The sequence below is a fragment of the Euleptes europaea genome, chromosome 1 (assembly GCF_029931775.1).
Source record: "Euleptes europaea isolate rEulEur1 chromosome 1, rEulEur1.hap1, whole genome shotgun sequence".
Taxonomy (NCBI): Eukaryota; Metazoa; Chordata; class Lepidosauria; order Squamata; family Sphaerodactylidae; genus Euleptes; species Euleptes europaea.
Genome location: NC_079312.1, coordinates 6,470,867 through 6,542,693, shown reverse-complemented (window position 1 = coordinate 6,542,693; position 71,827 = coordinate 6,470,867). Strand labels below are relative to the sequence as shown.

General features: G+C 44.6%; 2 protein-coding genes across 2 annotated transcripts; both read left to right on the top strand.

The window, feature by feature from the left end:
- Positions 1-31,601: 31,601 nt before the first annotated feature.
- LOC130475918 (zinc finger protein 91-like) lies at positions 31,602-46,185 on the top strand. The gene is made up of 5 exons (XM_056847789.1): positions 31,602-31,649; positions 33,595-33,784; positions 34,912-36,054; positions 42,975-43,103; positions 44,668-46,185. Exons 1-5 carry the CDS (start codon positions 31,602-31,604, stop codon positions 46,170-46,172), a joined length of 3,015 nt encoding a protein of 1,004 aa, XP_056703767.1. The 3' UTR covers positions 46,173-46,185.
- Positions 46,186-56,029: 9,844 nt separating this feature from the next.
- On the top strand, positions 56,030-60,261 carry LOC130475822 (zinc finger protein 883-like). Its single transcript, XM_056847735.1, has 3 exons — positions 56,030-56,071; positions 57,885-58,013; positions 58,562-60,261. The coding sequence occupies exons 2-3, from the start codon at positions 57,896-57,898 to the stop codon at positions 60,247-60,249; spliced, it is 1,806 nt and encodes a 601-aa protein (XP_056703713.1). The 5' UTR covers positions 56,030-56,071; positions 57,885-57,895; the 3' UTR covers positions 60,250-60,261.
- The last annotated feature ends 11,566 nt before the right edge of the window (positions 60,262-71,827 follow it).

Genomic DNA, 71,827 nt, shown 5'->3' with positions numbered 1-71,827 from the left:
TTGCATTCCGTGTGAACTTCTTTCTGCAAACCAAACATTCATACATTTTCTCCCATGTATGGATTCCTTGATGGTTAGTAAGTGTTGACTTCTGACTAAAGCACCTTCCACATTCCAAACATTTATATGGTGTTTCTCCTGTGTGGGTTCTTTGATGTAAAATGCGGTTTGCATGCCGTGTGAACGTCTTTCCACATATATAACATGCATTCGTTTTCTCCCCTCTGTGATTTTCTTGATGCTTAATAAGACTTGATTCCTGACCAAAGCACTTTCCACATTCCAAACATTTATACAGTTTTTCTTCTGTGTGGGTTTTCAGATGTACACTGAGATTTGCACTCTGCACAAATCCCTTTGCACACTCTAGGAACTGGAATGGTTGCTCCCCTGTGTGAATTCTCTGGTGTCTAATAAGACTTGTGCTGTGAGTGAAGCTCTTTCCACACTCCAGGCATTTAAATGGTTTCACTCCTGTGTGGATTCTTTGATGAGCAACAAGTCTTGAGCTCTGACTAAAGCGCTTTCCACACTCCAAGCATTTATATGGTTTTTCTCCTGTGTGGATTATTTGATGTAAAATCACGTTTGCACTCCGTGTGAACTTTTTCCCACATTCCAAACATTCATATATTTTCTTCCCTGTGTAGATTCCTTGATGGCTAGTAAGGGTTGATCTCTGACTAAAGCTTTTTCCACATTCCAGACATTCATACGGCCTTTCTCCTGTGTGAGTTCTTTGATGTAAAATGAGATTTACATTTCGCATGAACTTCTTCCCACATTCTGAACATTCATATGTTTTCTCCCCTATGTGGATTGCTTGATGAGTAGTAAGGGATGAGTTCTGACTAAAGCTTTTTCCGCATTGCAAACATTTATATGGTTTTTCCCCAGTGTGGATTCTCTGATGTATTATAAGGTTTGTACTCCTCATAAAGCTCTTTCCACATTCTGAGCATTCATATGTTTTCTCCCCTGTGTGGATTCCCTGATGTGCAGTAAGGGTTGAGTTTTGAATAAAACTCTTTCCACATTCCAAACACTTATATGGTTTCTCGCCTGTGTGGGTTCTTTGGTGTGTGATGAGGTTTGTACTCCGCATAAAGGGTTTTCCACATTCCAAGCATTTATATGGTTTTTCTCCTGTGTGACTTCTTTGATGGATAATGAGGTTTGCACTCCGAATGAATCTCTTTCCACACTGCAAGCAGTCATATGGTTTCTCCCCTGTGTGGGTTTCCCAGTGCACTTTAAGTGTTGATACACTAGCAAAACTCTTCCCACATGCAGAGCATTCGATCCTTGTCTTTCCTTCATGTATTATTTCATGGTACTCACTATTCTGACAACCAGTAGATTTAGTGTTTCCTTTGAAATTGTTTTCATTTGCTGTGTCTCGCACATTTCCTGTTGAAATAAAGCAAATGCTGACATGAGAGCAAGGAAGAAATGGAACATCCGGTTCAGACAATTTAACTCCATGGAGAATTCCAGAATACAGTACTTTCTCAGGATGCCCCCTGAAAGTCCCCGTAGGGTGTCTAATCTTCTCACAATGGAGATTATTGATTTGATAATATTAACTATTTCATTTATACCCTATTTTCTCCCCAATAGGGACCCAAAGTGGCTTAACAACATTCTTCCCTTTTCTATTTTATCCTCACAACAACTGTGTGATGTATGTTAGGCTGAAAGTGTATGACTGGCTGACAAGCTTCCAGGGCAGAGTGGCAATTCAAACCTGGGTTTCCCAGATCCTAGTCCAACACTCTAACCAATACACTACCTTGGCTCTCATACTATTAGCAACAAATCAAAAAGATAATATTAGCTAGTTACAACAGTTGTTAGTAATAAGTCCTTTACTGCACCTGTTTCCTCCTCTTCTTCCTGGCTTTAGCTGCGTTTTCTTGGCTACCAAACTGGACCTTGGGAGCATTGTGCAGGGGTTTGGACTAGATGACCCTGGTGGTCCCTTCCAACTCTATGATTCTATGAGTCCTCCTCAATTCTGGGCATACAGGTTTTGCCCTTACCTGTAGCTTCCTCTTTCTGACTTCTCCCCAGCTTCCATTTTGGCCACCTCTTGGGCTGTTAAGGCCCATTCCAAGCCCCTTCCTGCCTTTGGTGTTGGGGCAGGGACCATCCTTTCTAAGGTGGCATTTCTGATGGTTCACCCAGTGGTGGCTGCCTCCAACAGTGTCATTGAGGTGAAGACCCAGGTCCACGCAGCTCATCATCAGCTACTTTGTGACTGGCAGGCTCAGCCCTGGCTCACTAACCCCTGCTGGTTAGGTGCCTGAGCGTCCTCACGGGGGCTGGGGTCCCTCCATTCTCCATCAGCACTATTTCAGCTTTCAAAGCCCATCCAAGAGGATAAAGTGACTATCTGAGGATAAAGTGACTATGAAGAATTAAGCGCAGGACATGCAGCCACCAAAGATGTTTGTGGGAGAATCAAAATCCCCCAGTTCTGAATTATACGACCCAGAACTGTGGACATCAAATTGGGAAAATGTGGGTTAGATCCTATTATTGTTAGATGGATCTGCCACTGGTTGACAGATTGTACCAAAAGAGTGCTAGTTAATGGTTCCTCGTCCACTTGGAGAGAAGTGACTAGTGGAGTTCCTCAGGGATCTGTGCTGGGCCCTGAGTTCTTCAACATCTTTATAAATGATTTGGATGAAGGAATAGAGGGGATGCTTATTAAATTTGCAGATGATACTAAATTGGGAGGGGTAGCAAATACGGCAGAAGACAGAGCCAAGATGCAGGGTGATCTTGATGGGCTGGAGAAATGGGCTAGAACTAATAAAATGCACTTCAACAAGACAAATGTAAAGTTCTGCATTTAGGTAGGAAAAATGAAATGCATAATTATAGGATGGGGGAGACTTGTTTGAGCAGTAGTATGTGTGAAAAGGATCTTGGGGTCTTAGTAGACCAAACACTGAACATGAGTCAGCAGTGTGATGCTGTATCTAAAAAGGCAAATGCAGTCTTGGGCTGCATCAACAGAAGTATAGTGTCCAGATCACGCGAAGTGATGGTATCGCTTTACTCTGCTCTGGTTAGACCTCAACTAGAGTACTGTGTACAGTTTTGGGCACCACAATTTAAGAAAGATGTAGACAAGCTGGAACGTGTGCAGAGGAGGGCAACAAAGATGGTGAGGAGTCTGGAGACCAAGTCCCATGAGGAAAGGTTGAAGGATCTGGGTATGTTTAGCCTGAAGAGGAGAAGGCTGAGAGGGGATATGATAAACATGTTCAAGTACTTGAAGGGCTGTCATATAGAGGAGGGTGCCAAGTTGTTTTCTGTTGCTCAAGAAGGTCGGACCAGAACCAACGGGTTGAAATTAAATCAAAAGAGTTTCCGTCTAGACATTAGGAAGAATTTTCTAACAGTTAGAGCAGTTCCTCGGTGGAACAGGTTTCCTCGGGAGGTGGTAAGCTCTCCTTCCCTGGAGGTTTTTAAGAAGAGGTTAGATGGCCATCTGTCAGCAATGCTGATTCTGTGACCTTAGGCAGATGATGAGAGGGAGGGCATCTTGGCCATCTTCTGGTCACTAGGGGTGTGGAGGGAAGAGGTAGTTGTGCATTTCCTGCATTGTGCAGGGGGTTGGACTTGATGGCCCTGGTGGTCCCTTACAACTCTATGATTCTATGATTCTATAATCCACCAGCCCTTTGAAGGAAACCCAACGTTCTCAGGCAATGGTTCCTCCCACCCCTCACCTATCCATCTACCTTCTGATCTCGCCTCTTCATCAGGGGCTTGGGCATGCAACTCTTCCTCTCCTTGAGAACATGCAATGAGGTCAGGTTCGGGAATCAGGGGCTCTTCTTCAGGGGTAGATGCAGAAGCCTGGAGGGAAAAACAAGCATTAGCACTTGATTCCTAGCACCAAAGAAAAGAGGGATGCCAACATACCCAGAATTCTTCAGTGTGATCCCTTTATGGCACTCTTTGGCCTGGCTGCAGCAGCATGTCTATTGAAATAAAGTTCAAGCAGGAACAGTGAAAACATAAGAACAAAAGAAGAGCACTGCTGGATCACCTTTGAAAAAAATGGATCCTGCTCAGGAGAAGCAAAAGCCCGGCCAGGTGACCTTGGAGGCTCAGAAATGACAGGAAGCCTACCAAGAACCTTCTGATGCAGGGATCCTCAATGTGGTGCCCGTGGCCAACACCTTTGCTTGTTCTCACCTAGTGCTTTTAGAAAGTTAATGGGGCCAAGTGGAGCACTTGCCTAGCAGGGCATCCGACTGGTCAGCGGCCGCTGAAGATCCAATTGGCTGGGCAGATTAAAACAACATTCTTTCAGTGGCAATTGCCACCAGTGTTGGTTTTATTCGCTCTCACTCTGCTTTCCCAGTGCATTTTAAAAATTACCTTCCTTCTCCCCTGCACTTAGGCTTCAGCTGTATGTGTGGGCCTCCTTTGGCAGCCATTTTGTCATTGCCCCCACTATTCTGTGTCAGAATTGTAAAGGTGTCCACAGGGTCAAAAAGTTCAGGGACCCCTGCTCTACTTGCTACTCAGCTAAAAAGGACAAGAAGATCATATGCTTCTTCTAGACATCCAATGACACAGTCATAATATAAAACAGGAGGGAAGTGAATTTGCCTAAATAAATACTGATGTTATCAAGTGAAAAATATCTTGCACATCTAGCTCTTGTGTATGAAAAATGTCCATAACATGGGTATGATTTTTTGGGGGGGAAATCCTGGTCACTTGTTTTTTGAAGAAACTTGAGTGGATAATCTTCCACCTCTCTTATCTCCAATGGCACCCTAACAGAAGAAAAGAAAGGTATAAAATGTTCTGAGGTGGACACGTCAGGCAATTTACCATATTTGATTTATAATTGTTCTGTGGTTTTAATAATTGTAAGCCATCTCAAGAACATTTAACAGTTAGGATAGAAATATTGAATAAGAAGAAGGAGAAGTAGTTATATGCCAACTTTCTCTACCACTTAAGGAAGAATCAAACCGGCTCACAATCACCTTCTCTTCCCCTCTCCACAACAGACACCCTGTCAGGCAGGTGGGGCTGAGAGAGCTCTAAGAGAGCTGTGACTAGCCCAAGGTCACCCAGCTAGCTTCATGTGTAGGAGTGGGGAATCAAACCTGGTTCTCCAGATTTGATTCCATTGCTTCTAACTACCGCTCTTAACCACAACACCACACTAGCTCTCAAAGAAAAACTTTTTTTTTTTTTGCACCAGCCAGAACCTAATCTAATGAACTTCCAAAAGAAGCTTCCTGGACTGTTAATCTGGAGTGGAATTAATAATGGTATTGTGTGTCTGATTACTGATAACATGCAGTCCTAGACAGGGTGTTGCATTTCTCTTTGTGAAAGAACCTAAGGTCAATATTCGGATACTTTTCTGTTGCAGATTTATTTGGATTAGGTGGTGTTGTGTGAAAAACATGTTTCTGGGTGTAGCAAAAATTATTGGGGTAGGGAAGCCAAAACATTTAAGAAAGGGAGGTGGCATTTTTTCTCTTTCTCTTAAGATATAAGATCATAAGAAAGGCCATGCTGGATCAGGCCAAGGCCCATCAAGTCCAGCAGTCTGTTCACACAGTGGCCAACCAAGTCCATCTAGGAAGCCCACAAACAAGATGACTGCAGCACCGTTGTGCTGCCTGTGTTCCAAAGCACCTAATATAATAGGCATGTTCCTCTGATCTTGGAAAGAATAGGTATGCATCATGACTAGTAACCAACTTGGAATATAATAGCCTGTAGTTAATCAGATGCCTTTCCAGAAGTATTACAGTTTTGGGGATTTTTCTCTGGATCAATAGTGTTTGTGCTGCACCAAAAACAAAGGGATGGTGGAAGGTTGAGCATCAAAAGACGAAAAGGGGGGAAAAGGAAAAGAAAGGAAAAGAAAAAGGAAAGAAGTACCTAACAGCCCCTTTCATCTCTTACCTGAGTTGTCTGCCTGGCAGTTCTTTCAACTTCACCACAACTAGGGGGAGATCTGGAATCCATCACTGACATATTTCCTCTGCTTGCTTGGGATACAAAGAAAGAGGGTGGGAAGCTTAGTCATATTACACTGTTTATTAGATGCACCATCTAACATGTACCAGTGTGGCGTAGTGGTTAGAAGTGGTGGACTCTAATCTGGAGAACCCGGTTCGATTCCCCCACTCCTCCTCCACATGAAGCCTGCTGGTGACTTTGGGCCAGTCACAGTTCCCTCAGGACTCTCTCAGCCCCACCTACCTCACAAGGTGCCTGTTGTGGGGAGGGGAAGGCAATTGTAAGCCACTTTGAGACTCCTTAAAGGTAGAAAAAAGCAGGGTATAAAAACCAACTCTTATTATCATCATTATCGACTGCACTGATTTACGTTGCATATTCCACCTTGATTCTCAGTGAGAAAGCCAGACTAGAAATTATGTAAATAGATAAATATATAATTCAGGACACTGGATTCGATCTAGAAAGGCTCAAAAGGTTTGATCCTAAAGCTCTCTCCTCTTCTTTCCAGTTTTTCCCATTCTGTTATCTGAGAAACTCCCCATCCAATTTGGAAAAACAAAACAAAACACTAGCCCACTTGGTTTCCTGTTTTATTTGGGAATCTCCATTGTAGATGGGCATGAGTAACTTTTAACTTTGCACATTAGCTGATAAAAGCTTATGAGTATTGCAAATCTTTGCCATGGAGCCTCAGTGATTTGCTGCATTTTCTCAGCAAAGAGTTAGAGAAGTTATATGAGAATAAATATCAACCCCCAACCCCCAATAAGAAGTGGTCATGGGACATGATCCCAGACTCCAGTTTGCCGTGGCATCTAGATATTACATTGTGGTGCCATTTTTTTGTGATAGCAATAATGATAAAATATGGCTATATATAGCCCTAAAGCAAGAGCCCTGTGGCGCAGAGTGGTAAGCTGCAGTACTGCAGTCCAAGCTCTGCTCATGACCTGAGTTCAATCCCAACGGAAGTTGGTTTCAGGTAGCCGGCTCAAGGTTGACTCAGCCTTCCATCCTTCCGAGGTTGGTCAAATGAGTACCCAGCTTGCTGGGGGTAAAGGAAAGATGACTGGGGAAGGCACTGGCAAACCACCCCGTAAACAAAGTCTGCCTAGGAAACATCGGGATGTGACATCACCCCATGGGTCAGGAATGACCCAGTGCTTGCACAGGGGACCTTTACCTTTTTATAACCCTAAAGGCTGAGCTAAGAGTCCGGCTCCTAAATATTTGCACTGGCTTCTACAGTCAAAGAAAGTTACGCACAGCTAAGTTCGCTGAATTCACCCAACTGGGACCCAATGCAGTTTACAAGATCAGGCTCCACTTTATCCCCACAACAACCCTGCAAAGTAGGGTAGGTTGGAAAAAGAACAACTGTCCCAAAATCAATCAGTGCAGTGAGACTGCATGGCAGAGTGGGGATCTGTACTCAGTTCTTCCACATCGTAGCCCAGCACTCTAACCATTACACCACAGTGACTCTTTTTTTTGCCTGCCTCTGTGTAGTGACCCTCGACCTCCTGGGTGGTCTCCCATCCAAATACTAGCCAGGGCCAATCCTGCTTAGCTTCTGAGATCTGAGGAGATTAGGCTCATAAGAACAGCAGAAGATAGGACTTACAATAATGGGTTTAAATTATGGGCGGAAAGGTATTGGCTGCATATTAGGATTTTTTTTTTTACAGTGAGAATAGTTCAGCAGTGTGACTGGCTGCCTGGGGAGGCGGTGAGCTCCCCCTCTCTGGCAGTCTTCAAGCAGCGGCTGGACGAACATTTGTCAGGAATGCTCTAGGCTGATCCTGCATTGAGCCGGGGGGTTGGACTAGATGTCCTCAGTGGACCCTCCCAACTCTATGATTCTAAGATTCTAGCCTGGGCCACCCAGGTCAGGGGCAGCTCTTTCATGTAAAAAAACCCAAACTTCAAATTGTTCATGGAGATGGGAGAAGAGAGGAAATATCTATTTCAGGGCATGGTGGATAAGCCGTTTGAAGCTTTCTTAAAACAGAGTCTTAAGAGGCATAACAGACCACACAGTGGCGGGTGCGAGGCAGGTTTCAAGATTATTGTAACTATTACTATTGTTGTTTATAGTCCACCTTTCTCACTGGGACTGAAGGCAGACTGCAAGTATTACAGACACTTTTGAGTCAATAAGCTAATTACATGATATCATCAGTCTATCAGTAAGCAGATTATGATAACCTTGAATCTAACAGCGAAGAAGAAGAGTTTGGTTTGTATATGCTGACTTTCTCTACCACTTATGGGAGACTCAAACCGGCTTACAATCACCTTCCCTCCCTCTCCCCACAAGACACCCTGTGAGGCAGATGGGGCTGAGAGAGCGCTAAGAGAGCTGTGACTAGCCCAAGGTCTCCCAGCTGGCTTCATGTGGAGGAGCGGGGAATCAAACCCAGATCTCCAGATCAGTCCACCGCCCTTAACCACTGTACCACGCTGGCAAAGCACCCGTTAAGTCTCTTGCCTTGAAACCCCCCCCCCCCAGGTCGCCCTAAATCGGCTGCAACTTGATGGCATTTTACCCACACAAATAAAAGCAACAGACTGAAGACTTCTGCTGGTGGGGCATTTTTGCCCTCTACTTAACCACCTCTCAACTGCCCCTTTCTGGAGTCCCCACCCCAGCTGCAAAGGTTTTCCTCCTCTTCCTTCCCAGCTCCATCCGCCCACCCAATTTCTTCAGCTAGAGACAGAGACTTCAGGGGTCAAAATTTTGCTGCAAAGCCAAGGAAGAAATTGAAGCTGATGAGGGGAGTAGGATGGAGGGGGTGGTTCTCTTGCACGCACGCACACATGCACACACATCCCTCCATGCATCAATTCCTGCCTTCAGTCTTATTCCACCCACCCCTTGAACTCACCGGCTACTGATGCAGCAGCCTGTAGAATTGAGGCCGCTTTGGTGGGGGGGCAGGCAGGAAATAGCTAGGAAAGGTAACCCCCCCATGCCTTTCTAGGACGGGGAACTCTTTCCCTTTAACCCTTAGAGGGGCTATCTCAAGCCGAAGGTGGCAGAGAGAGAGAAAAGGGATACTCCATTGCAGTCGTCCAGTCCAAAAACTGAGAAGTGGACACCGGCAGAGCAGCAGCAGACGATACTGCAGCCGCTGCAACCTTCTGCATCTCTCCCCTCTTGGGAACACACGCATAGCTGAGAATAACCAAGCCAAAAACCTTCCAAATGTAATTTTATTTATTTTAAAAAATCCCCCACTTTTCTCTTCAGGCTTACATTTACAAAATTTAAACACATAAAAGATAATAAAACTCTATTACACCCCCCCCCAGGAAACCACCCACTGCTTGGGGGTGGTGGAAAGGGGCTGCCAAGTCACAGTTGACTCATGACAACCTGGTAGCGTTTTCAAGCCACATAAAGAGAGGTGACTTGCCACTCCCTGCCTCTGCAGTGGTACGGCGGCGGGGAGTCTTCATCGAACAGGGTGCGGGCGGGCCGGGCGGTGCCATCTCGCCTCATGGGGGCGGTCGAAGAGCCCCCTTTTTTCGCGGCGCGGCAGGCCCTGGCAACGTGGCCGACCTTGCCACAAGCCCTGCACTTGGCGTCGCGGAACTGGCATGTACGGCGGTCATGCCAGGACCCGCAACTTGCGCACGGCCTGCCCGCTGGACCCCTACATGTGGCCCCTCTGGCGGACATCTTGTGGGCTTCCTCCTCCTCGTCCGCGTCGTCGTCTTCGTAACGGACAGGAACTGCGGCGGACGACGGCTGCGTGGACCCCCTGCGGTCACTGAGGCGGTCAGCCTTGGACGGAAACTCAGCCGCCCTGGCCTCCTCCATAGCCGTCTGGAGGGAGACCTCCTTCCTCACCAGAAGGCGGCGGCGCACCTTCTTGTTCCGCAGGCCGAAGACGAGCCGGTCCCGTAGGGTGCCCTCAAGGTCAGGGAAGTTGCAGAACCTGGCCGCCTGACGGAGCGCAATGACGTAGTCGGACACGGTCTCCCCGGGCTCTTGGTCCCTCTGGTGGAAAACCAGGCGCCTGGCGAGTTGCGTAGGCTGGGGGGCGAGGGCGAAGTGGTTCCCCAGTGCCGCCATGATCGCCGTGAATGGGGTCTCGCACAACTTCGCCGGGGCCAGCAGGTCTTGCGCCAGCTGGAATGTCTGTGGCCCGCAGACGCTGAAGAACAGCCAGCGTTTCTTGCCGGCGTCGACCACGTCATTCGCATCGAAGAAGAACTCGAGGCGCTCAGCGTAGGTCTCCCACTCGGCGGGAAGGGCCGGGTCGAAAGCCTCCATGGAACCCCTGGTGGCCATAGCAAGTTGCGTCGTGCCTCCCTATCATGTATCGGAAGAGATTCAGCCGGAGATCGCTGGGCACTGGAAAGAGAGGATCTTGGAAGAATAAACAAATCTGGGGTTCAAAAGTAGAAAAGGGCATGAGTCCAGTAGCACCTTAAAGACTAACAAAAATATTTTCTGGTAGGGTATGAGTATACCCTACCAGAAAATATATTTGTTAGTCTTTAAGGTGCTACTGGACTCTTGCCCTTCTCTACTACTGCAGACAGACTAACACGGCGACCCACTGTGAATTAGCTTCACAGAAGGCACCACATTTAGCCGTACAGAATGGAAATCCATCAACCTTGTGATAGATGGATTCACATTCTAGCTGTATCTGAAGAAGTGAGCTGTGGCTCACGAAAGCTCATCCCCTGCCAGAAAATATTTTTGTGAGTCTTTAAGGTGCTACTGGACTCTTGCCCTTCTCTACTACTGCAGACAGACTAACACGGCTACCCACTGTGAATTATCTTCATGGAAGGCACCACATTTAGCCGTACAGAATGGAAATCCATCAACCTTGTGAAGGAAATTGCACAGGTACAGACAGACATCATTTTTCTCACCAAATGCAGAAGACTCAACAATTCACTCTCCTCTACTTAAAGACGGATGGATTCCCATTCTAGCTGTATCTGAAGAAGTGAGCTGTGACTCAGGAAAGCTCATCCCCTGCCAGAAAATATTTGTGTTCGTCTTTAAGGTGCTACTGGACTCTTGCTCTTTTCTACTACTGCAGACAGACTAACACGGCGACCCACTGTGGATTATCTTCATTCAAAAAGGATGCGGGCAGATTGGAGCGGGCGCAGAGGAAAGCGACAGGGATGATCAGGGGCCCTGCCACCAAGCCCTCCGGGGGTGGGGGAGGACGAGGGACTTGGGGATGTGCTGTAGTAGAAAAGGGCCAGAGTCCAGTAGCACCTTAAAGACTAACAAGAATATTTTCTGGTATCTGAAGAAGTGGGCTGTGGCTCACGAAAGCTCATCCCCTGCCAGAAAATATTGTTGTTAGTCTTTAAGGTGCTACTGGACTCTTGCCCTTTTCTACTACTGCAGACAAACACGGCTACCCACTGCGAATTAAAGACAGATGGATTCACATTCTAGCTGTATCTGAAGAAGTGAGCAGTGGCTCACGAAAGCTCATCCCCTGCCAGAAAATATTGTTGTTAGTCTTTAAGGTGCTACTGGACTCTGGCCCTTTTCTACTGCTGCAGACAGACTAACACGGCGACCCACTGTGAATTATCTTCTGGGGTACAAAAGAAGAGCCTAACTCTTCAGCTGGGGGGGGATACTCTTGTGTGTGTGTTAAGTGCCGTCAAGTCGCTTCCGACTCATGGCGACCCTATGAATGAAAGTCCTCCAAAATGTTCTATCTTTGACAGCCTTGCTCAGATCTTGCAAATTGAAGGCTGTGGCTTCCTTTATTGAGTCAATCCATCTCTTGTTGGGTCTTCCTCTTTTCCTGCTGCCCTCAACTTTTCCTATCATGACGGTCTTTTCCAGTGACTCTTGTCGTCTCATGACGTGACCAAAATACGACAGCCTCAGTTTAGTCATTTTAGCTTCTAGGGTCAGTTCAGGCTTGATTTGATCTATAACCCACTGATTTGTTTGTTTGGCAGTCCACGGAATCCGCAACACTTTCCTCCAACACCACATTTCAAAGGAATCTATTTTCTTCCTATCAGCTTTCTTCACTGTCCGGCTTTCACACCCATACATAGTAATAGGGAATACGATGGCATGAATTAATCTAGTCTTGGTGGCCAGAGTCACATCCTTACACTTCAAAATCTTTTCTAGCTCCTTCGTGGCTGCCCTTCCCAGTCTCAATCTCCTTCTGATTTCTTGGCTGCAGCCTCCCTTTTGGTTGATGGTGGAGCCAAGGAATAGAGAGTCTTGAACCATTTCAATTTCCTCATTGTAAAATTGAAATTTTACTACATACTCTTGTAGTGGGCCCTAATCCTGATGATCCCCCACCCACCCACCCCCGGCAAGCAGTGATTGCAGCGGGCAAGCTGGGCTGCTTACCTCCACGGTTAAGTCCACGTGGGCGATGCGCGACCCCGGAGGCGGAGCGCCAGCAGCCACTCCGCTCTGTGGCGCGCGCAGAACTGAGCTGCCGGACCCCTGCTTGCAACGCCCCCCTCCGCCCCCCCTGGCCACGCCCACCCACCCCGTGATTGGGCGGCTGCTTCCCCGGACCCAATCGGGACTCGCGAGCTCGACACAAAAGCCCCCTTCCCGCTGCGTGCACAGCAGCACGTTCCCAAGTCCCTCGTCCGCCCCCTGAGCATCCCTGTCGCTTTCCTCTGCGCCCGCTCCAATCTGCCCACATCCTTTTGGAATGAATAGTAGAAAAGGGCCAGAGTCCAGTAGCACCTTAAAGACTAACAAGAATATTTTCTGGCAGGGTATATGAGCTTTCGGGAGCCACAGCCCACTTCTTCAGATACAGCTAGAATGTTAAAGACAGATGGATTCTCTTTCTAGCTGTATCTGAAGAAGTGAGCGGTGGCTCCCGAAAGCTCACACCCTGCCAGAAAATTTTTTAGTCTTTATAAAGTCTTTAGTCTTTATAAAGACTAAATATTGTTAGTCTTTAAGGAGCTACTGGACTCTGGCTCTTTTCTACTAGCTTAGCATAATTAGTGAGCGGCCTTTGCATTCACAAGGCCTCCTCTAAGTGACAGCTTTTCGAATATTTAAAGGAAGTAATCGTGTACATTGCATTTGGTCAGGGGCACCTGGAGTCCTGCATGCAGTTCTGGAGGCCTCACTTTATTCAAAAAGTAGAAAAGGGCCAGAGTCCAGTAGCACCTTAAAGACTAACAAGAATATTTTCTGGCAGGGTACGAGCTTTCGTGAGCCACAGCTCACTTCTTCAGATACAGCTAGAATGCACATTCTAGCTGTATCTGAAGGAGTGAGCTGTGGCTCACGAAAGCTCGTACCCTGCCAGAAAATATTCTTGTTAGTCTTTAAGGTGCTACTGGGCTCTTGCCCTTTTCTACTGCTGCAGACAGACTAACACGGCGACCCACTGTGAATTATCTTTTTGAATGAAGTGAGGCCTCCAGAACTGCCTGCAAGACTCCAGGTGCCCCTGACCAATGCAATGTACACGATTACTTTCTTTAAATATTTGAAAAGCTGTCACTTAGAGGAGGTCTTGTGAATGCAAAGGCCGCTCGCTAATTATGCTAAGCTAGTAGAAAAGAGCAAGAGTCCAGTAGCACCTTAAAGACTAACACAAATATTTTCTGGCAGGGGATGAGCTTTCGTGAGCCATAGCTGTGCATTCTAGCTGTATCGGAAGAAGTGAGCTGTGGCTCACGAAAGCTCATCCCCTGCCAGAAAATATTTTTGTTAGTCTTTAAAGTGCTACTGGACTCTGGCCCTTTTCTACTTTTTGAATGGAGTGAGGCCTCCAGAACTGCATGCAGGACTCCAGGTGCCCCTGACCAATGCAATGTACATGATGTACCAGAAAATGTACCAGAAAATATTTGTGTTAGTCTTTAAGGTGTTACTGGACTCTTGCCCTTTTCCACTGCTGCAGACAGACTAACACGGCGACCCACTGTGAAAAATATTTACAGGCTTACTTCCTTTAAATCACTGGTTCCCAACCGGGGGTCCATGGACCCCCAGGGGTCCGCGAGAACTAAATTAAGGTCCGCGAAACAAAGTTATAAACCCATAATAAATTAATATTTTCAATTAAAAGTTCTCTATTATAAAAATATATATTCAAATATTATTCTAAGTTTAATGTTTAACTAACCGTTATGATTAAAGTTTATTTTCAAATTGTCGGAATTTTTATTTTGAACCTTGGAGGTCCCTGCACTGAACAAAAAAGTCCTAGTGGTCCCTGGTCAAAAAAAGGTTGGGAACCACTGCTTTAAATATTTGAAAAGAGGTGGTCTTGTGAATGCAAAGGCCGCTCGCTAATGATGCTCAGCGAGGAGTGGGAAATGACAGGTGGTGGGAAGAAAGTCACAGGTGCCTTGAAACCCCACCCACCCCACCTTGTTTTTTTCTTTCCCAGGAGCCACCAAGTTGTAAGGGGTTAAGGAGACCGAGCCGCAGTCCTAGACAAGCTTCCCGGGGGGAAGAGGAGGGGAACTGGCTGCGAAAGCCATTCATTCCCATTTCCTGCCTGCCCAAAGCAAGGGAGCTTCTGTTTGGTGCTTCGGGTGCTGGGTGGGAGCTGGTGAGTTCAGAGGGGGCCTGGGAGAGAGGGGGGTGGGGTTTATAGACCCAATGCAAAAAAAAAGGTGGGGTGGGGTTTATAGACCCATTGCAAAAAAAAAAGGTGGGGTGGGGTTTATAGACCCATTGCAAAAAAAAAAAAAGGTGGGGTGGGGTTTATAGACCCATTGCAAAAAAAAAAAGGTGGGGTGGGGTTTATAGACCCATTGCAAAAAAAAGGTGGGGTGGGGTTTATAGACCCATTGCAAAAAAAAAGGTGGGGTGGGGTTTATAGACCCATTGCAAAAAAAAAAAGGTGGGGTGGGGTTTATAGACCCAATGCATGCAGAAAGGAGAGCAGGGAAGGTAGGCTGCTGCAGATATTGGGGTGGGGGGCGAGCGAAATGTATGATTTATTCCATCCACTGCATTTCTAGTCCCCCTTCCTTGGACATGATTCCTTCTGCTTTTTGTAGCTGAAAGGGGGCGAGGGAATGGGAGATAAAAATGATGACCTGTTTACCGGGGGAGGGGGACGACGACTCCAGGAGGAGACCCAGGCAGGGGAGGGATTTAAAGAGATAGCAATGGCCTGGGGGTGGGGGGGGCGCGTTCAGTCCTGCCCAGAATAAAGCGGCATTGAGATCCTCAGGGCATGAAAGCATCCTCCCTCTGCACACTTCAAAAATAAACAACAGCCCGTGTATCTCAAAAGCTTGGTTGTGTTCGTTTGGTTGAAAATAACAAATGCCATGGAATATCATGCATTTTACATTTTTGCTGTGGATCAATGTATATCTCTGTGTTTTTGGAATACCCAGATTTAGCTGATCTATGGTGGGGGGGGGCAGAAATGTTATTTTTGCATTTGATGGCCCACTGTGAACCCCTTTATTTATTTTATATCTCCTGCATTAAATGTCTGCTGGATCAATGTATATCTCTGTGTTTTTGGAATACCCAGATTTAGCTGATCTGGGGGGGGGGGAAGAAATGTTATTTTTGCATTTGATGGCCCTCTGTGAACCCCTTTATTTATTTTATATCTCCTGCATTAAATGTCTGCTGGATCAGTGTATATCTCTGTGTTTTTGGAATACCCAGATTTAGCTGATCTATGGGGGGGGCAGAAATGTTCTTTTTGCATTTGATGGCCCTCTGTGAACCCCTTTATTTATTTTATATCTCCTGCATTAAATGTCTGCTGAGTCTGCTGGATCAATGTATATCTCTGTGTTTTTGGAATACCCAGATTTAGCTGATCTATGGGGGGGGGGCAGAAATGTTATTTTTGCATTTGATGGCCCTCTGTGAACCCCTTTATTTATTTTATATCTCCTGCATTAAATGTCTGCTGAGTGAGGGGACACTGCTTGAGATTGCTGAACTGGGAGTTCATTGGCAAACTCAGAACAATGGACCCCCAAGGGAAGAATAAGGACACAGGATTCTTATCTCACCTCAGATGCTAATTTTCTGCCCCCAAGCACTTCATGCCGTAGTATTCCCTATTGCTATATATTGGTGTGGAAGCTGGACAGGAAGAAAGTAGATTCCTTTGAAATGTGGTGCTGGAAAAGGGTTTTACGGCTACTGTGGACTGCCCCAAAAACAAACAAGTGGGTTATAGATCAAATCAAGCCTGAACTGTCAATGTAAAATGGCAAAACTGAGACTGCACTTTGTATTCCCAGCGATGTATTAAGATTGGTTCTTGTAAGTTATCTGGGCTGTGTAACCGTGGTCTTGGTATTTTCTTTCCTGACGTTTCACCAGCAGCTGTGGCAGGCATCTTCAGAGGAGTAACACTGAAGGACACTGCCTTCAGTGTTACTCCTCTGAAGACGCCTGCCACAGCTGCTGGTGAAACGTCAGGAAAGAAAATACCAAGACCACGGTCACACAGCCCGGATAACCTACAAGAACCAATGAACTCTGACCGTGAAAGCCTTCGACGATGTATTAAGAGTTTGAAAATGTTATAAAAAACATCTCTTTAAAAGGGTTTTTGGATACCACGGCTTATAAATGGTTGGAAGACGTCTTCACAGCTAAAGGGGCCAAAGTGCGAACAGTATTTTTTATAACATTTTCAAACTCTTAATACATCGCTGGGATGTATTAAGTGCAGTAACCGCCTATCATAATTTGGTCACAATATGAGAAGACAAGAGTCGCTGGAGAAGACAATAATGCTAGGAAAAGTTGAAGGCCGAAGGAAAAGGGGAAGACTCAACAGGTGATGGATTGACTCTAAAAAGGAAGCCACGGCCCTCAGTTTGCAATGCCTCAGCAAAGCTGCTAACCGATAGGATGTTTTGGAGGACTAGGACGTTTTGGAGGACTTTGATTCCTAGGGTCGCATGAGTCGGAAGTGACTTCACAACACTTAACACACACTCACAAGCACTTTACTGCTCTGAGTCCTAATACCCCAGTTAGAAGTTGGAAAGGGTGCTGCAAAGAAGGAACACTGATGCAATGCACATTGTAATCTGCCTAATTAAAACAGGTGATTCTCATCTGTAGAGAGGTAAGAATCCTAGTCCCTGTTCAGCCCTAGGGATCCATTTTTTAAAAAAAATTGTGAATGAACTCAAGTTGACACTATCTCAATTCTGATTTGTATCTGACAAAAAGGAGCTTTTACTCTCTGTAAGCTTATACCCCAAAATTCTTGTTGGTCTCTAAGGTGCTACCGGACTCTAATCTAGTTGCATTGCATGTGATTCAGTGGACTTGCACTGGAGTAACTCTGCATACGATTTATTTTATCCACTGCATTTCTAGTGCAGCTTTCTCACTGAGAATCTATAAGTATGCTCTAGTTCAGGGGTCTCCAATCTTTTTGAGCCTGCGGGCACATTTGGAATTCTGACGCAGGGTGGTGGGGGCTGCCACAAAATAGCTCCCGCAGGAGGTGGGGCCAGCCACAAAATGATTGCCACAGCTTAACTTTGGTAACACAGTGCAGATCTTTGTGTTGTGGTGGCAGCTGCTGCAAGAGCGGCATTTTTAAAAAAATCTGCACAGCCGATAAAATCGCCAATAGTCAATCGGAAGCCTTGCTGGGCAAAAGCCCTCTCTGGCCACTAGACTCCCACAAAATATTTTAGCAAGCTTTTTGAGTTCCTCAGAATGTTTTTTGTGTTAATTGCCATCAAGTTGCTTCCGACTCATGGTGACCCTCTGAATTAATGTCCTCTAAAATGTCCTATCTTTAACAGCCTTGCTCAGATCTTGCAAATTGGGGGCTGTGGCTTCCTTGATAGGGTCAATCCATCTCTCCTTGGGTCTTCATCTTTTCCTGCTGCCCTCAACTTTTCCTAGCATGACGGTCTTTTCCAGTGAGTCTTGTCTTCTCATAATGTGACCAAAATACGATAGCCTCAGTTTAGTAATTTTAGCTTCTAGGGCAGGGGTGGGGAACGTCAGGCCTGGGGGCCATTTAAGGTCCGCGAAATCATTTGGACTGGCCCTTCATGGGTCCTGGCAGATCTCTAGCCCAGAAGAATCTAAAACTGGTGATCCACCCACTCCCGCAGACAGGAATAGCCTCTATTCAAGGCAGTTGTGAGTTTGTTTTGCCCAGAAAAGGAACCTTTCCCCCCCTTGTGGAAGAGTGTTAGCTATGGAGCTGCTAGGACTACCCAAGAAACCGTATTAACTCTTTCCCACCCGGGCCCGCACCAGGGCGGGGATCATCTGGGGCAGCTGTCTGCTTAGGTCTTGGTCAGCTAATTTTTAAGTTGATAATTTTGTATGGCCCGCGAATGATGTTATAAATACCCAAATGGCCCTTGGTGGAAAAAAGGTTCCTCACCCCTGTTCTAGGGTCGGATCAGGCTTGATTTGATCTATAACCCACTGACTTGTTTTTTGGGCGGTCCATGGTATCCATAACAGAATCCGAAACAGAACGTAATCCGTATCAGAATTTTGCTGGATATTTATTACAAAAAAAAGTTGATATATGTGGATTACTTTTATTCATTCATTTATTTATTCAGTTCTTTTGTACCCTGCCTTTCTCCTGAACAGGGACCCAAAGCACCTTACAGCATTCTCCTCTACTTCATTTTATCCTCACAATGACCCTGTGAGGTAGGTTAGACTGAGAGACAGTGACTAGCTCAAGTGAGCTTCCATGGCATGAGAGGGGATTCAAACGTGGGTCTCCCAGATGTATGACACTCTTAACCCTATACCACACTGGGATTTTCTCCCCTTTCTTCGTTTTTTGCATTCACTTTGGGAATTCATATAAGTCTAGCTCAGAATGTCTGTGGTTTGTGGGACATTCTTATGCTCTGTGAAAGGGCCTTCCAGTAGCATGATCAGTGGTAAGTGCTGGAGGGACTGCAGAAAGAAGAAAAGTTCTTGCAGTAGTGGGCTGGTGGTGAAACAGTTCAAGGGGAGGCGGGTAGATGTCATGAAAAGTGCAGCACTTTTGGGTTAGCTGTTGGATAGTCTGCTGCAGCAAAATTAAGCAAGAAGCAAGCCACATTTGTGGAAACTGCAGCTGAGCTTTTGGGAGTTCTTACAGTCTTCTCTATTTCCCAAGGATGAAAAAGACCATGTCAGAGTTCGAAGAGGAGAACTTTCTTCAGGAAGGCCCTGATTCAAGAGAAATGCCTGAGGCTTCTCCACAAATAACACCAAAGGATATTTTCTTCCAAAATACAGATGATGAAAGTGAGTCTTCCCCCCCCCCCAGATGGGAGCATGATGATCCAGTGGTGAAGAGGGGGGGAAACCCAGCACAGTTAATATATATCCGTGTTGGCGAACGCATGGCACCCGTGCCGGATTGGGCACGCGCAGGGAGCCGTCGCCATGGACTGGGCGGGCGGGGCGCTCCTCCGCTTGCAGCAGCCGGAGCCTTTCTGCGTGGCAGCCGTGCTGCACTCCCTTCGGAAAAGGCACCATCTCCGACACCTCCCTCCGGAGGCCAGGCTGGGCGCAATAGAAGGGGCGGGGAGCCCTCTCCCGGGGGCAGGGCCAGGGGAGCCGGGCTGGGTCGAGGGGCTAGACGGCACTCTCCTGTCCGAAACCTCCTTCTGACAGCGGCGGTGGCCTGGAGCTGGACTTTTGGGAGCCACTTGAGGGGGACAAGGAGGAGGAAGGCGGTGAGGAGGAGCTGCTGCTGGAGCCTGGAGCCCCGGCGTCATTGCCTCTGGCCTCGCCGCCCCCGCTGTCATTCCCCTGGGCTGGCCCCGCTGCCACTGGCGGGGGTCTTTGAGTGGGGCCGGCAGGGAAGAGCGCCCGACACACCGCCTTTCTCCCCCCACCTGCGTGCGCACGCTCATCAGCAAGGCTGAAGGCTTCCCGCCTCGCACGCACGTGGCTGGCTGGCTTCTTCCTCTTTACCCCCTCCCGCCCCCCAATAGCTGATAGGCGGGGAGGCCAGCAGCAAGGAGGCCAGGCCTCCTTCTCCAGGCTCCAGCAGCAGCTCCTCGCTGCCTTCCTCCTCCTCGTCCCCCTCAGGCGGCTCCCAAAAGACCAGCTCCAGGCCACAGCCGCCGCCATCTTCGTCCTCCTCAGGCGCCTCTCCCCGGCGGTTTTCGCCCTCCGTCGTCTCCTCCTCAGGGCACTCGCGGAGGGCCAGGCAGCTCCTCAACAGCCGCTCATCCTCCAGAGAAGGGCCTGCCATCTCCCTCCGTCCTTTCTTTCTCCCCCTCCCCCCTCTCCTTTCTTCCTTCCTCCCTTTCATCCTTTCTTCCCCAGTTCCTTCCTTCTCTTTCCTTTCCCAGTTCCTTCCTTTCTCTTTCTTTCTCTCTGTCCCTCCCCCCACTCTTTCTTCCTTCCTTTCATCCTTTCTTCCCCAGTTCCTTCCTTCTCTTTCCCAGTTCCTTCCTTCTCTTTCCATTCCCAGTTCCTTCTCTCTCTCTCTCTCTCTCTCTCTCCTTCCTTCCTTCCTTCCTTTCCCAGTTCCTTCCTTTTTCCATCCCTCCCCCCTCCCTTCCTCTACTAGGGTTGCCAACTTCCAGGTGGTGGCTGGAGACCTGGCAACCCTAGCATCTCCCCCGCCGCCGGGAGAGCTACACCTGGTATGGCCCCCGAATGATGCTATAAATATGCAAGTGGCCCTTTGCAGGAAAAAGGTACCCCACCCCTGCGGTAGATGCTTTAAGCCGTGTTGGCTTAAATTGCCATGTTTAAATTGCCGTGTTGGCACTTGGCGGTAAATAAGTGGGTTTTGGGTTGCAGTTTGGGCACTCGGTCTCTAAAAGGTTCGCCATCACTGTTATATATCCTAATTGTGTCAAAATTGAACAGTGTATCTTGAGCAAGACGGAAATCTTGATAGAGGAATCAATAAAATCAAAGACTTTTAGAGCAGAAAACACCTTCATTCCTCTACTCAGATGAATTTAGAGCCAGGAAGTAACAACCTTAGTAAGGTGAAAGGGTAGCCTTCCCAATGGCTGTTGTTCCAGGCTTCTGTTTCTCTCCCAATCCCTTAAAGATTTGCAGTGCAAGCAGGAAGGCATGTCTAAAGTGCAGAATTTGCAATGTTTCCAAATACTTCCAACCAGTGGAAAATGAAATGAGATGTTCTTGGTATGGATCTGATGGCTCAGAACATGTGAGGGAGTTGGCATGTTCTTAGGGGCATGAGAGGATTTTGGAGGACAGGCAGGGGCAGGTGGGAAGGGGGCCTTCATGATTAGCTGGTGGCAGCTTCTGGGGACAGGCAGAGTGGAGAGAAGTGGTGACCAAAGGTAGCTGTGAGAAAGAGATTCTAGTGTGGTAGATGTGGAAGGGCTCCTTGATAGCCCTAAGCTAGCCTGATCTCATCAGATTCCAGAGGTTAAGCATGGCTGGACCTGGTTAGTATTTGGATGGGAAACACCAGGGTTGTGACTCAGAGACAGGCAATGGCAAACCACCTCCAAATGTCTCTTGCCATAAAAAACTCTACAGGGTTTCTAAAAGTTACATCTGAGTAGGCCTCTTAAGTGGTCCTGAGAGACACACGGCCACCTCCAGGTTATGAGGTTATGGCAAAATATGAAAAATGATGGCACAGGGTAATAAAATCAGGCACCGATGAAGGGTGAGAATCTGTACCCATTAACAGCAGCAAAAAACCGCCTTTTGCCAACTCTCATCTCCTAGGTTTGTAGTTCTACCCTGAGAGACAAACAGAGGGAAATAGGGGCAAACCAATAAGCAGCTTATTATTTGAGAGGCTGGCAGGGGTTCTCCAGAGGAGAGCAGGATGGCTGGTATTTCTCCCAAATAAGGCAGCACTGTCTAGTTCCCATCTTTTCATCAGAGAAAGGGCTTTTAATTAATGACCTTCTTGGCTAGCTGGTATTCTCTTTTGGATCTGTAGTTACTGCATTCAGTCAGTTGTCTCATTGGTGGCAGAAACATCTCCCCACCAAATTTTAAAGGGGTGCCCTTGCAGACGTACCGTTTGTATCTTATAATACTCCACGGGAGGTTGAATTGCTTTATTTGACATTGCTTTACTTGACATTTCCTGATTCAATCTTCTGTTTCTTCTTTACATTTATATCAGGGTTCTTTGTTTCAGCAGGAGAGGTGTGGGGCACAGCTAATGAAAACGAAACATGTCAGTTATTGGAAGAAAATGATATAAATCTAGAAGTGAAAGAGAACGTTGGGAATCATGATGTCACCAAAAATCAGGAGGGAAACCAGCTGAATAAAGGAAACAGAAAACCCATTGTTTATCACAATGGTAACTACCATGGAGCAATACCAGAAGGAAAGAAAAGGATTGAATGCTCTACTTGCGGGAAAAGCTTTGCCAGTATACCAAACCTTAAAACACACTGGAATGTCCACACAGGGGAGAAACCATATGACTGCTTGCTGTGTGGAAAGAGATTCAGTCAGAGCTCAGCTCTTAGGGTGCATCAAAGAACCCACACGGGGGAGAAGCGGTACAAATGTTTTGAATGTGGAAAGAAGTTTGCATATAGTGCAAACCTCATTGTGCATCAAAGAATCCACACAGGAGAGAAACCCTATATATGTTTGGAATGTGGAAAGAGGTTTGTTGTAAGTTCGTGTCTTGTTAGACATAAAAAAATTCATGTGAAGGAGGGACCATCTCTATTCCACAAGTCAGGAAGTACCTTCAGCCATAGCCAACAGCAAAGGAACTGCACTGGTGAAAAACCATATAAATGTTTAGATTGTGGAAAGAGCTTTATGCAAAGTACTACCCTCATTAGACATCAACTAACCCATACAGGCGAAAAACCATACATCTGCCTGGAATGTGGAAAGAGCTTTACGCAGAGTAAAAATCTCATTATGCATCAGAGAACCCACACAGGTGAAAAACCATATAAATGTTTAGAATGTGGAAAGAGCTTTATCGCTAGTACAAACCTCACCATGCATCAAAGTACCCACACTGGCGACAAACCTTTCACTTGTTTGGATTGTGGAAAGAGTTTTAGGCATACCTCAAGCCTTGCTATGCATCGAAGAATACACACTGGAGAGAAATTGCATGAATGTTCAGAATGTGGGAAGAAGTTCACAACGAATGCGAACTTCATTAAACATCAACTACTCCACAAAGGGGAAAAACCATACAAATGCTTGGAATGTGGAAGAAGCTTTAGTCTGAGCGAAAGGCTTATAAACCATGAAAGAATCCACAAAGAGGTGAAACCCTTTAAATGCCTGGATTGTGGGAAAAGCTTCACTCACAGCGTAAGTCTTAAAAGACATAAAAATACACAGACAGGAGAGTGTAGAAAGGGCTTAAGTCAAAACCAAAGCAATCCAAGGACTCAAAACAAGAAGAAACCGTATCAATGCTTGGAGTGCCGAAGTTGCTTCAGTCACAACTCAAACCTTCTTAGACATCAGCTAATCCACACAGGGGAGAAGCCATTTAAATGCCAGGAATGTGGATCCAGCTTCAGCCAACACTCGAACCTTATGAGACATGTCCTTATTCACACTAGGGAAAAACAATAGCTGTGCTCAACCTTGGCAAAAAGTCCAGGAATAAAGCCTTCATGTGGGTAGGCTGTGTAAAATGCTCAGGCTGTTTGGGAGCATGTGTGACAACTATAAAATGTGAGAATTAACATTGATGACAATATCTGTAAATCCTATAGTATGGACAGAGCATTGGAGTGAACAGAATCCTAATTTCACATTGTGGAGCCCAAACCAGAGAGAATATATGTAGCACAGAGATTTGTTCATTCAGAACTTCCTCCTGGTCTTTGCATCTGACTTCTTCCCTATGGAAATACCAGGCAGACATTTTCAATATCTGGACTAAGAGGAAAGCTGGATCCCTGGATTTTTAAAAACTTTGTTTGCTTCCTTACCTTTTGAACAGTTCCTACCAATTTGTTGTTGTTTCATTTTGTAGCAATTAAAATCATTTTTGCCATCTTGCAAATCATAATGATGTGCCTTTGACAAACTAAGCTAGTCTAGTCCTTAGTGCTTGTTGGGAGGAAAGGCAGCATGGTGTAGCCCAATCTTGGAAGCTAAGCAGGGTCCGTTCTTGGAAGGGAGACCTCCAAGAAAGGCTTTGTGGAGCAGGCAATGGCAAACCACCTCTGCTTCTCACTTGCCTTGAAAGCTCCTTGCTGAAATCACCATAAGTCAGCTGCAACTTGACTGCACTTCACACACACACAGTACATGTTAGAGGCTGTTCTTTATAGGGTTAAATAGAATGGTGAAATAGAAACAGTTAATGAGATACTTCTGAAAACATTGTAGGAAGATATACCTTATTTGTAGAGTTCTGCAATATATATTTTGCTAGTGTATGATCTTTAAATGTTGTCTTTTTCCCCATTTAAATAAAATGTCTGCTTGAGGCGAGAAAGAACAGAAGAACCAGAATGGTATGCTGTAACTCTCTTTGGCTGCTTTCAGCTCTCTTAAAATATAACTTGTCTCTAGATTTAATCATATCACCGCTTAAATTACGATATTCAGCTAACCATTGGAATAACAATGAGACAGAAAGGATGCAAGTGAGTTACATAATTTCCACCAGTCTTTTTTCTCTCACTTGAATGGAATGCCAGCCAGCACTGGAAAGAGAGGATCTTGGAAGAATAAACAAATCTGGGATACAAAAGAAGAGCCTAACTCTTCAGCTGGGGGGGATACTCTTGTAGTGGGCCCTAATCCTGATGATCCCAGCCACCTACTGTACACAGAGGAAAAACAATGTAAATGCTTGGAATGTAGAAGGAGGTTAACAGCCCTTTCTCGTGCATTGTCGGTGGCCTGGGATGGCGGGGAGGAGGCGCGGCAGTGGCGGCTCCTAACCTGTTTCCCGGCTGTTGAAAGCTCGAAAAAAGCCTTTTAAAAGATTTGTAAATTTTAAATAGGGCTTTTCGTCTTGTAGAAAAAAGTAGGCGCAGCACCACTGTTCTCGCTGCTGACTTGGGGGGCTGAAAGGGGACAGGGAACTGCCTAAAGGCAGCTCCTTCCCCTGGCACACCCTGGGAACGCCCCCCAGAATGTTGGCGCAGGCCTTTATGGAAAGCCTAGCCAGTGTTCCTGGGTGGTGCTGCTGCGGCAGCGCTGGGAGACCAGCATTCAGGCCTCCCTGGCGGTGGCCGTGCCAACTTGCATGGCGTAAGTGACATGGCCGCTGGCGGCTGTGCCACTTACACTGGCGTGGCCCCTTCCTGGTTTCCTGAGGACTTTCATCCTCAGAAGTCAGGAAAGGGTTGCTAGTATGAGCAATAGACTAACTCTCAGAGAATCCAGAGGTGAAACAATATAAGTGCCTGGATTGTAGGAGAACCCAATTCAAAGTACTGGTATATTGACCTTTTCAGCTTGGGAGCAGCATACCTGAATAACCACTTACTCCCATAGAAACCTACGTGCTCACTACGGTACTCTTCGGGAGCCCAATTTTGGATACTCCTGCCACCTGAGACTAGATGGGCGACAATCTAAGGGAAGTAGAAAAGAATAAGAGTCCAGTAGTACCTTAAAGACTAACAATTTCTGGCAGGTATGAGCCTTCATGAGTCTCAGCTCACATGAAGAAGTGAGCTGTGACTCATTAAAGCTCATACCCTGCCTGAGATTTTGTTAGTCTTTAAGGTGCTACTGGACTCCTGCTCTTTTCTACTACAGACAAACAAACACGGCTACCCATCATGATCTACAAACCATCACTTCCTTTGCAAATAGCAGAAAGATCTCCTGATTCCCTTCATTTCTGGAGATGTTTCCCAGGTTAAGTCCCAAAGAAGCATTTGGCCATATTTTTCTCCTTTAATGAGTATTTGTATACATTATTTATAATCTCCCAATCTTGCTGAGACTGAAGGTGGACTACAGACCATAAAAATGTGCAACCAGACATCATAAAATAACCAACAAACAATGCAATAGGACTAGGTTTACTGAATGAAGGAACAATGGGTGCTTTCATACATGCCGAATAATGCACTTTCAATGCATTTTGCAGATCGATATTATTGTGTGAAATGGCAAAATCTACTTGCAAACGAAGTGCATTATTCAGCATGTGTGAAAGCACCCAATGTGAACAATAAACTAAAGCAGGTACAGAAAGTGGTTTACAAGATACAGTGAAGTAAAAGCAAGTATACATTTACTGCAGAAAATTGTTTTGTGTCCAATAGCACCTTAAGGACTAAGAACGTATAAACTTTTGTGAGTCAAAGCTCACTTTGTCAGTATCTGGTATTTGACAAAGAGCTTTGACTCATGAAAGTTTATACCCTAGAATATTTCATTGGTCTTAAAGGAGCTACTGGTGTCGAATTTTGTTCTGCTGCTACAAATTAACACAGCTAGCCATCTGAAATAATCATCGTAGTGGACTACTATTCCATTAGAAAGATGCGCTCCTGGGCAGTCCATTAGACAGATCTAGATCAAATCAAACCTGAGCTGTCCCTAGAAGCTAAATTACTAAACTGAGGCTATCATACTTTGGTCCCATTATGAGAAGAGACACTGGAAAAGACAATCATGCTAGAATCATAGAGTTGGAAGGTACCACCAGGGTCATCTAGTCCAACCCCCCTGCACAATGCAGGAAATTCACAACTACCTCCCCACACACACACAGTGATCCCTACTCCATGCCCAGAAGATGGCCAAGATGCCCTCCCTCTCATCATCTGCCTAAGGCCACAGAATCAGCATTGCTGACAGATGGCCATCCAGTCTCTGCTTAAAAACCTCCAGGGAAGGAGAGCTTACCACCTCCCGAGGAAGCCTGTTCCACTGAGGAACCACTCTAGCTGTTAGAAAATTCTTCCTGATGTCTAAATGGAAATTCTTTGGATTTAATTTTAACCTGTTGGTTCTGGTCCTACCTTCTGGGGCAACAGAAAACAACTTGGCACCCTCCTCTATATGACAGCCCTTCAAGTACTTGAAGATGGTTATCATATCCCCTCTCAGTCTTCTCCTCTTCAGGCTAAACATACCCAGCTCCTTCAACCTTCCCTCATAGGACTTGGTCTCCAGACCCCTCACCATCTTTGTTGCTCTCCTCTGGACACATTCCAGCTTGTCTACATCTTTCTGAAATTGTGGTGCCCAAAACTGAACACAATACTCTAGATGAGGTCTAACCAGAGCAGAGTAAAGCGATACCATCACTTCACGTGATCTGGACACTATACTTTTGTTGATGCAGTCCAAGATCGCATTTGCCTTTTAAGCTACCGCATCACACTGCTAGGAAAAGTTGAAAGCAGCAGGAAAAGAGGAAGACTCATAATGAGATGGATTGACTTGATCAAGGCTAAGGCTTCCTGGCTTTCGGCCTCTGCCCATCTCCCCCCCCCCCCGCATCTACACCTCAATGGAGACCTGCCCAGCTAATCGTTACTGAGTCACCAGGGCCCGTGGAACAATGCCTGGGAGCCCTGGCAATCACTTAGCTATTTCACACATTTGTTTCATGTATGGTTTTTCCTGTGGATAGTTACCGGCTGTTACCTTCTGTATTGTTTCCTTATACCAAAACCATCAAGGCAACTCTGCCTCAACTCACCCCTTTTGGATTATGTCCTGAAACTAATCAATCCTATTATATGAATCCTTTAAATGTACTGGTTTTTCCCCATGTCTGCATTCTAGCCTTATGTTTCAACTGACCTACTGAACCCACTGGCTTTCTCTAATAAAACTTTTTAACTCACGATTATGTCTGGAGTAAAGTTCCTTAGGAGAGAAATGCAACGAGGTACTGAAGTCTCACAGAACCCACGGTTCTCTATCGGCTGGAGATCAGTTGTAATAGCAGGAGATCTCCTGCTACTACCTGGAGGTTGAAGGAAAAATCAGACACCTCTGTACAATTACCAAAGGATGAGAAATTCAGTACAGGAATCCAGCCATAAATGATGCCAAATATATTCTGGCTAAATCTTTACAGTATGTGGTAATATAACCACCAACACCATATATTGCCAACAACAAGTGTATTTTTTCTTATTAACAGGATGTTTCAACAGGTAAGTACACAATTAATTCCTTTAACTAGTAAGTATTAAAGCAAAGTTCACTAGAAAATGTCCTGTTAAGGTGTATCTCTTTCTTTGCAGCACAGCAGGCTATTGAAGGAGAAAACGATCGTTTCGGAGCATGAAGCCCAATTCTTCCTCAGTTCTTCAAAAATATATACTGCGTGCGGTTATACATCACCATTCATAATGTCAGGTTTCAGCTGAATACCATATTCAAGATTAAAGTGCAAAATTCTTCCCCAAAGGAGTAAGATATTGGATTCCTTCCACTCCAGGTAAGGACTCCTTACTAGTTAAAGGAATTAATTGTGTACTTACCTGTTGAAACATCCTGTTAATAAGAAAAAATACACTTGTTGTTGGCAATATATGGTGTTGGTGGTTATATTACCACATGCTGTAAAGATTTAGCCAGAATATATTTGGCATCATTTATGGCTGGATTCCTGTACTACCTGGAGGTTGGCAATCCTACTCTTAACACAGCAAATGTCAGCTGGACCCCACACACAATATTCCTCAAGACTTCAGCCTTCTCTACCAGCATGGCTCCTGTCATGACAACATTCAGTTTCAACCTTTTCACCCTTAACAATTTAACCTTCAAAGTAAGGCACTGCTTCAAAATCACTGTAGTGTAGACTATAGATTTTCTATATGTTCCAGTTGATAGCTGGAAACATGCAGGTATGTTTGGCAGTCAGTGGGATTTTGATAGAAGGCGGTGCTTATCTGTCCATTTCAAAGTTTTGCAGTTGTGTCCACAGTATTGCAGGGACTAGCCCATATTGAGGGTGAAAATTGTTGAAAGTCCTGGTGGAATCTCTCAAGAGCATCTTTCCCATATGCAATGATTTCAAATGTCATCCACAAATCTTAAGCACAGGAGAGATCCCAGGAGATCTCCAGCCCCCAACTGGAAGTTAGCAACTCCACTGGAGAGGGCAGGGTTTGGGGAGGGGAGGGACCTTGTTGGGGTACAACGCCATAGAGTCCATCCTCCAATGCTGCCATTTTCTCCAGGAGTAGAAAAGGGCAAGAGTCCAGTAGCACCTTAAAGACTATCAAAAATATTTTCTGGTAGGGTATGAGCTTTCGTGAGCCACAGCTTACTTCTTCAGATACAGTTAGAACGTGAATCCATCTGTCTTTAAGTAGAGGAGAGTGAATTCAGACAAGCATTAGTATGTAAATGTTAACAGTATGTAAATGTGAATAGGAGGCGTGATGGGATTAGGTGTGGTATGCAGAAGAGTCTGTGATGTCCAGGGGAGAGATGGGTGTGGAGAAATCAGCATTGGTCATGAGCCATGAATGCAAGGTCTTTATTCAGCCAAGGTAAATGCATTGACTTTAGTTTGAATATCAACTGTAATTCAGCAGTTTCTCTTCCCAATCTCCCTTTGAAATTCCTTTGTAAGAGAAGTGCTACTCTTAAATCTGCAACAGAATGTCCTGGAAGGTTGAAATGTTCTCCCACTGGTTTTTGAATATTGTGGTTTCTGATGTCAGACTTATGTCACATTTACATACTGTTAACATTTACATACTAATGCTGTGGCTCACGAAAGCTCATCCCCTACCAGAAAATATTCTTGTTAGCCTTTAAGGTGCTACTGGACTCTTGCCCTTTTCTACTACTGCAGACAGACTAACACGGCGACCCACTGTGAATTTTCTCCAGGGGAACTCATCTATGTAGTCTGGAGATCTCCAGGTCCTACCTGGAGCCTGGCAACCCATGTTGTTCCCAGTAGCCCTTTTGTTCATTCATTCATTCATAAACCTTTAATGGCATATATAGCCCTTTTATTATAGACATAAAATCAGAAGAAATACTGAGACCCTTCACTGGCGATGCTTAGAAGCTACTAGAGGTAGGGAAATACGGGGGGTTTGGTAAGAAAATCATAGGTATAATGATTGTTTTTTTGTTTTTCCAAATAACTCAAGTTTTGAGATCCTCTCTAAGGGTTAAGGAGACTGAGCCGCAGTCCTAGACGGACGTTCAGGGGGAAGGAGGAGGCGAATTAGCTGCGAAAAGTCATTTATTCCAGTTCCCCTACCCAAGCAAGGCAGCTTCTAGTTGGGGCTTTGGAGGCTGGGAGGGAGCTGGTGAGTTCAGAGGGGGCTGGGGGTGGGGAGGGGGAGAAAGGGGTGGTTTTGGAGGGTTGGAGGGAGAAAGGGGTGAATTTTGGAGTGTGTGTGCATGTGTGCAGTGCAAGACTCAAGACAGCAGGAATGGAGGCTGCTGCAGAAATAAGTGGGGGGGGGAGAGGAAAAGAGAAGCCCCCCCCCTGGTTTCCTTTTGCTTCTCCCTTGAACATGATTCCTGCTTTTTTAGCTGGGGTGGGTTGGAGAGAAAAATGATGACATGTTTATTGATGGTTGCGGGGACTCCAGGAAGAGAAGAAGTGTGTGCGGGATGGGTGGGTGGGGGTATTGAAAGAGAGAGCAATGGCCAGAATAAAGAGGTGCTGAGATCCTCACGGCACGAAAGAATTGCCCCCTTGCACACTTAAAAAAAAAAATGCATCTCAAAAGCTTGGTTGTGTTCTTTTGTTTGAACTTAACAAGTGCCGTGGAATATTATGTATTTTGCATTTTTTTCCATGGATCCACTTGGCTCTCTTACGTTTTTGGGAATATCCGAATTTAGCCAGTTAAGAGGGGGGGGCAGGGGGGAGGAAAATGACCTGGAATTAATTGCTCTGATGACCACTAGGTAACATGACCCTGGTTGGCCTTGACTCTTTAGTTCGGGCGGCAAGGAAAATGACTATCCAGTGCTGTTCATAAAAGGACAATTGCATTCCTTTGCTCTTGGGATGATGCCTACAACTCCAGTCTGGTCTCAGAGGTAAAGCTGATGGGCTTTTTAGCTTTAGCTGTTCAGTTTTGCAGTTGAATGGCTTCTTTCTTTGCATCTCCCTCCCAGAATTCCCAGAGCGCCTAAGCATGGTGTGGTGTCACTTGATACCAGCCACACTTCACACCCTCCGAAGGCTGCAGAACAAATCCACCCAGAACAAAAGGGCCATTAAAGTCACTGGGCTGAAAAGATTCCTGCCTCTTTTAGCAAGAGTTCCCGTGGCTTTTTTTTGTTTGGGGACTTTGGTAAGGGCCAATGCATTTACCACTGTCTTTTGCTCAGAGATAACTAGAAACTAAAATTACAAGTATGATTAAAAAAAAACAACTTTCTGGCAATCACTAAGCAGATCACAAAATATGATAACATCAGGCAATCAAGTATAGGTCGAGTATTCCTTATCCGGACATCCAATATCCGGACTGATCCGAAAACCAAACCTTTTGAGCCGGGACGCTGGCATTACTCACAGGCGCTCAGCAGTGCCACTGATGGTTCAATGTACAGATAATTATTTAAAATATTGTTTAAAATTACATTCAGGCTATGTGTATAGAGTACATATAAAACATAAACGAATTTTGGGTTTAGACTTGGGTCCCAGCCCCAAGATATTATGTATACGTAAAAATTCCAAAATATTTCCAAATACAGAAATGTCCGAAATATGGAATGCTTCTGGTCCGAAGCAGTTCAGAGAAGGGATACTCAGCCTGTAAGTCATGAATATGTATGATGGAATACAATGTTTTTAGTCCTAAGGAGACATAGAGCCCAAGGAGGGAACAAAAGTCTTGCTATGAGTTACTCCTCCATGGGTTACCCACCTCCATTGGACTTTTAAAATGTATAATTACTGGGGTTTTCCACCCTTTTCTCATTTTCTCCCATTTACTTTTGGAGTCATGAACACATGAACAAATGAAGCTGTCTTATACTGAATCAGACCCTCGTTGCCCCATCAAAGTCAGTATTGTCTGCTCAGACCGGCAGCGGCTCTCCGGGGTCCCAGGCGGAGGTCTTTCACATCACCTACTTGCCTAGTCCCTTTAACTGGAGATGCCGGGGATTGAACCTGGGACCTTCTGCATGCCAAGCAGATGCTTTACCACTGAGCCACCCCCTCCCCCATGCATGCTGGGTTGTGTCATTTAATAAAAGATTTTATGTGGCTTTTTTTAGTTCAGTTTTAGTTTAGTTTTCATAGTTAGTCGCGCTCACTCAGTATCTGACTGTTTCGACTTTCAAAAGCTCATACCCTGGAAATCTTGGCCTTTTAGGCAGTCACCACCCCCACCCCGCTGCAGTCACTCCCGCTGTCTGCTTCGGGGCTTCCTTTTGTTACGCATGCCTTTTCTGCTGCAAATTAAAAGTGCAGGGAGAGGGAGGCAACCTCTGAAGGCAGAAAATATGTGCATAATCAAAAGGATGCCACGAGGAAGTTGGTGGGGGGGTGACTGCAGGGAAACCTCCATGCATAAAAGGCACTTGTTGGTCTTTAAGGTGCTATGGGTCTTGGATTTTGCTCTTCCACTGCAGACACAGCCGCCCACCTAAAACTATCAGAATGCCCATGACCTGTGGGGATGTTCTCACTTTTTTTTTTTAATCAGCCCCCGCTTTTTAAAAAATTAGCCTCTCGATTGCCTCAAAATAGTTAAGCAAGGTTTCTGAGTACCTCAGAGTTCTTTATCAGGCTAGATGTTCATTAGGGGAAAAGTTGACATATGTGGATTACTGGGGTTTCCTATGCGCTGTGAAAGGTCCTTCCAGGAGCATGATCAGTGGTAGGTGCTAGATGGACTGCAGAAAGGAGAAAAGCAGCAGCTTTCTTGCAGCAGCGGGTTGATGGGGAAAGAATTTAAGAGGATGCAGGTGGATGGACAACGAGTCATTAAAAAGTGCAGCACTTTTGGGTTAGCTATTGGATAGTCTGCTGCAGCAAAATTAAGCAAGAAGCAAGTCACACTTCAAAGACTAACAAAATCCATTCTACCTGATAGGGAAAGGTGACAGCACTCCAAAGTTGACAGACATGGCTGGAAAGAACCAATGTCCCACATTCTTCGTGCCCCCTCTGACTGTGGGGAGGGAGTGCACGATAGAGGGCCTATGATAATCAACACAGTGCCCAGGCAGGACTATATGCAGAAAGTGGTTCTATAAGTATCCAGGTATCAAGCTGTATAAGGTTTCATAGTTCAAAACCAGCACCTTGAATTAACCTTCCTGCTGCATTAGGGACTATCTGGAGTTTGCAAACCAACCTCCGGGCCAGCCCCACAGTAAATCCCACCTGAGAATTCCTTCAAAAGAGATTGGGCATAAGAAGAAGAGTCCTGCTGGATCAGAACCTTGGTCTATCTAGTCCAGCAACCTGTCTCACACAGTGGCCAACAGGACATAGAGGCCAAGGCCTCCCCTGATGTTGCCTCCTGGTACTGGTATTCAAAGATTGACTGCCTCTGAACATGGAGGTTCCCTTTAGTCACCATGGCTAGTAGCCACTGATAAACCATGAATCTGTCTAATCCCCCTTTTAAGCCATCTATGCCTGTGGCCATTACTAGATGTGACAACATGTGACGGGCTTTCTCAGCACTGATTTGATTTTATATCCTTTGCTTCCCTGTCTCTCCCACTTTTCTGCTTCTCTTTAGCATCTCCTGCCTTCGAAGAGACTGCAACTGAGGTTTTGGGGGTTCTTACAGTCTTCCACAGATGAAAGGATCATGACAGAGATCAAAGATGAGAAATCCTCACAGGAAGACCCTGAGCCAATAGAAATTGTTGAGGCTTCTCCTGGAAGATTGTCCAAGGATATTTTCTTCGAAACTATAGCTGACGAAAGTGAGTATTTTTCTAGGTGGGAAAATATTCATATAGCAGAGAAAGAAAGAAAAAGTACAGTTGTGTAGTATCCTAATTATTGGCAAATTGAACAATGTATCTAGAACAAGACAAAAATCTTGATAGTGGAATGAATAAAATCAGTGACTTCCAGTCCCCAGAGCACCCCTTCACTTCTCCACCAAGATAAATTAAAGTAGTGCCCTTAATAGGCTGAAAGGTTGATTTTCCAAGGGCTGTTCTTACAGGCTTCAACTTCTCTCCCAATCCCATAAAGATTCACAGTACAGGAGGAAAGGCACGTTTAAAGTGTAGATTTTCCAATGTTTCCAGCACTTCTCAACCAGTGAAAAATGGCATGGAATGAGTTGGTACTGGACTATGGAGTTGGTAGCTCAGAACGTGTGAGAGGATTTTGCAAGACAGGCAGGGGGAGGTGGGAAGAGGGCTTTCATGAAGGAGGGCTTCCTTCTGATGAATTACATAATTAGACTATTTAGCCAGTGTCATTTGTGCAGAACAGCAGAGACATTCCTTCGGTTTGGGGAGGGATCTTTCCCAGCATTATTACATCTGAGTAGGTGTCTCAGTGGTCCAGAGAGACACTGGGCCACCTACAGGTTTTGAGGTTAATGTAAGTATAAAAAAAGATAGCCCAGGGAAACACAATAAGACTCCAGTGAAGACTGACAAAATATTTTATCAGTTAACTCTTCTTTTATATTTTTTGCCAAATCTCACCAGCTCTAAGGTGAGAGACAAACAGAGGGAAACACAGAAAGATGAAGAAGCAGCCCATCATTTAAGAGGATGGCAGGGGCTGAGCAGAGCAGGGTGGCTGGCACTGTCCCACGAGAGGCAATACCTTCTTGTTCACATCTTTTCATCAGAGAAAGGGTTTTTTTATTAGTTACTGTTTTAGGAAGCTGGTATTCTCTTTTGGATCTCTAGTTACTGTCATTCAGTCAGTTGTCTCATTGGTGGCAGAAACATCTCCCCACCAAATTTTGAAGGGGTGTCCTCGCAGATGTACCATTTGAACCCTATAATTATCCACAGCAGTTTGAATAGCTTCATTTGACTCATTTTCTGATTTGATCTTCTGTTTCTCTTTATATTTTTGTCAGGGTTCTCAGTTTCAGCAGGAGATGTGTGGGACACAGCTAATGAAAACAAAACATGTCAGGTATTGGAGGAAAGTGATATCAATCTAGAAGTGAAAGACAACTTCAGGAATCACAATGTCCCAAAAAACCAAGAGGAAAACCAACTGTATAAAGGACGCAGTAAATCAATTGCTCATCACAATGGTAGCTACCATGGAGTTATACAGGAAGGAAAGAAAAGGATTGAATGCTCTACTTGTGGGAAAAGCTTTGCTAGTATACCAAACCTTAAAGCACACTGGAATATCCACACAGGGGAGAAACCATATGACTGCTTGCAGTGTGGAAAGAGATTCAGTCAGAGCTCAGCTCTTAGGGTGCATCAAAGAACCCACACAGGGGAGAAGCGGTACAAATGTTTTGAATGTGGAAAGAAGTTTGCATATAGTGCATACCTCATTGTGCATCAAAGAATCCACACAGGAGAGAAACCGTATAAATGTCTGGAATGTGGAAAGAGGTTTTGTACAAAGTCAAACCTTACCGTGCATCAAGGAACCCACACAGGAGAAAAACCCTATATATGTTTGGAGTGTGGAAAGAGGTTTATTGTAAGATCACGTCTTGTTAGACATCAAAAAATTCATGCAAGGGAGCGACCATATCATTTCCACAAGCCTGGAAATACCTTCAACCGCAGCCAGCAGCCAAGAATTCATACAGGCGAAAAACCATATAAATGTTTAGAATGTGGAAAGAGCTTTATTGCTAGCACGAACCTCATTGGACATCAAAGTACCCACACAGGTGAAAAACCGTATACCTGTCTGGAATGTGGAAAGAGCTTTAGTCAGACCTCAAGCCTTGCTATCCATCGAAGAATACACACAGGAGAGAAATTATACGAATGTTCAGAATGTGGGAAGAAGTTCACAACGAATGCAAACTTCATTAAACATCAGCTACTCCACAAAGGGGAAAAACCATACAAATGCTTGGAATGTGGAAGGAGCTTTAGTTTGAGCGAAAGGCTTATGAACCATCAAAGAATCCACAAAGAGGTGAAACCCTTTAAATGCCTGGATTGTGGGAAAACCTTCAGTCACAGTGTAAGTCTTAAGAGACATAAAAATACGCAGACAGGAGAGTGTAGAAAAGGCTTAAGTAAAAACCAAAGCAATCCAAGGACTCAAAACAAGAAGAAACCGTATCAATGCCTGGAGTGCAGAAGTTGCTTCAGTCACAACTCAAACCTTCTTAGACATCAGCTAATCCACACAGGGGAGAAGCCATTTAAATGCCAGGAATGTGGATCTTGCTTCAGCCAACACTCAAACCTTATGAGACATGTGCTTATTCACAGTAGGCAAAAACAGTAGATCTGCTCAGCCTTGGGGAAATCTCTTATCTATGAATAAAGCATAGTGGCATATAAGGGGTTAATGAGGTAGCTCTAAAAACTGAAAACATTGTAGGAATACATATATTTTATTGGTAGAGTTCTACAATATATATTTTGATAATGTATGCGTGAAAGGTTGTCCTTTTTGTATTTAAATGAAATATCTGCTCGAGGGAATGGATGGGAGAACCGAGAGTATCTGGAATGGTATACTTCAACTCTCCCTGGCTTCTTTCAGCTGTCTTAAAATATAACTGTTGTCTCCAGACTTAATCATATCACAGCTTAAGTTACAATATTTATCTCACCATTTAAACACAATAAGACCAGATGGAAATGAATTGCATAATTTCCTTCTTTTCTGCGCACTTGTATGGAATGCCAGTCAGCACTGGAAAGAGAGGCTCCTGGAAGGATAAAGAAGTATGGGCTGTGGAGAGAGGGCCTAACCATTCAACTATTGAAGTATGGGGTGCAGAGGGAGACCCTAACTGTTCATCTGGGAGATATTTTTATGGTGGAGCCTTATCCTGATAATCCCAGCCAGCTACTGTACACAGAGGAAAAACAATGTAAATGTTTGGAATGTAGAAGAAGGTTTAGTCCAAGCAAAAGACTAACTAACTTTCAGAGAATCCACAAAGACGTGAAACCATATAAGTTGCTGGACTGTGGGGAAATCCCAATTCAATGTGCTAGTGTTTTGATGCTATTCAGCTTGGGGCCAACCACCTAGAAACCTACATGCTCACTACAGATCATTGTGAACTCTGCTTGGGGTTCTCTGCCATCTGAGGCTAGATGGGTGGCAACTTGAAGGAAGGGTCTTCTTGGCTGTGGCACCAAAACTATGTAATTCCTTCCCTACAAAGATTTTTCTGTCCTCTTACCCAGGGATCGGGGCAGCGGGAGGTACATGTATGTGGCCATTCACACATGCACCCCCAACTCTGGACCTGTGGGGACCTGAGTCCTTCTAAACACAGACTGCAGACTGATGCGTCATTTTCCTATAAGAGTTAGACCCCCGTTCTAAAGAAGCTAAGCTTTATGAACTACGAATGAATAGACTCAAGGGAAGACGAACAGGAAATTTTAAAAGGCAGTTGGTGATCAAAATATGTGACCAGTTTTGTTTTGAAAAAAATGCTCCAAGTATCTCCTTTGGCAAGTCCTTATCAAACAATTATTAAAATCTTTCATAATTAAGATGCCCAGTTATGTCTTGCTCACAGCTAGTTCATGAGAGAGTGGTGTGGATGTGTCATGGTAGAGCGTAACACTAAGGGTTTTAATGGTAAATTGTGAAGAGCTGTGCTGGTCTATGACTGTTTTTTAATAAAGATTGGATTGGATGTGTGCATGTCTCTGATGACGGGGTTTAGAAGGACTAGAAGAAAGAAGAAAATGGAATAAAAGATAATGAAAGGAGGAGGCTTGGGCATTTAAGTGGGAGAGTTAATGCTAGAGACCTGGAAAAATGTGGGGAGGGTTGCTGGCAGGAGCTGGAGAACCAGGGGATCTGGGGAGGGGCTTTGGGAGAGATGGAGCGACGCTCCATGTTAGGAAAAGCAATGTCAGAGCAATGGGGGGGGGGTGCACAGTGAGAGGAAGAGGGGGAGACGAAGAGCCAAACTAGACGTTATGGGCCATGGACACCTACACCATTTTAGAGCTAAATTTGTTTATTTTAAAATGGCTCAAGTGCCGACTTGCAGTGCAGCAGAACTAGGCAATCTCGTTCCCCCATGGCTGTTTCAGCACTTGAAGTGGGAAACAAGATCCCCTGGTCCCAACACACTAGGGGTGGTCCCTCAAGACGTTTTAAAATGACTGAGTTCAGCTCTGAAATGCTGCCATTGGACCTGTGGATGCTGTCATGTCTAGTCTGGCCATCTAGAAGTAGGGTTGCCAACCTCCAGGTAGCGGCTGGAGACCTGCTATTACAACTAATCTCCAGCTGATAGAGATCAGTTCTCCTGGAGAAAATGGCCACGTTGGCAATTGGGCTCTATGGCGTTGAAGTCCCTTCCCTCTCCCCAAACCCCGACCTCCTCAGGCTCCACCCCAAAAATCTCCCACAGGTGGCGAAGAGGGACCTGGCAACCCTATCTAGAAGTTAGACCATAAACTACCAGCCTTGAATTAGTGCACGCCGACTCCTTAGTGGTAGAGGTGGGCTTAGATGAAAACAACCTGGCCTGAAGTTTGCCTGCTTATGGCAGGAGACCTCCAGGTAATTGCAGACCTTGTCTGCCAATGCTCACCTGGTTGACGGGCAGAAACTGGGGCCAAACTAGGTGTGTATGATCATCCTGGGGAGAAAAATCAAAAAGAAAACTAAGGCCTCATCAACTTACGGAAGTTTTTACTGTAGAGTTCCTGGTGATTCGTAGAGCTACCCCGAAGTGTCAAAGGCTGGCTTTAGGAACCACAACAAACTAAATTATAATTGAATTTCTGGTGATGACAGTAAGATTACCATAAGAGTTTCTGGTGATTCCTGGAGCTACCTATTGTCACTTCCAAGTAACTCTAGGAATCACCAGGAACTCTACAGTAAACGAGATGTGTCAAGGCTAAGGTATAGAGATTTAGCTGTTATGATCAACTGGACCCCACCTGATTGCCCCGTAGCTTGCTGCATTTGCAGTAGCATTTTATAGGGTCTCTGGTCTGCATAGTCCGTGGGCTAACCCCAGAAGTTGTGTTTGACCATATTTTTCTCGAACAATGTTTTCCATACAGTTGCTTTCTCTAGATCTTCTGCTGCTGCTCCCCTTAGAGTATCACCTTGAAGTTTTGTTTTGTAAAGGACGGAATATGTTCCACCCTCTTTGTCTGTGCTGCTTGCACCTTCCTGCCTTCTAGGGCAAATAGCAGAAGGATGTCCTGATTCCCTTAATTTCTGGAGATGTTCCCCAAGTTAATTCCCAAAGCAGCATTTGGCCACACTTTTCTCCTATAAATGAGAATTTATTTACATTATTTATAGTCTGCTGTTCTTTCTGAGACTAATCTAAGCAGTACAGTCAGACATCATCATCAGAAGAAGAAGAGTTGTTTTTTATATGCCAACTTTCTCTACCACTTAAGGAAGAATCAAACTGGCTTACAATCACCTTCCCTTCCCCTCCCCACAACAGACACCTGTGAGGCAGGTGGGACTGAGAGAGTGTGACTAGCCCAAGGTCACCCAGCTGGCTTCATGTGTAGGAGTGGGGAAACAAATCCAGTTCACCGGATTAGCCTCCGCCGTTCATGTGGAGGAGTGGGGAATCAAACCCGGTTCTCCAGATCAGAGCCCACCGCTCTTAACCACTACACCACACTGGCTCTCATAAGACAACCAATGAACAATGCAGTACGACTAGGATTATAGAATATTGGAATACTGTGAACAACAAAGGAAAGCAGGTATGCTGTTGTAAACAATATAGAAAGTGGATTACAAGGTAAAGTCAATGCAGTAAAAACAGGTATACCTTCATTGCACAACAAAATTTGAGTGGTAGCAGTAGGGTTGCCCTCTCTGGGTTGAGATTTTGGGGGTAAAGCCTGAGGAGGGGAGGGTTTGGGGAGGGACCTCATCAGGGTACAACGCCAGAGTCCACCCTGCAAAGCGGCTGTTTTCTCCAGGGGAACTGAGCTCTGTAATTTGGAGATCAGTTGTACTGCTGGGAGAAATAGAAATAATTATATGCTTTTTACTATACTAATCCATCTTTTAGTAGGGAGATTTAATGTTGCTTTCTTTTTTTATTTCTTTTTTTTTCCTTTTTGTGTGATGTTATTAATTAATTCTTTTTCTTTTTCCTTTCTCCTTGGTTTTGTTACAGAAAATATAATATCTAAGTGATTAATGATTAATGAATATTAACAATGATATCGGGATTAGAAATTTATGCAAAAGAGATTTACAAGTTTATTGTAGGACGGAGGGAGAAGCAGGAGAATGAAGTAAATTTTTTTATTCTATATATGTTATTGTTAAACTTTTTGATTAATAATTTTGGAAAATAATAAAAATTTTATTTAAAAAAAAGTTGTACTGCTGGGAGAGAGCCTACCTGGGGCCTGGCGACCCTAGCTGAGATGATGCTTCCGATGTTCCTTTTATTATTGGAGATGTAAAATCAGCATAAATGCTGAGACCCTTCACTGACTATGCGAACAAGGTTGGGAAATCCCAGGTTTTGGTAAGAAAATAATTGGCATTTCCCCCTCCTGTTTCCCAAATAACTGAAGTTTTGCAATCCTCTCCAAGGGTTAAAGAGACCGAGCCGCAGTCCTAGCTGGGCATTCAGGGAGAGGAGGGGGGGATCAGCTGCAAAAAAGTCATTTATTCTGATTCTCTTCCAGTCCAGTCCAAAGCATCTGATTGATGCTTCAGAGGCTGCAAGGGAGCTGGTGAGTTCAGAGGGGGCAAGGGGTGAATTGGGAGGGGTGTGTGTGCAAGACCCCAGGCAGAGAAAAAGGAGAGGAGGAAAGGCAGGCTGCTCCATAAGTGACTGGGGGTAGAAAGGAAGAGAAGCCCCCACCCCATAAAAAAAACAACCCCTTCACTGGTTTGCATTTGCTCATTCTCTGAAGGTGGTTGCTACAGTCGTTTTTTTGTAGCTGGAAGCTGGGTGGGCAGCTGGACTCCAGGAAGGGACAAGAGACCCCTGCCTGTGGGGAAAGGGTAGAAAGAAGGGGGCGATGCCCCCCTCCCATAAGGAGGTGTGTTCACCGAGAACAATCCCATCCAGAACAAAGAGGGATTGAGACCCTCTTGGCCTGAAGGACCATCTGCCCCCACCCGGCTGTTTTTAAAACATAGATCTTGATGAAGACTTCTGCAGACATCTCTCTCGCTGTGTCGTGTTGTTTTGGTTTTATCTTTAATAAATGCACATATATATTTTTTGCATTTTGCAATGTCTCCCTAATGACTAGGTAATATTTCTTCTATCTGACTAAGGGAGCTTTGACTCTTGAAACCTCATACCCTGAAAATTGTAAAGACTAACAAAATTTCTGGCAAGGTATGATCTTTCGTGAGTCACAGCTCACTTCTTCAGCCCCACGCAAGCCAGAAATTTTGTTAATCTTTAAGGTGCTACTGGACTCTTGCTCTTTTCTACTGCTACAGACAGGCTAACATGGGTACCCATCGGGATCTACCTGAAAATCTTGTTGGTCTCTAAGGTGGTACTGGAATAAAATCTAGCTGTCCTACTGCAGACCAACGCAGCTACCCTCTGAAACTATTTCCCCTGCTGCTGTTGTTGTGTTGTTGTTTTTGTTATTAACTTCATTTGTAGTTCACCTTTCTCACTGAGAGTCAAGGTGGATTACAAAATATGGGGGGGGGGACAACAACAATTCAATCAAACAGTAAGTGGGTTACAAAGTATAAAAATTCAAGAGCAAGATTTCTAATAAACAAAATAAATAATTCACAGTGGGAAACCGTGTTAATCTGTCTGCAATAGTAGAAAATAGCAAGAGTCCAGTAGCACCTTAAAGACTAACAAAAATATTTTCTGGCAGGGTATCTGAAGAAGTGAGCTGTGGCTCACAAAAGCTCATACCCTACCAGAAAATATTTTTGTTAGTCTTTAAGGTGCTACTGGACTCAAACAAAATAAATGTATGCCATGAGCTGTCTAAGGCAACAACCCAACTCAAGTTTGACATACCATACTGAAGAGAGGGTGGCAAAGGTAGCAAAAATGAATGGCAGCAAAATTTAGTTTATAATAGCTCTGCATTCATCAGTAGCAATGAAACGGTTATAGAAAACACAATAAAAGCAATATAAATAAAACAACAGTTACAAAAACAAATAAACGGTCACAATTTAAAAACTCCAATTAGGACTGCCAAGAAATAAAATCTAAATCAGTCAAACATAGTCCTAAATAAAACTCTCTTCCACTGGGGAAGGCGCTCCAACCCTGGGGACCACACCTGAAGAAGAAGAGTTGGTTTTTATACCCCACTTTTCTCTACCTCAAGGAGTCTCAAAGCAGCTTAAAATCACCTCCCCTCCCCCCACAACAGGTACCCTGTGAGGTCGGTGGGGGGTGAGAGTGTTCTGAGAGAACTGTGACTAGCCCAAGGTCACCGAGCAGGCTTCATGTGGAGGAGCAGGGAAAACAAACCCGGTTCTCCAGATTAGAGTCCACCGCTCTTAGCCACTACCCCATGCTGGCCCTCACCCTCCTCTCATGGCCGCTAATCCCACCTCTGAAGGTGTGGGGCAGAAAGAAGGGACTGTGATGGTGAACGCAGTGCCTGGGCAGGGCTATATGGGAGCAAATGAATCTTTAAGTACCCATCTCCCAAGCTGTGTAAGGTTGGTGGCGAAGAGGGACCTGGCAACCCTAGCTGACTCTGTTTACCTTCCGACATCTGATGAGATCAGGCTAGCCTAGGGCATCTAGATCAGGGCAGTTAAAACAAGTACCTTGAATTAATTTTCTGCTGCAATACCACAGTAGATTCCTCCTTAAAATTCCTTCTCCTCAGAAGAAATTGGATAAGATGAAACATGTTTTTTCAGCATTGATCTTGTTTCTGTATACTTTGCTCTCCTGTCTCTCCCTCTGTTCTGCTTCTCTTTGGCATCTCCTGCTTTTGCGGAAACGGGGGCTCAGGTTTTGGGGGTTATTACAGTTTTCTCTGTCTCCTACAGATGAAAGGACCATGACAGAAATCAAAGAGGAGAACTTTCTACAGGAAGGCCCTGAGCCCAGGGAAATTCTTGAGGCTTCTCCAGAAAGACTGCCCAAAGATGTTTTCTTCCAAACTACAGTTCCTGAAAGTGAGTATTTTTCAAGATGACTGTATCCTAATTGTGGGAAACAGAACCATAACAAGATACATATCTTTGTAGTGGAATGAAGAAGGTCTGAGATTTCCAGTCCAGAGCACCCCTTCACTACTCCAGTCAGAGATGCAATTTAGGGCTAGGAAGCAACGTCCTTAGTAGGCTGAAAGGGTTGATCCCACAGGCTCTTGTTACGGCCTTCAACTTCTTCCCCATATCCCTTAAAGATTAGCAGTACAAGTAGTAAGGCACATGGAAAGTGCAGAATTTGCAGCACTGCCAAGGGTTTCCAGCCAGTGCACAATGAAATGGAATGGGTTGGCTATGGACTATGGCACTGGCGGCTCACAAAATGTGAGGGAGTGGGGCAGCTGCTTAATGACTTGAGAGGATTTTGGAATGCAGGCATGGACATGTGGGTGAGACATCCTTTTCCTGGAGCCCCTTTGCCTTTTGAAGCACTGATTCATTTGAACATGCAAGGATTGCCCGTTGAAGCAGGATAACTGACCATCTGCTCTGTCGATTGCAAGAAGATATTCAGCTCCTCGGGATAACCAATTAACATACAAAGTTGACCTACAATGAGAGAACCAGAATGGTGTAGTGGTTTAAAATTGGTGGACTCTAATACAGAGAACTGGGTTTGATTCCACACTCTTCCACATGAGAGGTGGACTCTAATCTGGTGAACCTGGCTTGGTTCCCCACTCATGCATATGAAGCCAGCTGGGTGATCTTGGGCTAGTCACAGTTCTCCCCAAACTATCTCAGCCCCACCTACCTCACAAGATGTCTGTTGTGGGGAGAGGAAGAGAAGGAGATTGTAAACCGGTTTGATTCTCCTTAAAAGGTAGAGAAAGTTGGCATATAAAAACCAACTCTTATTATTATTATTAAAGCTAGTGTAGTCCAGGTAGTGTAGTTTATACAGAATGGTAGTGGCTTTCCTTCAGCTTGGGCAGGGATCTTTCCTAGCACTGTTACATCTGAGCAGGCCTCACATTGGTCCAAAGAGGCCCAGGCCACGTGTGTATGTAAGTGCTGCCAAGTTTCAACTGACTTCATGGTGACCCCAGCAAGCGGCTTTCAGGGCAAGTGAGAAGCAGAGATGGCTTGCCATTGCTTTCCTCTGCAGAGTCCTCCTTGGTGGTCTCCCATCCATGTACAGACCCTGTTTATCTTCCAAGATCAGACAAGATCGGGCTGTACCATGCCACTTTCCCTCTCTGAGTTCCAGAGCAAAGTAGGATAGAGGATAGACTCTGTCTGGCTTTGTTGCCAAATGTGGAAGCATCTTCTCATCACGGAAAGGATTTCTAATTAGTGACCATTTCAGGTAGCCAGTATTCTCTTTTGGATTTGTTGTTATTGACATTCAGTCAGTTGTCTCATTGGTAGCAGGAGCATCTCCCCACCGAATTTTGAATGTATATCCTGACAGACACGCCTTTTGCATTCTGTTATTTGCTATAGGACTGGAATTGCTTCATTTCAAACATTTTCTAATTTGATGTTCAGTTTCTTTGAATTCACTCCAGGATTCTCTTTATTACAGCAGACAATATTTGGGACACACGGAGTGAAAATGAAACACATCAGGTATTGGAGGAAAGTGAGACAAATGTAGAGGTGAAAGAGAACATTGAGAATCAGGATATCCCACAAAACAAGGAGGAAAGCCTAATGGGTCAAGGAAGAGGTAAATCTGTTGGTTATCACAGTGGTGATTACTATGAAACAATTCAGGAAGGAAAGAAAAGGATTGAATGCTCTACCTGTGGGAAAACCTTTGCTAGTATATCAACCCTTAAAGTGCATTGGAATATCCACACAGGGGAGAAACCGTATGACTGCTTGCAGTGTGGAAAGAGATTCAGTCAAAGTTCAGCTCTTATTGTACATCAAAGGACCCACACAGGAGAGAAACGATACAAATGTTTTGAATGTGGAAAGAAGTTTGCTTACAGTACCTACCTCATTGTGCATCAAAGAATCCACACAGGAGAGAAACCATATAAATGTCTGGAATGTGGAAAGAGCTTTTGTATGAAGTCAAGCCTTAATATGCATCAAAGAACCCACACAGGAGAGAAACCATATAAATGTTTGGAGTGTGGAAAGAGGTTTCTTGAAAGATCAGGTCTTATTAGACATCAAAGAATTCACATGAGGGAGTGGCCATGTCAGTCCCTCAAGTCTAGAAAGGGTTTCAGACAGAGTGCAAACCTCATTGTACATCACAGAAGCCACATGGGTGAGAAACCATATAAATGTTTAGAATGTGGAAAGTGTTTCATGCACAGAACAAACCTCACTAGGCATCAAAGAATCCATACAAGTGAAAAACCATATAAGTGTTTAGAATGTGGAAAGAGCTTTATGCAGAGCACAAACCTCATTGGACATCAAAGAACCCACACAGGTGAGAAACCATACACCTGTCTGGAATGCGGAAAGGGTTTTATGCAGAGTAAAAATCTCATTATGCATCAAAGAACCCACACAGGTGAAAAACCATATAAATGTTCAGAATGTGGAAAGAGCTTTAGTCAGAACTCAAGCCTTACCACCCATCAAAGGATGCACACAGGGGAGAAAATATATGGATGTTCAGAATGTGGGAAAAGGTTTACACGGAATGCAAATCTCATTAAACATCAAATATTCCACACAGGAGAAAAACCATATAAATGCTTGGAATGTGGAAGGAGCTTTAGCCTAAGCAAAAGGCTTACTAACCATCAAAGAATCCACAAAGAGGTGAAACCCTTTAAATGCCTGGATTGTGGGAAAAGCTTCTGCCACAATAGAAGTCTAAAGAGACATAAAGATGTTCAGACAGGGGAATGTAAAAAAGGCTTCAGTCAGACACAAATCAAGAAGAAACCGTATCAGTGCCCGGAATGTCGAAGTTGCTTCAGCCACAACTCAAACCTTATTATACACCAACGAGTTCATACAGGGGAGAAGCCATTTAGATGCCAGGAATGTGGATTTTGTTTCAGTCAGTACTCAAACCTTACAAGACATGCAGTTATTCACACTCGGGAAAAACAATAGGTATATTCTGACTCGGGGGGAGCTCTTGTCTGTAAATTAAGAATTAATACAACATTCACTCAAGTAAGTTGTCTAGACCAGGGGTCCCCAACCTTTTTGAGACTGTGGGCACCTTTGGAATTCTAACACAGGACAGTGGGCACAATCACAAAACGGCTGTCACAGGAGGCAGAACTGACCACAGAATGTCAGGGAGCAAGGTTATATATAACTCTAATAGTACTTCTTCAGCACTTCAGGCAGGAGCTCCATTTAATAGGATGCCTTTTCATCTGCACAGCCAGTCAGAGGCACTGCTGAGCAATAGCCCCACCTAGCCCCTCCCATTTTCTAAAAGGACTTGGTGGGTGCCAGAAAAGGTGTTAGTGGTCACCATGGCGGAGACTCCTGGTCTAGATGCTCAGGAAAGTGTGTTGTAAATCAGCTGTAAAATATAAGGCTTAACATCGACAACAATACCTACAAATGCCTTTTTAGGGAAAGAGCATTGGAACCCTATCTTCACATTGTGGAGCCCACCCCAGTAAGAATATCAGCAGCAAAGAGGGTGGATCATTCAGAACTTCCTCCACCTCTGTGCATCTCACTCCTCTGCTATGACAACGTCAGATAGATGTTATCTGTATTGAGAACAGCTGTATCTGTGGATGCCTGCATATTTAATTCTTTTGCTTCCTTACTGGTTGTACAGTTTGGTGATATGGTCAATGATGTAGATGTAAGATGAACTATTCGAGTTGCACACTTCGTGGAATACTGTTTATCCCCACCAACATGTTCTGTCCTTTCATTTTATAGCAATGAAATTCACTCATTGTTATCTCCATTCACCACAGAGGTATGCCTCATAGGTCCTGTTTCTTTTATCTCTGAGAACTTCTCTTTTCGGTGCTGTCCTTCTGTTCCAAGCCTGCATGTGGCAACGGCTGGGAGGAAATAATGTGTTTTGTTTGCATCATGGACCGTGGTTCAAATGGTTAGGGGTTCCCAACCTTTTTGAGCCTGTGGCCACATTTGGAATTCTGGCACAGTATGGTGGGCACAACAAAAAAAATGGCTGCTGCAGGAGGTGGAGTTAGCCACAATATGATTGCCACTTCTTTACTTCATTTAGATCCTTGTGCTGCGGTGGCGGCAGCTGCCAATGAAACATTTTTAAAAATCGGCACAGGGTTGATCGGGCCACTCCCAAAGATGGAGGAGAGCCACAACAGGCCTTTTACAACTTTCTTGGCACACATCACAAGCCTGTACCATGTGCTCAGTCTCATGGTCCATTCCCACAGCCCCCACAAGTATCTTCTATTATTTATTGGTTTGTTTGGTTATTTTTTTCAATTTATATGCCACCCTCCCCAGCCGAAGCCAGGTTCAGGGCGGGTCTCAACATTAAAACAGCCTATACATTCATTAAAAACTCGAAAACAATAATTAAAACTATCTCAACTAATGAGTCCCAAACCACAGATGATGCCAAAGAGGACGTCGCTAATTGTAGCAGCCAGATACCCCCCAAGATCATATATTAGCTAAGATTTTCAACAGTGATTCTAGGGTAAGCCTGGTATAGGTCTCGTAATATGGCCTTACATCCTTGTTTTGGAATCACCACATGGGCACCCCACAATACACATCCATCATAGATGCTCAGTTCCCATCGACATTGGTAGAATAATATAAGCTCTTTGTCTTCCAAATAATGTGGCCATCTCCTCAAGAGAGCCAGTGTGGTGTAGTGGTTAGGAGCCGTGGACTCTGAACTGGAGAACCGGGTTGGTTTCCCCACTCCTACACATGAAGCCAACTAAATGACCTTGGGCAGTCACAGTTCTTTTAGAGCGCTCTCAGCCTCACCTACCTCACAAGGTATCTGTTGTGGGGAGAGGAAGGCAAGGAGATTGTGAGCCGGTTTGATTCTCCTTAAAAAAAGGTAAGAGAAAATTGGCAAATAAAAACCAACTCCAACTCCTCCTTCTTCAGTATAAATTCCCTTAATTTGGCCAATGCGGGATCTGTATCAGTTCATGATGTTATCTGTCTGGCTGACACTGGCGGAGTAGCAAGGCTATTGATTAGTAAGACACGATTGTCATCATGGACTGTTGTAGGCACTTCAGGTAACTGTAGGCGGCTCAAGGCATCTGCATGGCCCAGTTTTTCCCCAGCTCTATACGCAATATTATACTCATTACAAAGTGACAGCTCATCTCTGGATCCTTGGCGAAGCCATCTGTGGTACTGCTTTCATTTCATTAAATAACAAAATCTAAGATTTGTGGTCTGTGCAAATGGTAAAATTCCACCCATTAATATATTCATTGAATTTTTGAACTCCATACACAACTGCGAATCCTTCCCAATCCAGGGGTGAAGAATTGTGTTAAGCAGGGGACAGGGTTCATGACACAAATCCTATGGGTTTCTCAGATCCATCCTCCATCTGATGAGCCAGAACCACCCCAATTCCACAATGGGAAGCATCACATGTCAAAACCAAGGCTTTATCCAGTTGATAATGAACCAGCACATCTGAAGTCTGCGGGAGTTGCTTTGAGTTCTCAAAGGCCTGAGAAACTCTCCAAGGCCACTTGACTCATTTCTTGAGCAAGGTGCAAAGAGGCCAGAGAAGTATTGACAAGTCAGGCAAAACCTTAGTATAATAATTAAGCAATCCTAAATATGCTTTCAGCTCAGAAACATTCTTCGGTCTGGGAGCTTTCCAAATTGCTTGAATTTTGTCCGTTACAGGGTGCAGCCCTCGAGCATCCATTTTATAAGAGAGTAAGAGCACATTTATTTGTATAGCCATGGGCCGTTAAAAAAATATCCTCAACAGATTACCTCTGGTTTCAAAAAAGAACACTTGCTTTTCTTAAGGCACTATCCTGCCCCCTTCAGGTCTGTTTAAATGTATTCAAGAAGCCTCTAAGCCACTGGTTCCCAACCAGGGGTCCATGGACCCCCAGGGGTCCGCGAGAACTAAATTAAGGTCCGCGAGACAAAGTTATAAACCCATAATAAATTAATATTTTCAATTAAAAGTTCTCTATTATAAAATATATATATTCAAATATAATTCTAAGTTTAATGTTTAACTAACAGTTATGATTAAAGTTTATTTTCAAATTCCCGGAATTTTTATTTTGAACCTTGGGGTCCCTGCACCGAACAAAAAACTCCTAGTGGTCCCTGGTCAAAAAAAGGTTGGGAACCACTGCTCTAAGCCAAGGGATGATTTTTTGCTTTGCATATCATTTAGTTTATCCTAGTCGCCATATGTAGTATTGTGAACAACAGGACACAGCTTCTGTTCAACTTAAGAAGGTTTTTTATTTAACATTCTGACTTGGCCTTCTTTAGTCGGCCTCTCGGTCAGCTACTTCAGCAACCCACTTGCAAACAGGAGCCCTGCAGGTTGCCGACCTCTAGGTAGCAGCTGGAGATCTCCTGGGATTACAACTGATCTCCAGCCGATAGACATCAGTTCACCTGGGGAAAATGGCCACTTTGGAAGCTGGACTCTATGGCATTATACCCCACTGAAGTCCCTCCCCAAACCCTGCCCTCCTAAGGCTCCGCCTTGAAAATCCCCAGGTATTTCTCAACCCAGAACTGGCAACCCTTGGCTGTTAGATGCACACAAGCTAAATCAAATGGTTTGATTCAGATGAAATTACCGAGGCCACGTGATACAGCCACCTTGGTGAAGCTCAGTAGGGACTGGCCTGGCTATTTCCTTCACAGGAGGAAGAAGAGGAGTTGGTTTTTATACCCCACTTTTGTCTACTAAAAGGAGTCTCAAAGCTGCTTATAATCACCTTCCTCCTCCTCCCCACACACACACACAACAGGCGCATTGTGAGATAAGTGGGGCTGAGAGAGTTCAGAGAGAACTGTGGCCGGCCCAAGGTCACCCAGCCGGCTTCCTAGAGGAACAGGAAATCGAACCTGGTTCTCCAGATTAGAGTCCACCACCTTTAACCACCACACCACACTGACTCTCCTTCAATGACCAATAGGTCTAATAACACCTCTTGCCAGCTCCAGCTGATGAACCAGCTCCAGCGGGGTTCCCAACATCGCCTCTGCAAATGTTGGGAGACTTTGAGGCAGGGCTGATTCCAGATTTTGGGGGGTCCTGAGCAGAAAGTTCCCAGGGACCACTCCCATCTTCTGCCTACTACCAGGCATCTGCTGCTTGTGCCCTCTTTCCCTTCCACCCACCCTCATTCTTCGCACATGCTTATATGTCCCCCCCTTGTCTGCTCACAAGCCCTCTTACTGACCATTCTTATAGCATCAGCAGCGTTGGCCCTGCCAGAACCCCTGGGCAACTGCCCCAGTAATACCCAGCCCACTATTTTGAGGGCAGAACCAAGGGAGGAAGTCACAGCTGGCTTAATGGTGACCTCATATGGTTTTCAAGGCAAGAGATGTTCGGAGGTGGTTTGCCGTTGCCTTCCTCCATGTAGCAACCCTGGACTTCCTCGGTGGTCTCCCATCCAAGTACTAACCAGGGCCGACCCTGCTTAGCTTCTGAGATCTGACGAGATCAGGCTAGCCTGGACCATCCAGGTCAGGAAGTGATGTTACCTGTTAGCTAATAGAGTAATTAGAAGTGCAGAATCATGTTCCTTACATTGCATATCTCTTTCTTCTTCTTTTAAAAAAGTCCCTATTTTTTTTATTTCCCCATTCCCTATCCTTTGCTTATAAATGTGGTAGCTGCAATATATTAGCCAAATTAATTATCTGAAAACTTTGCCAGTCTGGGATTTATTCTACTATTGATTTTACACCTGTTGCATGTATCTGAAAATGAAATAAAGGAATTATTCAAATCAAACTAAGGTTTCCACATATATTTATTTATTGAACTTAATTTATGGTCCACCTTTCTCCCCAAAGGAGACCCAAGGTGGCTTACATGATCCGCCTCCGTTCTATCCTCACAACAACAACCCTGTGAAGTAGGTTAGGCTGAGAGTGTGTGACTGGCCCAAGGTCACCCAGCAAGCTTTCATGGCAGAGTGGGGATTCGAACCTGGTTCTCCCAGATCCTAGCCCAACACTCCAACCACTACATCATGGAAACTGTCATATTCCCTATTTTTCTTTCAGAAAACATTATTGATCTATTTGTTTATGTCAAACAGAAGAGCTCTATCTTGGTCTTTTCCCTGATATGCTAGCTTTCTATCTGCAGTGATTTTAAAAGTACATTCCAGTGTACAGAATACCCCTTTCTATGAATCAGAACTGGTTTGCTACTCATCAAGCATAATTCCTGATGGTCCTTTACCCTTTAGTAGCTCTAAGAACTGGAGAGGGAAGAAAACAGGGTCATGTGGCTGCTTCTCTTGTTTCCTCAGTCCTGCCATACACACACACACACGTGCTGTATCTGCTGTACTCATACGCCCAAAACGTTGTCCGTCCGTGGATCTGCTGTTCTTATAAGTTGTCTATGTAGTATAAGTTGTGTGTGTGTGAGAGTGAGATTAAAATATAATATCACTAATATTTCATTTTCCAAAATTGTTATAGTAGAATTTTTTTGGCAATTACTGATGATTCTATTGCATAACTATCATACAGCAGGCTAACCTTTGTTTGCTAATTACCTGGAGGTTATGCCAATAACTCACTCTACTGTAAATAGTAATGATGCAAATAAAACAGTAGTAGGCAAAATTGAATGAGACAATAGGCAATGGATAGCAGGCAGCAAAACTGCCAAGGCTGCAACTATATTACAAAGAAATAAATGTACAAATGAAGCTAAGCAACAAGGGTTACAAAGCAAGGAAATAACAACGTCAAGAAAAAAATCAGCTGGAGTTGCTGATAATAAGTGCAAAAAAGTTCATGTAAGACATAGAGTCATATTTTAGTCAATATCAATGTCAATGTGTCTTCAGGCAACGGAGATACAGATGGTAACGCGGCTCCGGACGTATTCCAGCGTTTTCACTACAAATGTAGCTTCATCAGCCTGATATAAAGATATATACACACAATAGTACAAAATTACAAAAATACAAAAGAACCTCTATGATAAACTACAATATGCATAAACGTGCAACTTACCAAAAGGCTTAATATTACTATTCCTAGGATTAAAGTGGAGCTCCCTGACGGGCTGCTATCTTGATAAATCTTGTGTGGGAATGACTGTGAGAACATCTAGCTCAAGTAGAAACAGGTGCAGAGCAAAGCATGGCTCTTAAAAGTATATTCACATGAAACAGGACAAGGCAGTTTCTTTTAAGCATGGTTTTTGAGGGCAGGAAGATTTGAAATGGTTTTGAACAGCTTTGGGACTTTGGGAGATGAAGCGGGGGCTAAATTAAACATCAGGGGAAATTATACACTGGATTTCAGTGAAAACAACACTTCAAGCAACAAACGAATCAGTTTAAAAATCAACTTTAAAGCAAACCCCACCCCTCCAACAGTCACTTTGAATCAAGGATAAAATTCTTATAAAGTTGTCTAATCCCTAATCCTTCCCAGTGCATAAGAAATTGTAGCAGTGTATCCTGAATCCACTGATTTATTTACATTGCAGGATTACCAAAGAGGGAGAAATTTATTTCTCTGTTGCCATAGACAGCTTGGGGAAAGGAGGCCCTCTTAAACTGGGACTGAAAGACATTTATATGGGGAAAGTGTTCCTGTCCCTACTAGAGGCTCCAGTGCAGGAAAGGCAGCCACTTTTCTGCGTTTCCTTGGGAGCTGCTGTGAGTTCAACATGTCTCCCAATTTGGACATTACAGTTCTTCCAAGGAGCTCATGGTGCCATGTGTAACTCTCTTTCATCCTCACAACAACCCTGTGAGATAGGTGAGGCTGAGTGGTCATGATTGGCCCACGGTCATCTAGCCTGTTTATTGGCACAGTGGGATTCAAACCCAGACACCAGGCTGCCGCTCTAACCATTACACCCCACTGCCTCATTGCTACTTGAGCAGAGGATTTATCTCCTTGATTTTGATTTGAGCAGAGGCTTTATCTCCTTGATTTTTCCAGAAGGGTGGTGAGGGGTTAATCTATTGCATCAAAAAAAACACAGGAGTCTCTTCTGGTACCATAAAGACTAACAATATTTCATTCCAGCAGAAACATTTGTGGACCAATGCCCAGATCGTCAGGCTCAGTGAGTGGATCCTCACTCTGTAATCTTTTTAATGTAGGATATTTGGGGAAATGCAACCCAATAATGGGGGAGGAAGGGATGAAATGTAGGATGTACAGAATGAATGACAGATATAATCAGGAAAAATACAGAGCTGGTTTACCAATTACGGTATTCCAATTAAGGCTTACAGCAGATGAGAATTCCCAGGCTTTGTTAAGGAAGTGTGTTACAATGAGTTACAAGCATACCTCGGAGATAGGGTTGCCAACCTCCAGGTGGTGGCTGGAGATCTCCTGCTATTACAACTAATCCCAAGGTGATAGAAATCAGTTCCCCTGGAGAAAAATGGCAGCTTTGGCAATTGGACTCTATGGCATTGAAGTCCATCCCTTCTCCAAACCCCATCGTCCTCAGACTCTGCCCCCCCCCCCAGATCTCCAGGTATTTCCCAACCAGGAGCTGGCAACCTCACTGGGAGATATTGTGGGTTCGGTTCCAGACCACTACAATAAAGTGAATATCACAATAAAGAGAGCCACACAATTTTTTTTTGTTTCCCAGGGCATATAAAAGTTATGTTCACACTATATTGTAGTCTATTAAGTGTACAATAGCATTATGTCTAAAAAATGTAATAATGATGAAAAAGTTTGAAATATTGTGAAAATTTCCACAATGTAACACAGAGATACGAAGTAACCACGTGCTGCTGGAAAAACGGCGCTGATAGACTTGCTTGAAAATGCAACATCTGCGAAGTGCAATAAAGTGAAGTGTAATAAAATGAGGTATGCCTGTAGTTTGTGTGTGTTTATGTTTCCTGTGAACATGATGTATTGATCTGAGTGCTGGACTAGGATATAAGAGATCCATGTTCAAATCCTCACTCTGCTGTGTGGCCTTGGGCCAGCCATTTTTACTCAGCCTAACTTACCTCACAGGGTTATTGTTGTGGGGTGGCAGCAAATGATGTTGTAAACCACTTGAGTCCCTTTTGGGAGAAAAGCATGGTATAAATATCTTAAAATGTCAAATACCTCTTGCTTCTCTAAGCGTTAGCAATTCCAGAGGGAGAGCTGTGTTTTAAACAAACCAGTGACACTTTATTTATTTATTAAACTTAACCCCCGCCTCTGTCCCCAAGGTGGACCGAAAGTGGTTTAACGTTGAGGCAGGTTAGGTTGTGTCATTCACCCAAGGTGCCATCCTCCAGATATGGCCTGGAGATCTCCTGGAATTACAACTGATCTGCAGACTACAGGGATCAGTTCCCCTGGAGCAAATGGCTGTTTTGGAGGAGGGGCACAATGGCATTGTGTGTGTATGTGAAATGCTGTCAAGTCGCTTCCGACTCATGGCAACCCTATGAATCAATGTCCTCCGAAACATCCTATCCTTAACAGCCTTGCTCAGATCCTGCAAACTGAGGGCCATGCCTTTATAGAGTCGATCTATCTCTTGTTGGGTCTCCCTCTTTTCCTGCTGCCTCCCACTTTTCCTAGCATGATTGTCTTTTCCAGTCTTCTCATATTGTGACCAAAGTATAGGGCTGCAGACCTCCAGGTACTAGCTGGAGATCTCCTGCTATTACGACTGATCTCCAGCCAATAGAGATCACCTGGCGAAAATGGCTGCTTTGGCAATTGGATTCTATGGCATTGAAGTCCCTCCCCTCTCTAAACCCCACCCTCCTCAGGCTCTGCCACAAAAACCTGTAGCGAAGAGGGACCTGGAGACCCTACCAAAGTATGACAGGCTCAGTTTAGTCATTTCAGCTTCTAGGGCCAGTTCAGGCTTGGGTTGATCTATAACCCACTGATTTGTTTTTTGGCAGTCCATAGAATCCATAACACTCTCCTCCAACACCACATTTCAAAGGAATCTACTTTCTTCCTATGCGTTTTCTTCATTGTCCAGCTTTCACACCCACACATTGTAATAGGGAATACTATGGCATTATACACTACTAGTGCCCGTCCTCTCCCTAAATTCCACCCTCCCCATTTTCCGCCCCCAAATCTCCAGGGATGAGTTAGCTGTAGGGATGCCAGCCTCTAGGTGGGACCTGGAGATCCCTTGGAATTACAGCTCATCCCCAGACTACAGAGAACAGTTACCACGGAGGTAGGGTTGCCAACCTCCAGGTGGGGCCGGGAGATCTCCCGTTCTTTACATTGGACTACAGAGATCAGTTCCCCTGGAGAAAATGGTTGCTTTGGACGGTGGACTGCATAGCATTACACCTGCTGTGGTCCTTCCCCTCCTCAAACCCATCCTCCCCAGGCTTCACTCCCAAAATCTCCAGGTATTTCCCAACCCAGAGCTGGCAATCCTACCTGGAGAAAAGGGATGCTCTGGAGGGTGATGGTATTGTACCCCACTGAGGTCATCCCCTGCCTCCATCCCCAAATCTCCAGGAGTTTCCAACCTGGATCTGGCAGTCCATGCCCCCATCCCCTGCCATTGCTTAGCTTAGCAACCATAGTCACCCATTATGTTTCCATGTCAAAGTGGGGATTCAAACCTATGACTCCCAGATCCTACTCCACTCCACCAGGCTGTCCAGCATAAACGGTTGCTTCACAATGTGCATGAGATACGATGCATGTAAGGGTTAAGGAGACTGAGCCTCAGTCCTAGACTGGCATGGGGGGGGGAGGAGGGGGGATTAGCTGCAAAAAGGTCCTTTATTCCAATTCCCTTCCTGTCCAAGGCAAGGCAGCCTCTGATTGATGCTTCAGAGGCTGGGAGGGAGCCGGTGAGTTCTTTTTTTATATAATATTTTTTTATTTTATTCATTTAACATTATTAACAATATCCAATACTAGAAATAATAGTAATAATGAAAAGAAAAAAAACAAATAGTATCACTAATTTGACAATAAAATGACTTCCCCCTCTTCCATCTCTTCCATCTAAAAATAAATTGTATAAACTTTTGCTAGCGGAACTAATCCCAATATTGTCGAAGGCTTTCACGGTCAGAGTTCATTGGTTCTTGTAGGTTATCCGGGCTGTGTAACCGTGGTCTTGGAATTTTCTTTCCTGACGTTTCGCCAGCAACTGTGGCAGGCATCTTCAGAGTAGTAACACTAAAGGACAGTGTCTCTCAGTGTCAAGTGTGTAGGAAGAGAAATATATAGTCAGAAAGGGGGTGGGTTTGAGCTGAGTATTGTCCTGCAAAAGTATTGTCCTGTAAGTATCAAGATAATGTGCTAATGAGGGTATGGTATGTTAATATGGAACCATTGTATCCTGAAGTGATCTGTTAATATGTGTAATCCAAAACTAATCTGTATGGCTATTGTTGAATGTTGTCTTTGTCTGGAGGTTGGCTTCCTGCCCTGAAAAACCTCCAGACAAAGACAACATTCAACAATAGCCATACAGATTAGTTTTGGATTACACACATTAACAGATCACTTCAGGATACAATGGTTCCATATTAACATACCATACCCTCATTAGCACATTATCTTGATACTTACAGGACAATACTTTTGCAGGACAATACTCAGCTCAAACCCACCCCCTTTCTGACTATATATTACTCTTTCTACACCCTTGACACTGAGAGACACTGTCCTTCAGTGTTACTACTCTGAAGATGCCTGCCACAGTTGCTGGCGAAACGTCAGGAAAGAAAATTCCAAGACCACGGTTACACAGCCCGGATAACCTACAAGAACCAATCCCAATATTATTTGAATTAACCTGTTCTTATCTTATCCAACATTGTTAAATCAAAACCTAATATAAAATTATTACAAAGTATAAATAAGGGATGAGATCAATAAATAAGGGATTAGTGAGTTCAAAGGGGGCTTGGGAGGGGAAAGGGGGTGAATTGGGGGCGGGGGCGGGTTGCAAGACCCCAGGCAGAGAGAAAAGACAGGCAGCTACAGAATTGCAGGAGTAAAAGAGAAGTTGTTGCTCCCCACCCCATCAAATCCCTTTCACCATCTCCCGTTGAATCTTTTTCCTGCAGATGGTTGCACACATCCACTTTTTGTAGGGACAGGGTAAAAGCCGGGGGATGGGGGGAGGAGAAAACATCCACTCTGTGTGTGTGTGTGTGTGTGTGTGTGTGTGTGTGTGTGTGTGTGGCAGACCAGAGGGAATGGACAACAAACCTGGAAGGTGGTCACAGAGAAAGCAGTGGCCCATGATACTCCTCCAGTAGAATGTGTATTGACACACTAGAGTTGCCAGCCTCCAGGTGGGGCCAGGAGATCTCCCAGAATTCCAACCATTTCTATTGGTAAAGTTCTTTCCGAATAAAGAGAGCAATACTTTATTTTGCATAAACTCCTTAACTCAAAGAAACCTCTGTCTGTTCTGCTGGCAAAAGTTGTAACATCTAACTGATAATATTTCATTATACTGGAAGAGATAAGTCTCTCTCAGCTAGATTGTTTTAGCAGAATTCGTTAAAGAATATGGTGCTGTATTCAGCTAATGAGGCCTTAACTCTCCAAGCTCTGTAGATCTCTAGAGTGGGTGTGAATAAAATAATTTGTCACACTAGGATGAGGTTTGAAGGTTCTTATGATCTTCTCTGTCTCCCAAAGATGAACGGACCATGACAGAGATCACAGAGGAGAACTTTCTACAAGAAGGCCCGGAGCCAAGAGGAATGCTTGTGGATTCTCCAGGAAGATTGCCCAAGGATATTTCCTTCCAAAATAGGGTTGATAAAAGTGAGTATCTCAACTTATAACTCTAGCAAATTTTGTCTTCTTTCTGTGTCACACCTCTGCTTCTTTACAGATTTTCTGAGGCAGATGGCCACGTGACTGGAAGTGAGAGGTGGGACTTTCTAGTTCCAAACCACTGGGCCCAGGGCACAATAGAACCCCTGACAAACAGAGAGAGAGAGAGAGAGAGAGAGAGAGAGAGAGAGAGAGAGAGAGAGAGAGAGAGAGAGAGAAAACGAACAATAGGCAGCCAAATTAGAAGGGTTGGATGGATTGTTGCAGAGCTGAGTGGGTAGACAAAGTCTCTGAGATGTTCCCCCCCCCCTCCAAGAAGGAGTAAAACCAACTAGTTTTCAGCTACAACTTGTGACAGGTCTTCTAGCTTTCATCTTCTCCTTGGAAAAAGGATTTCTACTTAGTGACTATCCCCAAGGATTAAAGTCATTCAATCAATAGTTTCATTTCTGTCAGGAACATCCCCCTCCAAAGTTTCTGAAGGGCTACTGAATGGTTTCATTGTGCTGAAATCAGGGTTCTCTTTATTTCAACAGGAGATGTGTGGGATGTAGCGAAAGAATGTGAAGCACATGAAGTATGGGAGGAAAGTGATAAGAACCTAGAACTGAAAGAGAGCTTTGGGAATCATGATGTCCCAAAAAAGCTGGAGAAAAACCAGATGAGTCATGGAAATGGTAAATCCATTGCTTCTCAGAATGCTGAATACCAAGAAATAATATGTGAAAGAAAGGGAAGGATTGAATGTTCTATGTGTGAGAAAAGCTTTGCTAGTATATCAACCCTCAAAGTGCACTGGAAAACACACACAGGAGAGAAACCATATAAATGTTTGGAATGTGGAAAGAGATTCTGTCATAGCTCAGCTCTTATTGTACATCAAAGAACCCACACAGGAGAGAAAAAGTATAAATGTTTTGAATGTGGAAAAAAGTTCATGCAAAGTACAAACCTAATTTTGCATCAAAGAATCCACACAGGAGAAAAACCATATAAATGTTTGGAGTGTGGAAAGAACTTTTGTATGAAGTCAAGCCTTACTATGCATCAAAAAATCCACACAGGAGAGAAACGGTATAAGTGTTTGGAATGTGGAAAGAAGTTCATGCAGAGCACCAACCTCATTTTGCATCAGACAATACACACAGGAGAGCAGCCATATATATGTTTGGAGTGTGGAAAGAGCTTTAGTAAGAAATCAAACCTTAATGTTCATCAAAGGATCCACACAGTAGAGAAACCATTTAAATGCCTGGAGTGTGGAAAAGGCTTTACTGAAAGTACAAGTCTTATTAGACATCAAGGAATTCATGAGGGGGAACAGCCATTTCCATTCTTTGAGTCTAGGAAGAGATTGTGGCAGAGCTCAAACCTCACTGCAAATCAAAGAACCCACACAGGTGAAAAACGTTATAAATGTTTGGAATGTGGAAAGAGTTTTAAGCTGAGTACTACCCTCCTTATACATCAAAGAACCCACACTGGCGAAAAACCATATACATGTACAGAATGTGGAAAGAGCTTTATGCGGAGTACAACCCTCATTGTACATAGAAGAACCCACACAGGAGAAAAACCATATACATGTTTAGAATGTGGAAAGAGCTTTATGCAGAGTAAAAACCTTATTGTGCATCAAAGAACCCATACAGGTGAAAAACCATATAAATGCTTAGAGTGTGGAAAGAGCTTTATTCAGAACTCAAGCCTTACAGCCCATCAAAGAAGCCACACTGGAGAAAAACTATACGACTGTTCAGAATGTGGAAAGAAGTTCACAAGGAATGCAAACCTCATAATACATCAATTACTTCACACAGGGGAGAAACCATACAAATGCTTGGAATGTGGAAGGAGCTTTACTCTGAGCAAAAGACTTACTAACCATCAAAAAATCCACACAGATGTGAAACCTTTTAAATGCCTGGATTGTGGGAAAACCTTTAGTCACAGTATAAGTCTCAAGAGACATAAAAATATGCAGACAGGGAAATGTAAAAAGGGCTTTAGTCAGATGCAAAACAACCCAAAAACTCAAACCAAGAAGAAACCATATCAATGCCTGGAGTGCCGAAGTTGCTTCAGTCACAACTCAAACCTTCTTAGACATCAACTAATCCACACAGGGGAGAAGCCTTTTAAATGCCAGGAATGTGGCTCTTGCTTCACTCAGCACTCAAACCTTATGAGACATGCACTTATTCACACTAGGCAAAAACAGTAGAAAGCCCCAGACTAGGGGAAAGCACCATGAATGAAGCATTCACTTGGGCTGGTAATCTGAAGGAACTTGCATGTAAAACGTGAGAACTTACATTGGGGAAAAACTTATAAATGCTCTTTTAATGGGAAGACCATTGGAGAGTGTGAAGGAATGGAAGCACCTTGGTTCTTGTAGGTTATCCGGGCTGTGTAACCGTGGTCTTGGTATTTTCTTTCCTGACGTTTCGCCAGCAACTGTGGCAGGCATCTTCAGAGGAGTAACACTGAAGGTCAGTGTCTCTCAGTGTCAAGTGTGTAGGAAGAGTAATATATAGTCAGAAAGGGGTTGGGTTTGAGCTGAATCATTGCCCTGCAAAAAGTATCAAAGGTAATGTGCTAATCATTGTCCTGTAAGTATCAAGATAATGTGCTAATGAGGGTGTGGTATGTTAATATGGAACCATTGTATCCTGAAGTGATCTGTTAATGTAGTTGGTAGAATTGTCCAGTCTTTCCAAGACACTGAAAGACTGGACAATTTTACCAACTATTTTGTCAGATTGCACAGAGAAGCCATTGAAATTCACAAACATCAGCACAACTTTAACAGAAAAGAAGAGAGTTTAAGAATGAATAAGGCTTGGCTTCCTGTCCTGAAAACCTGCAGACTAACAAAGACTACAGTCAATAGCCATGCAGATTAGCTTTGGATTTCACACATTAACAGATCACTTCAGGATACAATGGTTCCAGGAATACTGAGGGGGACCCCACTTTGTTTCGTTTTCTGCCTTTTGGACCACGCCCCAACAGTCAGCTGACGCCCTCTGCTATCAGCACAGTCCACTTATAAACATGACGGAGCGCAGATGGACTCGCATGGAGACGAGGAATCTTCTGCGTTTCCTGGAGTACAGGGAACTGTGCTTCGAAGATCTTTTGGGGCGTTCTCAGGATTATTGCCTCGCTGTGCTCCGGGAGTTTGCAGTAATGCTGCAGATTTTCGGATACGGGAGGAGGTCCTCGCAGGACTGTCTGTCACGTTACAGGCAGCTCTGTGAAGACTTCACGTCAAACCTTAACACGGGAGAAAGGGAGATGCAGAGGTGCAGTAGCGCCCAGCGGCAGGAGCACCGGTTAATGCTCAGACACTGGGTTGCCAGTGGGCGGCCGCGGCTCCAAGCCATTCGTCGGCAACATGTGCAAGGTACACTCACCCGGGTTCTGCACTAACATTTTTTTCAGGTTGAAGTTCAAGATTGCAGAACTGCGATGATGCAACCCCAACTTCTTGTAATGCCAATGTCAGATTCTGTAGAATGCACTGAAAAAGTGACATGGTATGCCCGAATCTTGCATTGCTGTGTTCAGACAGAAACCAGAACATATGCAATAATGGGTACATCATTTACTCGTTGCTGCGTGGGGGATCCTGTGACCAGTCTACTGTGACATTTACTGTAGTTGTTAGAGTGTGGAACTAGAATCTGCCACTAGAACCTGGGATAACTGGGTTAGAATCTCCTTCTCAGTCAATGGAAGCCTGCAGGGTGACCTGGGGCCGGTCACTTGGGCTGTGGCTCAATGGAAGAAACTCTGCTTTGCATGCGGAAGGTCCCAGGTTCAATCCCTGGCATCTTCAGTTAAAAGAACCAAGCAGTAAGTGATGTAAATTGCAGCATTTAATAGTCAGTGGTTACCTTAGTGTTCAGAGATTAGACTTCTCCCATTGTCCCTGGCTGGGTGATTCAAAACCAGGTTTCAACCACTTGATGAGAGATAATGGCAAACTACGGATTTGCAGGGAAACCAGGAAACAATCCATTAGCTATCTGTGCCCATGGGGAGGAGCGAGCCTGTGGACCCATCTGAATTTGATCCCTTGTTGACTAATAAGCGGCACAGAGTCTGTTTCTGGGGCATTAGAAGATGACAGAACATTGGGAAAGGGTTTTGTGTGTATGTATGTGTATCTATTTTAGAAGGATACCAATACCTGAAGACCACCTTCTCCCATACAAACCTACCTGCTCACTCCAGTCATCCTTGGAGGCCTTGCCTCAATTATAATTTTAACTGTATTCTTATTGCTCAATTGTTTTAATGTCTTTTATGTTCACCACCTTGTGAACCCTGATCAGGTGGAAAGGCAGCATAATTTTTTGAAAATAAATATATAAATAAAATTATATTTCCTTTCAGGAGAACTTTTGATCTGGCTTCTTGCAGAACATATTTCATGGATATTGTAAACTTGTGTTCATAGTGTTGATTGTTTTCACATTTGTTTTTTCTTTGCAAGATATTAGCACCTAATGGAGTGGAGGATTCCCAGGTCCCTGTTAAGTACTTGGTTGGAGTGGGGGGTAAATAGTTTTGAACTTTATAATGAATTCTTCTTCAGCAAATTTTATGTTAGCTTCTACCTCTGAAGCTCCCTGTCTGAGAACACTTAGTATAGGTGCTACTATCTTGCATGTCCTTTTGTAATGTTCTATTGTACGTACTTGTCTGGCATTAGATTTTATGCTAATCCTACTTTGCATTTTTAAAAACAGCCCTCATCCATTCTGAATAAACTGATTAGGTCTTATTTTAAATTGTCTCTCTTTGTAACATTTACTCCCCCCAATGCCTGTCTATTGTGAATATAAAACCTAATAGATTTATTCTGTAATGCATTAGATGAAGTAAACTCTGATTCACAGAATTTATAGTGGAATAAATTCTGTTAGCTTGTGACATGTTTGTGACAATAAAATAAACAAATTGTTTAAACAGGAGTGAGGTTTTCATATACTTGATTCCAAGTTTTATATGTTTTCATATTTTCGTTAGGTCCACAGGAGCGTTGTTGGCTAGTCAAGGATATATTTAACAAAGATAATGTTTCTTTTTTATGAGGAAAGTTTTGCTGCTTTTTCAAAAAATATTACTGGGTCCACAACACAGTTTTAATCTGCATGTTAAAATGTTAAAATGTTTTCTTCCCCTGATGTTGGCTCCTGGCACTGGGATTTAGAGGTTTACTGCTTCTGAACACGAGGGTTCTCTTTAGACACCATGGCTAGTAGCCACTGATACACATGTCATCCATGAATCTGTCTAATTCCCTTTTAAAGCAGTCTATGCCTGTGGTCATCATTACATCCTCACTACATCCCACACTCATTAAAAAAATTCAGTGCTGCTTTTCCACTCAGGGTCTATGCCTGTGGCCATCACTGCATCCTCTGGCAGCAAATTCCACCTTTTAATCACCATACAAATCCTGACAATTGCCTATGTGCTGTGAGTAGGGTAAACACATGGAGGCTGCCTTATACTGAATCAGATCTGTGGTCCATCCAAGTCAGTATTGTCTACTCAGACCGGCAGCGGCTCTCCAGGGTCTCAGGCAGAGAGGTCTTTCACATCACCTACCTGCCTAGTCCCTTTAACTGGAGATGCTGGGGATTGAACCTGGGACTTTCTGCATGCCAAGCAGAGGCTCTACCACTGAGCCACTGCCCCTCCCCAATATGAGTAATGGAAGGTAATGAGATTGGTTTTGAGATTAATCCTGTACTATCGTGAAAAGTGTGCTTTCCTGTCATGGTTAAAGTGTATTTGTGTGATGTGAATCTACAAATTTTCACAGGTCTGCTCAACTGAAGCCTAGTTAACAACGGATGTGACGGCATCACCTTCTTATGGCGATTTACGTATGTATAAAATGTAGGTCCTGACCTATTGAAGAGTATTCAAGCTGTCTAACAACAATTTTTTTTTAAATCAGTGAAGAGAAACAATAACAGCTAATCAACTGCATGACCTTGTTAAGTCATTTGGAAATCTGTGAGAGGGTAGTGGCCACAGCTACAAAATGGGAGGCGTGGCCAATACCTAAATGTTGAAGGTCCCTAACTAAGTGTTCTCCTGAGACAGCTACTTCCCAATGGTTATCTTTGTAGACACAAAGGTGGAGCATTTGGGGCTCTTCTGAAGCACCTTCAATCCCAAGGAGGCAGAGGAGAGCTGGGATTGTCTCTCTGTGAGATGCTGCTTGGTGTCAGGTTCTTAAGAAAGAGGAAGGTTTGCTCCCTCTGTGGCCACAGGGAGAGGTTGCCAAAGCCAGAGAAAAAAGAAAATCTATGTCTGGCCAAGCTGAGGGTGTGCAGATGTGATGTGGCTGCCCAGAAACACATTGGTGGGATCCATGTTGGGAACAGCTGTGTCACAGTAGCACCATAGTTACTCTGAGCACATAGGAATCTGCTTCCCAAAATGTTAATGAAGCACAACGAGAACTTTGATATATCTAATAGTGACATATGTCCCTCATCTCAGATACCTAACTCTGCAGATGTAGTGCCTTAGAGACCAACAAGATTTCCAGGATCTAAGCTTTCGAGGTCTTCAAGGTAAGGGTTGGTCAAAGACAAGAGCCACTGGAAAAGACAATCATGCTAGGAAAAGTTGAGGGCAGCAGGAAAAAAGGAAGACCCAACAAGAGATGGATTGACTCAATAAAGGAAGGCACCGCCCTCAATTTGCGAGATCTGAGCAAGACTGTTAAAGAAAGGACATTTTGGAGGACATTGATTCATAGGGTCGCCATGAGTTGGAAGCGACTTGACAGCACTTAACACATCCAAGCTTTTGAGAGTCAAAGCTCCTTTTCTCAGATACAGATACTGACCTCTGGGGTAACTGGTGATTAGGGTTGCCAACCTCCTTTTCTCAGATACAGATACTGACCTCTGGGGTAGCTGGTGATTAGGGTTGCCAACCTCCAGGTGGGGGCCAGAATTCTCCTACTATTACAGCTGATCTCCAGGCGAGATAGATCAGTTCCCCTGGAGAAAATGGACGCTTTGGAAGTGGTTGTGGCATTATACCCCATTGAACTTCCTCCCCTCCCCAAATTCCACCCTCCTCAGACTGCATCCCCAAAGTCTCCAGGTATTTCCCAAGCTGGAGCTGGCAACCCTAGTGGTGATTGAGTTATGTTAAGCAATTTAACACTAACCAGCCAGTGGTTAATGAAGATATGATTCTCAATGGGCATGGCTCGTAAGAGTGTGTCTCCTGATTGCTGCATCTAGAGTTAGTTAGTTATTTAACTCCCCACTTTTCTCCCGAAGCACCTGGCCCAGACCCACGCAGCCACGTGTCCACAGCAGAGCAGGGATTTGAACCCGAGTCTCCCAGACTCCATTCTGACACTCTAACCACTACGTCAGTTTGGACAAGATGCCCTGATCCATCCAGTAGGAACGTTTGAGTTACATCAGGAGAGGAGTTCCCAGACAGCTAAAGAAAAACCCTAAGTCCCGGGAGTACCTTTCATTACGACCAAGAGCAGATATGCACTGGGTGATGATGAAGCATCTTCTCTCTCTCCAAATATGCTCTGCGGGGCCAGCCCATCCATAGAGTGACTTTTTGGACATGCTTCTGTTGCCAATCTCAAGGTGGGGCCTGGAGATCTCCCAGAATTGCAGCTAAGCTCCAGTCGACAGAGAAAATAGTTGTTTTGGAGGAGGGCCTTTGTGGCATTACACTAGGGTTCCCAAGTCCCTCTTCACCAGCAGCAATAGGTTTTTGGGGCAGAGCCTGAGGAGGGCGTGGTTTGGGAAGGGGAGAGAGTCCAATTGCCAAAGCAGCCATTTTCTCCAGGTGAACTGATCTCTATCAGCTCGAGATCAGTTGTACTAGCAGGAGATCTCCAGCTAGTACCTGGAAGATGGCAGCCCTACATTACACCCTGTTGCTGTCCCTCTTCTCCACCCTCATCAGCCCCCACCCCCAAATCTCCAGGCATTTCCCACCCTGAGTTGGCAACCCTAGGAGGTGTATTTTACCTCATCTCAAGGAGGGTGCTCATGAAGGCGTTCTCCACCACAGGCAGGATAGGGATTGGCTTGGCAGTGCTTCTCTCTGAAGTCTCAGCCCTCCAGTTTGTTTATTTCGGATGCCATCACATAGGGTCCAAAAAGCGCTATCCCTTTTTGGCAAGGGGGAAACAAACACCACACTGCAGCTGAATAAGAGCTACACTGAAGTCCTGGACATCTCTGCCATGCAGACGGGTTGCCATCTTCCAGGTGGGGTCGGGAGTTCGTCATTATTACTACAAGGGTTGCCAACCTCCAGGTACTAGGTGTAGATCTCCCGCTATTACAACTGATCTCCAGCTGACAGATCAATTCACCTGGAAAAAATGGCAGCTTTGGCAATTGGACTCTATGGCATTGAAGCCTCTCCCTTCCACAAACCCCACCCTACTCAGGCTCCGACCCTAAATCCTCCCGCCAGTTGTCAAGAGGGACCTGGCAACCCTAATTACAACTGATGTCCAGGCTACAGAGCTCAGTTGCCCTGGAAAAATGGTTTGTTTGCAGGGTGGACTTTATGACACTACATCCCTAGAGGTCCCTCCCTTCCTAAACCTGCCCTCCCCAGGTTGAACTCCCAAATCTCCAAGAATTTTCTTACCTGGGGAATTGAAATTCCTCGCTGGAAAGCGGTGGGCAGTTTTGGGGAGTGTCTTGAGGAGAGAAGGCTTTATGCATACAGGGAGGGAGCAGCGCATTCAAGTTGCAAAATTTGAGCCCAGCAGGGAGAAAATGTGGAACAAGAAATTGCTGGGGAGGGCAGGAAGATCTTCACACACAGACTAATTCCCTGCTCCAGAACGCAGGGCTTATTCACAGGACCATGCAGAACGCCTGTGTGTGTGGGAAACGTAGGGTTGCCAACCTCCAGGTATTAGCTGGAGATCTCCTGCTATTACCACTGATCTCCAGCCGATAGAGATCAGATTACCTGGAGAAAATGGCCGCTTTGGTAATTGGACTCTATGGCATTGAAGTCCTTCCCCCTCCCCAAACCTCCCGCTGGTGGCGAAGAGGGACCTGGCAACTCTAGTGAAATGGGAGCGCTTCCTTTGTAGGGTTGTCAGCTCCGGGTTGGGAAATACCTGGAGATTTTTGGGGTGGAACCTGAGGAAGGCGGGGTTTGGGGAGGGACTTCAATGCCATAGAGTCTAATTGCCAAAGTGGCCATTTTCTGCAGGTGAACTGACCTCTATCGGCTGGAGATCAGTTGTAATAGCAGGAGATCTCCAGCTGGTACCTGGAGGTTGGCAAACCTTTTCCTTTGTCCGGCCTCTAAGCATGACCCTGGGCCAGTTTCATTCTTTCTCAGCCTAACCTACCTCACAGGGTTGTTGTGAGGATAAAATAGGAGGGGCACAGAACCATTCTCCTCCACTTTATCCAGGCTGTGGAAGAAAAACAACAACACAAACAGCTGGAATTTATCCATGCACGCATTAAAAAAGGGAAGTGGGGGTGAGAATCCTGCCTTTTCCCCCCAGTTGCTGCGCACTCGCCTCAGGTGCATTTATGGTTAAAGCTACTGAGCTAGAGGGGAACGAAAATGGAAATGCAAGGGGGACAGGAATAGCAGATTGCTGCTTGGTAAAAGTGAGACCCTCTGGCACCCCCCTTTGCTGGGGAAGGGGTTCGGCAAATGCATGGACGAAAGAGGCATCCATTAATGGCTGTCAGACCAGATAGCCAAGTGGAGCCTCCATGTTCAGTGGCAGTATATCTCTGGATTGCCGTTGCCTTAGGAGACTGTGGGTTGTCTGGGTGAGGTTACCGATCTCCCGTCGGGGGCGGGAGTCCTCCTGGGATTACAGCTGATCTCCAGGCTACAGAGATCAGCTGCTGTGGATAAAGTGGCTGCTTTGGAGGGTGGACTCTATGGTCACTTATGCATGGTCGGTTGAGCCTCCTTCATTCCCTATTTCAGCCAGGATCAAAGGAACCCGGGTTGGGTCAAACTGTATGCATTGGCTGGTTTGAGCCAGGAAAGACGGTTTGACTCGGGTAAGAAGAGCAATGGGAAAAGCCGAGTTCGTTTAAGGTTGAAACGGGGTTGAGATGAAAAGGAATGAGGTAACGTGCATTGTCAAAAACTTGATCCTGGCCGAAACAGGGAATGGAGGAGGCTAAACCGACCATGCATGAGTGACTATGGCATCATAACCTCTCTGAGATCCCGCCCCTCCACAGACTCCGCCTTCCCCAGGCAGCGCTCCTAAATTTCCAGGAATTTCCCAAGCCGCAGTTGACAGTCCTGTATCGGGACGTACTAAAACTAGGAACAGCGCATGCCCATAGACAATACATAACTGCCCATAGAGAATGCATGCTTACCCATTGGGAATAGTGGAAACCACGCTTGCCAATAGGGAAAAGAGACCACGCTTGCCAATAAGGAATAATGACACCACGCTTGCCAATAGGGAAAAGTGAGACCACGAAACCACTCTTGCCAATAGGAAATAATGGGACAACGCTTGCCAATAGGAAATAATGGGACAACGCTTGCCAATAGGAAATAATGGGACAACACTTACCAATAGGAAATAATGAAACCACGTTTCATTATTCCCTATTGGCTAGCGTGGTCTCACTGTTCCCTATTGGCATGCATGGTGTCATTATTCCCTATTGGCAAGCGTTGTCCTATTATTCCCTATTGGCAAGCGTTGTCCTATTATTCCCTATTGGCAAGTGTGCTCTCACTTTTCCCTATTGGCAAGCATTGTCCCATTATTTCCTATCGGCAAGCGTGGTCTCACTTTTCCCTATTGGCAAGCTTGGTGTCATCATTTCCTGTTGGCAAGCGTGGTGTCATTATTCCCTATTAGCAAGCGTGGTTTCCACTATTCCCAATGGGTAAGCATGCATTCTCTATGGGCAGTTATGTATTGTCTATGGGCAAGTGCTGTTCCTAGTCCTATATCTGGCTCCTGCTTGTATGTGTGCACGTGTTTGTTGAATGTCATCAAGTCGCTTCCAAATTTTGGTGACTCTATGAATCAATTTTCTCCAGAATGTCCTATTGTTAACAGCCTTGCTCTGGTCACATCTTGGGTCTTCCTCTTTTCACACTGCCTTCAACTTTTCCTAGCGTGGTTATCTTTTCCAGTGACTCTTCTCATAAGACTTAGAAAATGTCCTATAGCTAACAGCCTTGCCTCAGGTCTGTCAGACTGAGGGCCGTGGCTTCCTTGACTGAGTCAATCCATCTCCCGTTGGGTCTTCATCTTTTCATACTTCCTTCCATTTTTCCTAGCGTTATTATCTTTCCCAGTGAGTCTTGTCTTCTTATAATGTGACCAAAGTACAATAGCTTCAGTTTAGTCATTTTAGGGAGAGTCCAGGCTTGATTTGATCTAGAACCCACTTATTTGTGGGGGGGGGGGGTTGGAGGTCCACAATATCTGTAACTCTCTTCCAACACCACATTTCAAAGGAATCTGCTTTCTTCCTGTCACCTTTCTTCATTGTCCAGCTATCACACCCATACACAGTAATAGGGAATACAATGGCATGAATAAACTTGATCTTGGTTGCCAGTGACACATCCTTACATTTAAGGATCTTTTCTAGCTCCTTCATGGATCCCCATCCCAGCCTCAGTCTCCTTCTGATTTCTTGGCTGCAGATATTCCTTCACCCAGCATGGTGTAGTGGTTAAGAACAGTGGTTTGGAGCGGAGGACTCTAATCTGGAGAACTGGGTTTGATTCCCCACTCCCCCACATGAGTGGCGGAGACTAATCTGGTGAACTGGATTTGTTTCCCCACTCCTACACGTGAAGCCAGCTGGGTGACCTTGGGCTGGTCACACTCTCTCAGCCCCACCTACCTCATAGGGTGTCTGCTGTGGGGAAGGGAAGGGAAGGTGATTGTACGCCAGTTTGACTCTTCCTTAAGTGGCAGAGAAAGTCAGCATATAAAAACCAACTCTTCTTCTAGCATTTATTGAAGAGGCTCTGAGCTAAATTCAGCCCCATGAGGGAAAACAGCTTTGAGGCAAGTGGCCAGATTTCTAGCTCTGAAGTGCATTAAAGGAACGTGTTAAGTCGGGAATGAAAACAGAGCAGGATCAAGACGCATGAAAGTGAAAGGGGGCTGGCAGGAGGAAACCCAATTTGTTGGGTAGAGCTGGGTTGTACTTGGGGGGCTTTCGTCTCTGACATCTCTCTGGGGGTTTGAATTCAGGGGCTTCTCTTCCTGTAGAAACGCCACTAAAATGCATAAAAAGCCTAGAAGCTGCTACCAAGCCCCCGGATTCTTCCTCCTGAGAATCTCAGCTGCCACTTTTTCTTTTAGAAACAGAAAACAAACACAGATTTCTAGTCCTTGTGCGGATACATTTGACAATGTGTGGGCAGTGCCCGATTGACATATCAGGAGCCAAAATGAATTGCAGAATGAACTATCTAGAGTGTAGCAAAAATATTTCCCCCAAATGTGGACTGTTGCGGGCTACCAGCTAAACGGGGGAATTCCCAGTTTAAATCATCTTACATTCTGCTTGAATGGGAGATGGATTTTTCTTTCCACCCCCACCCCCGTCCTTTTAGGACTCTGGAGCTGTTGAAAAGGTGGTTGTGCCTTTCCCTAAAGAAGAAGAACATTCTGTGCTTGATTCGGATGATAAAGCCCTTCACAGGAAAGTCACGCCAGACGATGATGCTAATGAGGTATCTTTGGGTAAGGATCCTCTGCCCTCTACTGGATGACCAAAATGGTCAGGGGGCTACAGCAGCTGCCCTGTGAGGAGCGGTTAAAACACTTAGGGCTCTCTAGCTTAGAAAGAAGTTTTTAGGGTACAGAAATAAAAGGGAAGCTGCGGAAGAGAAAGGGAGAAATAGTTATGTTTCAATATCCAAAGTCAGTCAATGAAAACCTTACATATCTCAAAGATGAGTTGATCTATCATGCACTCAATCAAATAATATAGTGTCTAATAATCATTATATAATCCTACACATATTTTTACACTGGTGATATGTTATTTTAATTTTTAATATCTAATTGAATCTGATTACTCCATTAAATACTATTAACTAGTTGCTGACATGCATACCTATTGTAAAAAGGTTGCCATTTTATTTCTTTATAAAGTTTTTATTGTTAATAAAATAATAATTTATTTTTAATAAAAATAAAAACCATTTATTTCTGTACCCTAAAAACTTCTAATAATTTTTTTTTTAAAGAAAGAAGGCTCCTACGGGGAAATGTGATAAGAGGTCTATAAAATTCTGCATGGTTTGGAGAGAGTGAACAGGGAGAAGCTTTTCTCCCTCTCTTAAAATACCAGAACGCGGGGTCATCTGCTGAAGCTGAGGGGAAAGATACAAAACAGATAAAATTATTTCTTCACCCAACACACAGTTAAATTGTGGAACTCCCTGGCTGTGGTGATGGCTGCCAACTTGGAAGGCTTTAAGAGAGAAGTGGACTTGTTCATGGAGGAGAGTATTCATGGCTACTAGGAGCCCTGACCTGGATGGCCCAGGCTAGCCTGATCTCGTCAGATCTCAGAAGCTAAGCAGGGTCAGCCCTGGTTAGTATTTGGATGGGAGACCACTAAGGAAGTTTGATTATCCTTTGATTAGAGTCGATTGCCCCTTGATTAGTTCAGTGTTTGTTGGGCTAATTTTTGAGTATGGCATCTCCAATTTAGGGATCGTTTTAAGATACATGATTTGAAAGACTTCAGCCGGAGACTTGGACAGCCACCAGA

Excerpts from the sequence above, each read along its gene's own strand:
- LOC130475918 (XM_056847789.1), top strand. The coding sequence starts at position 31,602 with ATGGAATGCTTCTGGTCCGAAGCAGTTCAGAGAAGGGATACTCAGCCT. Across the intron at positions 31,650-33,594 it reads AGAGAAGGGATACTCAGCCT|CATCTCCTGCCTTCGAAGAG; the intron begins GTAAGTCATGAA and ends GCTTCTCTTTAG. Across the intron at positions 33,785-34,911 it reads CGAAACTATAGCTGACGAAA|GGTTCTCAGTTTCAGCAGGA; the intron begins GTGAGTATTTTT and ends TATTTTTGTCAG.
- LOC130475822 (XM_056847735.1), top strand. The coding sequence starts at position 57,896 with ATGACAGAGATCACAGAGGAGAACTTTCTACAAGAAGGCCCGGAGCCA. Across the intron at positions 58,014-58,561 it reads CCAAAATAGGGTTGATAAAA|GAGATGTGTGGGATGTAGCG; the intron begins GTGAGTATCTCA and ends TTATTTCAACAG.